The following is a 68,956-nucleotide window of genomic DNA, read 5'->3' as shown; positions in this document are numbered from 1 at the left end:
CATTTTTATTCCACTTTAAAGCTTATACGCAGTATAATATTGGGCGCTGAAATGCTGGGAAGGCTGTAAAATATACTTCCTTTAACATTTACTGATGATTTTCAGGAGCTTAGCAGTAGGAAAAATGTTTTTACTCAAAGTTCATACATTTAACTAAATGTATATTTGATTAAGAAGATCCAGAAGAGATGAATGTGCAAAAGGTGAATGTCCTACTTCATTGCCTGTGCACAAAGTCAAACTTTATGGTTTTCTCATTTGAAGCAGCAGTTGGTGTCTTAAAAATACATTTTTCTAAAGGGAATTTGTCCAGGACCCCCTTCTCTCCCCACCCCCCAAATTTATAGTGGTCAAAGATTGGGCAAAGATGCTGGACCTCCCACAGCACAATTCATCGACAGCAATACTTGAACTGTTATTACTTAGGAAAGCACCAGAGCTTCTTCTGCCTTTTAGTGACCCCCTTTTTCAAAATGATCAAGTGTGATGAACTCAGCCTGATCATTTGCCTACCAACTTTGGTTCAAAAATTATCATTTTGAGAAGTCCTGGTGATCCCTGCCTGCCTTTCTCTACTCTCTGTCGGTCTCCAGCTGCCATTACCACATCTAGTGCCCGAAGCGTTCTCTCATCCCTCGGCAGGTTGGGCAATGCCTGTGGCCATCTGAAAAGCAGGAGGAAGGAGCTTGGACATCCTCAGTCTCTTACTCGTTCCTCTCTGGTGCTGAGAGTCCCAGTCCTGGGTTCTCTGGGACTCCGGGAGACACGTTTTGCAGGAATGTACCCCAGAAGAAGGCACTCCCATCCCAACTGGTGCTGGTAGGAGAGGAACGAAGCACGTCCTTTCTGGATAAAACAGAAATGCTGATTGTTGTTAAATGTTAATTTGTGGTTTTCTTGCTCTGAGCGGGGAAACTGCTGCTTGGGAAGCCATCAGTAATTTTCCACTTAAGCAGGAGATCTGGGGCGTGCTTGGGGGAGTTGTGAAAGTCTCGTTCTAGATGCTTTTCACCAAAATGCTTGCCTGTAGATCGAGCGTCAGTGCAAAAGATCCTGATCCAGACAAACTGCGAAGTCGTTACCAGCGGATGGAAAGGTGGGAGGAGGGAAGAACATGACTACATCATTGTAAAACATATTTTCCCAGATGCCATAAAGATAGGAGAGTCCACTTACTCACTGAGATCTGTTTCCATGCTCTTGCTCTTTTATTCACATTGCAAAGCGTATTTCTGGGTGGAGTCAACAATTTGGCAAAAATCTGTTAACCGCACCAAGCTGATGAAGACAGTAAATTTGTTTCCTCCTCACGCCCTTGTAGACCCAGCCCACCTCCAGAAACAGATAAAAGGGAATGCCTGGAGCTGTGGACCCAGAGAAGACAGCACACACTTCTCTCAGCATCCGTCCCCCAGCACCACAGCTCTCTTGGTCTTTCTTGCTCTCCTCGACTCTGCGTGGAAGAAACAGCCATGTCTCGCCAGTCAATCTGCAGAAGCTTTGGAGGCAGCAGCAAAAGGGGATACAGCTCTTGCTCTGCCATCGGTGGTGGCTTTGGAGGAAGTGGGGGCAGAAGCAGGATCAGCTATAGCTCATTTTCCACGTCCAGGGGGATTGGAGGCAGCGGACGTTGTGGAGGTTTTAGCAGCAGGAGCCTCCATAACCTGGGTGGCAGCGGAAGAATTTCCATGGGTGGCTCTTTTGGCGGTGGATACGGATGTAGAATTGGTGGCTTTGGTGGAGGCTTTGGAGGAGGATTTGGCAGCATTGGAGGAGGTGTCATTGGTGGAGGAATAGGCAGCTTTGGTGGTCCTGTGAGAGGTGGTCCTGGGTTCCCTGGAGGCATCCAACCGGTGCAGGTTGACCCAACCCTCCTGCGTCCGGTCCATGTTGACATTGATCCTCAGATCCAACAAGTGAAGTGCCAGGAGAAGGAGCAGATCAAGACTCTTAACAATCAGTTTGCCTCTTTCATTGACAAGGTGAGAGGCTGGAACTGTGTTTTTTGGGAATGGGCACTGGGAGGAACTTTCCTGTGCTGTGGAGAGGGAAATATTGTCTTTCTCAGCTCAGTGTGGGCAGGTCTGGAAGACTGGTAGGGTGTTCATTGAGTCCTCCTAAGGAGATGTAAAAATTTTACATCCACAGAGAAACCAAAGGACTTTCTCTAGGTTTGGTTGATCCAAATTCTCCTTCAGCTTTTCTCTGTGCAGCCAGGCCAAAGGCATCATGAGATATGCGATTCTTTAAGTCTGTCCTGATTCAAGGGTAGTCTCTTCTCAAGGAACTCAGAAGGTAGGCATGAGCTTTCAGTTAATTCCTGGCTGTTCCCTATTTCAGCTCAGGTACAGATGAGAGCTCTTTAGACTGTCCACACTGGGAGAACACTGGTTATAAATGTTCTTTGTAGTTTTTTTTTTTTAATATATGACATCGTATTGAATACTTTTTGCATCTGAAAAGAGGAATGTTCTCCGGTATTAGGACATTTGGGATTTCACTCACTGGAAGAAAAAAAAAATGTCCTGATGCTTCTGCAAATTAATATGGGTCAAAATTTGCAATTGGAAAAGACAATAATCTGCAAATCTGGAACGTAGTCATCCAAATAGGTAATAAAAAAGGAGCAGAAGTGCAGGAGGAGAAAAGAGGAGACATTCCAGGAAAACTGAAAAAAGAGGAGAAAGAAGGGAGGAATCATCCTTTTGGAAAACTGGCTTTCGACCAGCCATGGTCCTGGTGGGGATTTGGGAAGGGACTCCCTTGGCTTCCCAAATAAGCAGGAGGTTTGAGTAGAGTGATGTCTCCCTGGGTGAATCTCTCACACACCCCTTTGTGGGCTTTCAGGTCCGCTTCCTGGAGCAGCAGAACAAGGTCCTCTCCACCAAGTGGGAGCTCCTCCAACAGCAAGGGCCTTCGGGGCCAAGGAAGAACCTTGATGTCATCTTTGAAAACTACATCCAGAACCTGAGGAGGAGGCTGGAGTCTCTCCTGGGACAGAGGGGGCAACTGGAGTCGGAACTGCAGAACATGCGGCAATATGTGGAGGAGTTCAAAACCAAGTAAGGGCAGTGACAGGATGAGGAAGAAAGGAGCCCCCAGAGAGGAGAGATGAGGCAGCTGGGAGATCTCCAGCCTGTCCTCCCTTTGCTCTGGAGCTCTGTAGGAACAGGACTGAGGTTGCCATGGAGGGAATGGGGGTTCTACGGTTTGACTGATGAGCAGTCCAAGAGACTCACCTTGGCTTGTTCCCTTCCACAGGTATGAAGAAGAAATCAACAGGCGCACGGCTGCTGAGAACGAGTTTGTGGTGCTCAAGAAGGTGAGTCCCAGAGGCACTAGGAGAGAAGGGGTGAGGGGAAAGGCTGCCAAGTCATTGGGTGGATGGAGCACCAAGATGGGCAGCCTCCAAGAGGAGGCATTGGCTGCCAACGGCTCTTCTGGGATGGGTGGAAGCTGTTGTCTATGTGAGTGATCTTTCCTGTAGGATGTGGACTGTGCCTACATGACTAAAGTAGAGTTGGAGGCCAAGGTGGGAGCTCTGACCGATGAAATCAACTTCCTGAGGTGCATCTATGAGGAGGTAAGAGCTCTCCCTTCCTCTGGGATAGAGTTGGCTGGAGTTGCAATGAGGCCTGTGGTGACTGAGAACACTGAGGTTGCCCTGGGTGCCCATGTGGATGTGGTGTGGGGAGGCTGGTTGGAGTCTCAGCTCCTTTCTCCCCTCCTCAGATGGTCAGGTTCACTCCTGTCTTGGTTGTAGGAACTGGCTCAGATGCAGACGATCAGCCGGGACCTCTCTGTGGTGGTGTCTATGGACAACAACCGGCACCTGGATCTGGACAGCATCATCGAGGAGGTCAGGCGTCAGTACGAGCAGATCGCTCAGAACAGCCGGGCTGAAGCAGAGGCTTGGTACCAGAGCCGGGTGAGTTGGGAAGAAATCAAGGCACCTGGGAGAGTCTCTGCTGATCATTGGGTTCCTTGTCACAGAGCAAGGGAACTTGGAGTTTGTGGTAGATTGTGTCACTAATGGGTCACATTGTCTTGATGCCATCAGTATGAAGAGCTGCAGACCACTGCTGGAAGGCACGGGGACAACCTGCGCAACACCAAGATCGAGATCCAAGAGTTGAGCCGCAACGTCCAGAGGCTGCGGGCTGAGATTGAGAACGTGAAGAAGCAGGTAGGGGTTCCTCAGCATCTCGTCGTGTGGTGACATCGAGTTGTGTCACAACTGAGCTGGGTGGTGTGCTAAGGATAGTGTGAGGGAAACATAGTCATTGAAAGTCAGGTCCTTTGAAGAAGATTGATGGTTCCTGCCTGTTTTCCGTCCATTTGTGCCCTGAGGGCGCCTCCAGTGGATGGTGTGAGGGAGGCAACTGAGAAATGTCTTTTCTTTTTCTCAGAACCAGCAGCTGCAGTCAGCTATTGCTGAGGCTGAGGAACGGGGTGAGATGGCCCTCAAGGATGCCAGGAGGAAACTGGAAGAGCTGGAATGTGCCCTGAGCAAAGACAAGGAGGAGCTGGCTCGCTTGTTGAAGGAGTACCAGGAGCTGTTGAACATCAAGATTGCCCTGGACGTTGAGATTGCCATGTACAGGAAGCTGCTGGAGGGAGAGGAGAACAGGTAGGATCTGCTGTCACTTTGGCCTGACCAAGGTAGTCTCTGTCCTTGGGACAGACTGAGGTTTAATCCCCTCTCACAACCTTTTAATGTTGGAATCTGATTTACTTTCATTTTTTCCCCAAGTTTTTAAGCCCAAAATAGGACAAAGGTCCCCACAGGAATGTTTCTCAGGGGTTTTGATTGATGTTAAATGAAGCAGAAAATAAGAGGAGTACTTGGGAAATTGCAGGGAGCTTAATTGCTTCCTCTTATGTTAGATTTACAACTTCTTTCCTTTCCCTGCACAGGCTCTGTGGAGACAACCCATCCAACGTCAACGTCTGTAAGTATCCTTACATCCTCTTCTCTGCAGAGTGGCTTTTCTCCTGGGTTTCGTGAGGATTCCCAGGCTGTCACTTGATGTAGAGCAAGCCTCTCCTTCTCTTGCAGCTGTGGTAGGCAGAACCACCATCACCGGGGGCAGAGCTGGTGGCTTCGGAGCCGGCAGTGGCATGGGAGGAGGAGTATGTGCGGTCGGAGGAGGAAGCATCATCGGAGGCAGCTGTGGAATGGGAGGAGGGATTATCAGCGGTGGCTTCTCCTCTGGGAGCGGGAGAATGTGCAGCTCCGGAGGTGGCAACTTCGTCTCAGGGGGTGGATCCTCCTCAGTGCGGAGATGTGTCACGACCACAACGGTCAAGTCTTCGGGTGTAAAATACTGAGCCCTGACCTCAGTCCCTCCAAGGAAAGAAGCATCTTTTCCTTTCTCTGGCCAGCAGCACAGCCCTTTCCATCCCCAACCGGCACCCAGCAAAGAAACGAACTCTTTCCCTCAGAGCTCACAACCCCCTTCAGCCCCGCTGCCCAAGGGGAGATCTTCCACCATCCTGTGAGCAGAGCTCCTCTCTGATGTCTCCATCCCACCAGTCTCCAGGGATGAGAGGTCTCCCTTGTGGGTCCCAGGGACTGCAGAGCTCATCCGAGCATCTCTGGCTGTCCTTCTTGCTGCCGCCCCAGGCTGCCGCGCTGGCTGAGGAGGAGCGTGTATAAAACTGCTCTTTCCTTTCACTTTTTAAGGTCTCTTTTTCAATGGCCGTGTTTCCCTTGCAACTTCCGCGTCCTGCACAGTACCCACACGCTTGTTTCAGCTGTATCGGGAATTCATGTGAGCAGAAGAAAGGTGATAATGTCTCATAGTCAGATTTAGGAGTGGGAAACGGGTCTCTGGAGATGTCCACCTTCCCTCGGTGGAGTAATTTGGCAGCTTTAATATTTTATAGATTCCTTTCCTTCTTCTCCTTCACACTTGACGTATGTATGGCCTTATTGCAAACCTTCTGTTGCGTGAACCCTACTGCATGGTTGCTTCCTACCAGCGCCCCTTTCCTCCGAGTTCTTTCATTACCAATAAACTGCAGGCAGATGAAAAGATACCTTGGTGTTGTCTTGTCACTTAACGGTCCCCAGGGGAGGGAAAACATGCTTTGTTCTTGACTGTGAGGAATAGCAATACATACGGTGCAAATCACTCAGCGTCCAGCTGTGGGGAAGAGGAGGAAGATCGCCTTTCTCTCTCCTCTTAGGAGGTGTCATCTTGCTCCTCCACAGTAGACTCCTCATCTCTCTGCAGGGTGGGAGACTCATGGCTGTGGGGAGTGTGGCACAGGAAGGGAACATCTGAAGTCAACCTGGTGGCCATGAGGTGGGGAGGATTGTGCTTGCCCCAAGAGTAGCAGAATGAAGTGTCCAGCCCCCGGTTGATGGGTACCTCAGGAGGGAGTCAGGCAGGGCCACCTGTGGGGACACTGGGGTTGGGACATGGCAACGAACAGTGGCAGTTGGTACGTGGTTATCTGGATGGGATGGTTTGGTTGTAGTGGTCTGAACAGGGCAATTGTGGCATTTGGACATGGTGGTTTGAACGTGGCCACCGGGATGTAGCAGTTGGACTTGGCAACTTGAACCCAGCCGTTAGAATGGGGTGGTTTGACCACGGCCATTGGGAGATGGCAGTTTGAATGTGGCCATTGGGACATGGTAGTTTGAACGTGGCCACCAGGACATAGCAGTTGGACTTGGCAAATTGAAACAGCCGTTAGAACAGGGTGGTTTGAACCATCAGAGTTGGGATGTGGCAGTGAGCACCAGTCCTTGGTCATCCCAAGAGGACACGCAACCCACCCATCACCACCACGAGGTACCTCAGTCCTGATGGTGCCTGGAGCTCCCAGCCAGGCACCCTGGAGGCCTCAATGGGGGACGCCACCAGCGACAGGTCTTCACGAATGAAGAGTGGTCATCCTCCACACCTGGCCGGCACAAGGGCAAGCAGCACCATCTGTCTGGCGAGCAGGGCTCTTACATGAGCACCGTCACCTCAAACGAGAGTGGTGGGAAAGCCTGAAGATGTTGCGTGGACACAAATTACTCATGAAGAAAAAAAAGCAGCATGAAAGTATGAGACACAGCCCAGAACCTGCTATTATAACTCCAGGTTGCCCAGCCAGGTTAGTCATTAGCCCTCTCTAAATGACATCCCATTGCAACCAAATTAACTTGATTAATGCCTGGCTGGATTCTTCTCCAGCACTGGGAGGAGCCAGAGCCGGACCAGTCGGTGAATCAGCCCCGACTGCTCCGCAGCGTGAGCATCACCTTGGTGCAGCCCCGGCGGTTGTCAGAGGAAAGCAGGGAAATGGAGAAGGTCTGGGTTGCAGAGAACAAAACAAACAAGGGAAAAAAAATTATAGTTCTCATTTGAACTAGTGTTATTTTCATCTCCCTTTTCTTATTTTCCCCCAAATATGCCTTCAGTTGACACACCTGACTTCATCGTCTGATGTTTGTACCAGGCTATAATACGTCTTTTTCTCTTGTTTGAAGAAACGATGACATTTCTGACTCTAAAATTTATAGGTTGGGGTGGGAGAGGCCAAGAAGTCATCTCCTACTTCCTCCTCCCACTGCAGAGTCCCAGGACAGGTACGGATGGATAGGGGATGAAGGGCCACAGTGTTCCTGGGGACTTCCTTTGGGAGAAGAGTGAAGATCTGGGGTTGTGTTGAAACCCAGGAAGCCGAAGATGCAGCCTTCACCCTGCAGAAAACCACAGGCTTTTTTAGAAGCTCCCGGAGTTTTTCCTGGAGAGGGGCCAGGCTACAACACACGAAGGTGCTGGAGTTTATCTGTTTATCTTCTATGCTCGGGAAAGAGGGAGGAATGTTAATTGCTCAAGTGCGTCACGCCTGAATGAAAGGTCCCAACACGCCAATGACCGGACTTCTCTTCCTCCCCTCCATGGGGCACTGTGCTGCCTGCGAGCTCTCCTGTAAAAGTAAACCCATATTTGCTGCAACAGGGGCCTGTTTTGCCTAAAATGAGCGAATTTACTTGTGAAACAGCCTCAGTGTGATCAAGCAATGACAACTCTTCCACGTTTTTTCACAGAATCACAGAATGATAGGGGGTTGGAAGGGACCTCTGGAGATCATCTCCTCCAACCGCCTGCCAGAGAAGGTCCCACCCAGAGCAGGTTGCACAGGAACGTGTCCAGGCGGGGCTTGAATGTCTCCAGAGACAGAGACCCCACCACCTCTCTGGGCAGCCTCTCCCAGGGCTCTGCCACCCTCAAAGTAAAGAAGTTCCTCTTCATGTTTAGATGGAATTTCTTATACTCAAGTTTGTGCCCATTTCCTCTTGTCCTGTCACCGGGCACCACTGGAAAAAGACTGGCCCCATCCTCCTGACCCCCACCCTTTAAGTATTTATAAGCGTTGATTGGATCCCAAGTCCCTCAGCCTGTTGTCATTTGGGACCTAGAGGATAAAAAAATACAGAATAAATATGAGTTTTGTTGGTTTTCTGCAGAGAAGGCCATGTGCTGCCTGTGCGGGTACAAAACCTGTCCCCAGGAGCCTCCTGTGGGCTCTGCCGAGGTGCTGCTTAGGACCTGCCTGCGCTTTCAGATCATTTCTGGCTTGCAAAGACTGGAGTTCAAAGCGAGATGGCAAATGCCTTACTCCTTGTGTTAATACGGAGTCTCCATCACTCAGTCCAAATAACGTGGGGTTGTGAGATACAGTCTGGGATTGCTGGTCTGTCCAGGCACCAACCGGTTTAGCGCAAGACCACCGTTGGGTAGATGCCCTCAGAGGACAGTGAGGTCCCTAATGGTGGAACTCAGAGCGCTCTTCCTTCCTCCCAGCGTTGTTGAGGTGGAACAGAAAGGAGATCTCACCCTCAACAAAGCCAAAAGCTCAGGGGATGAACCCTACAGAGCCCTCAGTGGAGACAAAGGGGAGCTTGGCCAGGCACTGGAGGAACAGCAGGACTTGTGGGGTGTGACGATAACCCCGGACATCGAGGCTGCCGTGCGTAGGAAGCTGTTGGAAGGAGAGAACAGATAGGTGTCTGTCACATAAAGCTGGCTCAGGGCGTGAGTCGTGCGACGTTCTTTGCATTAGAACATGGGAAGAAATACAATAGGTACAATATTTTATGAGCTTATTGGGGAATGAATCCAGGTGGCACTATATGGGCTGTAATTAGAGCTGTAATGAGTTTTTAATTGTTACTAATCAAGTTTATTATGGGAGGGCCTCAGAAGCTACCACAATTGTTTCCCTTGGGTTGGTCACTGGGTAAATATGGAGGAGACTCACCCACTTTGTGGCCACGCTGGATACAACTGGAAACAGCTGGTCAGCAGGAAATATTTCGTTTTATGAGTGGCATCGATTTGCTGAAGGGATGGGAACATTGTCTCCTGAGGGGTGAGCTGTGGAGACATCCTTGATGCTGTTATTTACATGGCACGTGTCTCCTGAGCAGCTGGAGCCTGAAGGAGGAGATGTTCAGGGCAGTGGAACTGGGGTGCAGAGAGGTTACAGGAGGTTAAATGGGGAAATCAGGCTCCCTCGGTCCCTCGTCTACACTTCAACCAGCAACCGCAGCACCCCCAGCTTGCTCGCCTCCAACTCGACCTGTCTAAGTTCAAAGCGAGCTCAAATACTAGAAAACCCACCGACCTTCTCAAGAGAGACTGAAATCAGCGTATCATGAAAGCAGCAATGACCACGACGTATCTGGGCTTGGAAGGACTTTTAAAACCCAACGGTCAAAGACCTAAAATCTTCTGTAAGCAAACCCATGGACAAACACACCTAAAGCCATGTAGCTACCAAAGAAACTTAACAGAGGAGCAAAGTGGAGCTCTCCCATTGGCATTTTCAAGCCATGCTCCTGATCTTTTCTTCCCGGTGCTACAAGACCTCCTTCCATGACTCTTCGGAAGCCTCTTTGGCTACTCTTGCCTTGGATTCATTCCAAGGAAAACTGATTCCATTGTCAGTCTCCAGGGCTGTCGTGTGCCAGCACAGTGAATCTTGCTGCCTGGCTTTTTGGGATCCAAAGAAGCCTGTGTCCTACAGCATCATCTAGGGCTTGACAGGAGAATCTGGGCCCTTCATCTAAGTTAATGTTCACCCCAACTTTGATTGTAGGGATTGTGCCAACAGTCAAGCACCTTTCATCCCAGCCTTTTCTTCCCATTTGATGTCAGCCCCACTTCCCGGGGAGACCTCTTGATGAACTACAAGCAAATAACACACTGCTCCTGTGTTACGTGTCTCTGAACAAAATATCTGCCCCCACATGGCCAGGAGACCTGGGTGAGCGCTGCCAGGGGATGTGCTGCACCTCCAGCTCCCTCCTGCCCCCACTTCATCCCATGCTCTCTCAGCTAAAGCTGGGACAGGTAGAGCAGGATTTGCAGAACTTGTGGCAACCACATCTTGACAGCAACCCTTCCTCCTCTTCTTCCTCACCCCCACTCTGGTTTGGATGCTGGTGCTTCTCTGCCCTTCATCTTGGTCCCACACTCACCGGCTCTGCCCTAAGAACGGGCTGATGTTCCTTTATGTTTACACTCATGACCCCACAATCCACATTTTCTGACCAGCTCTACTGCCGGTGCCCATCAGGTCTGCCCGAAAGTCTACATGATGTGACATGGCATGGCATGACATGGCACAGCATGGGAAGACGTGGCATGGCATGACAACAACTACTCTTAACTACAAGTATGGGCTGAAGCAAGTCTACGTGACGTGGCGTGCCATGGCATAACAGCCACTCTTCAGAAGTATGGGTTGAAGCAAGGCTGCATCTCCTGTAGCCCGGGGACCAGGGCTTGCTGGGCAGACCTGGTGAAGATGAGGTAGACAGGGCCATGAAATTCCACTAGAGGGCTTGCAGGCCGCGCAAGGGACACTGCCCCATTCTCACACGCACCTGAACTTGCTCTTGTCCTTCAGGCTGATGACAAATTTACTTTCCCATAAATTATGGGTCAGGCCGAGATGGGAATTTCAGGCTGTGCAGAAAACCACTACCTAAAGGAAGGACTGGCTCCATTCTTAGTGCAGTCATCACTCACAGGTGACAGCCTGATGAAAGACGAGAGGACAAAGCGGTGTGTTGCGTTTGCCAACAATCACGTTTGTGGCAGATCTGTCCGAGCTGCAGGTTCTCTGCCTTGCCTGGTCTTTAGCGGGTGTGATGTGGGGCCAGAATCGACTGAAACAGGAACTGGTGCTTATCTTAGACTTGGACAACCACTCCATGCTGGTCCTGGAGGTCCTCAGACCAGCCTCCCTTCCTCCTCCCTTACAGAACCTTGGCTTTTCAGACCCAAGACTCTCTGAAGGCCCTAGAATAAGTTTGCTGAATTTTTTTGTGCCTCCACAGGTGTTTGAAATCTTCTGAAATGAAGGCTGGGCTGGCAGCCAAGGAGCCAAGCCCTTCAGCTGACTTGACTTGCTTTCTTTTCACCTCTCCGACCAAGCCCAGTGCCTCCCAGACATATAAAGAGGAAATACCCTGATCCTCTCTTAGAAGGTCTGGTTTTGGGCGGTTGCTTGGTCTGTTTGAAGCAAAGCAGTTGAACGAGAGCAAGGGGAGCTCTGGTGGTGTCACCCTTGCCAGCAGCACAACCTGTCTGGAACCTTTTGGGTTGAGAAAGAAATGGTTTCTGTGCTTTGCAGTAGAAATGTCTCCAGAAATGGCGGGAATTGAAGTGTTTCCTACAGGTTGGAAGCTCTCAGCCAGGAGGGTGCTTTGGTGCTGAGTGCTCCTAAGGTGGTGGCAAATCTCTTTGGTGAAAAGACGTTGTTTGTTGGGAAAAGATGGTGCTAATTCCCCTCCATCCCATCAGCTGGCACCTAAAAGTCACTCTGAACCCAGACTTCCTGGCACCCCTCCATCTGGATGTTGACCCCCAAGGTCCAGAAGGTGCAAGTGCTGGAGAAGGAGCAAATCAAGATTCTCATCAAAGCTGTTGCCTCCTTTCTTTTCAAGGTAGGAGTTCCAATTTTCGGAGTGTGACACTTGTAAAGGTTTCTGGTGGGATTTGGTACCTGGGGGTAGGTAGTTTGATCTCTTTTTCTGGAATATGAGGGAGGAAAATTGGGCCTTGGACAGGGTAGTTTTTCTTGTGCTTGGATGCGATGGCTGAGGTTGCTCACACCAGGCTACCGAAGCACCAGGAAATGCAATGGGCTACTTCAGGCTCTGGGCACCCTTTGGCCACGCTGAGGGCTTGGTGGTTGCTCTTACACCAAGGTCTGCAGAAAACTGCTGCTCTGGATGGCTTCTAAAGCAGGAACTGTGCCAAACACCACTAGAGGGCCCAGGAAATATTTTTAACGCATAAAAGATAGATCTAAATTCCTCTTTACTGCGAAGTGTTAGCAGTCTGTCTCCCTGCAGGGTACAGAGCCAACATCCCTGGGGCTCCAAGGGGGTTCTGGTGACAACGTGTGACTGGTTTTGCTTGTAGAGCACCTCGCACAGACCATTGATGGCCCCATCTGAGGTTCCCAGTGACAACAAATAACTGTTTTTAAAACTCTTGTATATTGTCGACTGCTTCTGACGTGGGAAGAATTGAAAACAGCATGATTTGGGAAAGACTTGGTGATCCTGCCCCTCTAGGGACACCCCTCTGGAGTGCTGCCTCCAGCTCTGGGGACATCAGAGGGACACAGAGGTGTTGGAGCGGGGCCAGAGGAGGCCCCGGAGATGCTGGGAGGGCTGGAGCCCCTCTGCTGGGAGGGGGGGCTGAGAGAGTTGGGGGGGTTCAGCCTGGAGAAGAGAAGGCTCCGGGGAGACCTTGGAGCCCCTTCCAGTCCCTAAAGGGGCTCCAGGAAAGCTGGGGGGGGACGACTCATGATCAGGGAGGGGAGCGATGGGACGAGGGGGAAGGGTTTGAGACTGAAAGAGGGGAGATTGAGGTGAGATGTGGGGAAGAACTTCTTTGGTGTGAGGGTGGTGAGAGCCTGGCCCAGGTTGCCCAGAGAAGCTGTGGCTGCCCCATCCCTGGAGGGGTTCAAGGCCAGGTTGGACAGGGCTTTGGGCAACCTGTTCTTGTGGGAGGTGTCCCTGCCCAGGGCAGGGAGGTGGAACTAGGGCTGCATCTCTTCACCAGCTCTGCAAAGAGCCTAAATGACAGATGAGTCAGAATACTCACCAATACATACTCACCCAATACAGAGTTGGGCATCACATGATGCCTCCATTGGGTGACTCTTCTTCAGACCCTTTTCCTGCTGACCGAGAGGTCTACTCTGAAAATAACCAAAGTTCTGGTGCTTTTTGTGTTGCTTTAGCTTTTCTCCACCTGTTTTGTTGACCTGTGGGTGCTGTTATTGATGCTGCAGAGCTAATGACAGCAATTGAGGTTCCAGTAGCTCAAAAGAGTGATTTACTCAATTGATCATGAAGCCTGACCTTGATTGGACTAATTATCAGCTCTAAGCCAATTGAGAGGCCACCCCAGGTGATACCTAAGTGTGACTGGGTGTGGTGAACCTCCCAGATGTGATGACACTCTGCCCAGAGAAGGCAGCACTAGGACCCACTTCTTCTGTAGGCCTGTAATCACATTGTTTACTGGATTCTGAAGATCTGCCAGAATTATTTCCAGCTGTTTCAACTTCCTGTGGGAAGGGGTGTTATTAAAATTGTTCTCAATCATAAACAGTGTCTTTTGATGCTTGCCGCAGCCCTCTGAGCATGTTCTCAACCTCTGCTCTTGACCAAGGGAGCTACAGGGTCCCTGTTGACCTTGGAAAGGCTGGTCCGTTGAGCATGGAAGGCTTTTCTTGTGTTTTCTTAAATTTTGTAAAATTGGAAGGAACTCCTGGGGTGTTTAATGCTTTTGGCTGCTAAAAGAGACCTTGCAAAGAGGGAGGGCGATGGGGCTCAGGTGAGTCCAGCCTCTCCCTCCCTCCCCATGGCTTCAGTGGGTCTGGAGCAGTGAGATGAACCCCACCATGGGTGGTTGGACCAGATGGGGTTCAGCTGCTTGTCCTGGGCTCCTCCTGGAAGTGGTGCCTGAAGTCCCCAACTCAGACCATTCCTGGGAGCGCTGATTGCTGGTACCAACTACTGAAGTTTCAGCAGCTCCCTTTGCTTATTCCCACTTAGATCTTGATCATGAAGCTGCCCGAATATAGAATCATTCAGGTTGGAAAAGACCCTTGGGATCATTGAGTCCAACCATGAACCCCACTCTACAAAGTTCCCCTACACCATGTCCCCCAGCGCTGCATCTAAATGACTCTTCAACACATTCAGGAACGGTGGCTCAACCATCTCCCTGGGCAGCCTATTCCAGTGTCCGACCACTCTTTCTGTGAAGAAAATGTCCAGTCTAAATAAATAAATTTTTCCTCCTGTCCAGTCTAATAATATTATTCCTCTATTTTTATCACGGGTGCCATGTGCATTGACTATTTTTCTGCTAGGGAGCAGCTGCACATAGGGGAAAAAGTCATGTTTTCTCACGACACCTGGTGCATTTAACCTAAAGTTCAACCCAGTTTCCTCTTAATCCTCATTTTTCTTTTTTTTTGTAAATTTATTTTTATTTTTTCTGCAGGCCGTATCTCTCCTTCTCCTGAAACCCTTTGGAGATTTCATCTCTGCCTTGCTCTGGCTCCACACGCCCCAGCTCCAGGGCATCAGCTGCAGGTTTGCTGCGTGTGGAGGAACTAGGACCTGCTCAGCCTCCACAAACTGTCAGGGATCAGAGAGCAGGGTGTTTTGCATTGGGTTAGCCAATAAATTAAAAAAAAAAATAAAAAAATAAAAAGCTTCTACCTCATCTGCTCACTGTAGCTGTGAATAATAACAGCAATAGAAAAATTACTTCACTATTTTTACACGTTATTCTAAATTGATACTTTCACATTCTTGCAGGGGAAATAGGAGATTAACAGATATCATAATTATGATTAGTATTTTCTGAATAGACAATTTAATATTATAGGTGGCCATAAGTAAGTTATTGACTTGTTTACCTTCCTGTTAAGCCAGAATAATTATCTATTTATTAAAATAGCCATTGGTCATTTTGTTAACGGGTTTGCAAGGCAGAGTAATACTGTGTTTTGTATCAGAAGAACAGCTGCTGGTCCAGACCTGAGACTAAAACCAAGCCTTATCGCAGCCCACCTCTCACCCCGCTCCAAGTGTCCCCAACAGGCGAGACCACAGTGGGAAGGGACCTGCCGCTGGAAGAAGGGGACCTGTCCTGCTCCAGGTAGAATTCAACCTGCCTAACCCTGGCTTTCTCACAGTCAAAGGTCTATTCTAAAGCCACCATGCAGGCTCCCAGCCAGGTCGAGGAGAGGTTTGTAGCTCCAGGGGCAGCTCTCCTTGCTCCTCACAGGCTTTCCATCACTTCCCACTCTGTGTCTTGGTCTCCACCTTGTTCTACTTGTCCTTACTCTACTCAAGAAGAAACCTCTCTTATGCAAGCAGAGATGTGCTATTGCTTCTTCTAATCTGAAACACCGTGGTCCACCGGTTGCCTCCTTGTATTATGGAGCAGCTCCTGATGGAGAAGCCAATGACAGGTCCTGCACCAAGTTCCTCCTCATAGAGCTCACCTTGTTTGGAGTGGCCAGCTCTGCCCTCTCACCTCCCATCCTGGCCCCCACCCTGATCCTCTGCAATTTGACCACAGCGTATCCCCAAAATGCTTCTCTTTACCAAAGGTAAAGGGACATTCCGCCCTCCCCCCCCCAAACCCATTCCCAACCAGCTGGATTCAGTACCCACTTGTATCAACCCATCAACAAAGCCCTCCCATCTTGGGGGCTTCCCAGACCCCTTCCTCTAATTATAGTTTCCTCATCAGGAAGCTTCACCTTTTTACTACAAAGGATTGACAACTCATGTAGTTCCGAACATGCCCTGAAATGGGGCTTTTTTTTTTTTCTGTGGCCTCGTAGCAACTTTCCGTCTTGCCCAGATGGAGGGAAACTCCTTCTGATCTCTGTGCACCACAGAGACCACAGAGCAGAGACGTGACATCGCGTTCCTGCTCCCACCTGTGTAATCAGTACAATATATTCTTGCAGGGAAGGTGCTCTCCGAGCTGGGGAACCTCAGAATCAAAGTAGTATAAACCTTTGGTAGAATATCAGCAATTCACTTCTTTTTTTCTGCCATTACAGGGTTTTTTGATAATTCTCTTCCTTTTGTTCTCTCCTCAGCATCTCTTCCTGCCTTCGCTGGCCACAGAAAAAGGTTATTATCAGTCCCTCTGAGGGAAGGTGGGAGAGAATGAAGGTCTATGGGATGAGAGGCATTTTTATTGGAGTGTCTGTGTGATCTCAGTCCCATTTTCCAAGGGTTTCGGGACCCTACTCATGCGGGTATTTAAGCAACCAGTGATCGGGAAATAGCTTTCAATCCCATGTGTGCGTGTTTGTCTACTTTATCTGGACAGCCATTAAATCCAAGTACTGTATTAATTAATGTACTGCTGTGCTAGGCTGCTGCCTGCCCACTGTACTGGTGTGTGGGAGTTATTATATACTAATAAGTACATGACCGCACTTTTTTTAATCCAGCCTCTGCTCTGCCAAGGTGGCTTGTTAAAGGTCAACAGTTACTTCTTGGCAGCGATGAAAAGTGGCCAAATTTTATTCTGAGACATCTGCAGGATTTTGGTTGTTGAGGCTTTCTATTTTGAGCTGATCAAAATGGTTCTGCGAGAATGTAGAGGCATTTCCTCGAGCGTTAGCCCAAGCACTAGGATTTATGACTCCCATGTGTTATTTGGGTTGACTGGAGGTAGGCGAAGAGGGACATGGGCTGTTGCAGGTTCCCACATCGTTTGTGCTCAAAGAGATGAAGTTTGGGTCTGTTTGTGAACTGTTTTCATGGTTTGAAGATATCAGTCCTTGGCGTGGTCTCTGTGAGGTGGGTCTGGTGGAGGATGGCCCCACTCCTGTTGCTGTCACCACCCGAAAGCAGGGAGTTGAGCAAGGTCTCCAGGTTCCCTTATGGTCTGTAGAGGGAAATGAGACCATCCAGAAAGGCTTCTCCAGGTGGGAGGAACATCATCACCTGCTTCTCCAACTGTTCTGGATGGGAGGGACAGGCTGCCCGGGGAAGTGGTGGGGTTGCCATCCCTGGAGGTATTTAAAGGACATGTAGATGTGGAGTTTAGGGACATGCTTTAGTTGTAACTTGGCAGCTCTGGGTTAATGGTTGGACTTGATGGTCTCTTCCAACCATAATGATGCTACGAATAATATGTGGATGTTCTGTGATTGCTCTGACAGCTGTACAAGAAGCCCAGGCAGTCAGTTTTACATGAATAACTTCTGGGGTGCAGTTTAAATTTATCTTGAAAAACCCCAACAATAAAGAGCCAGGTTGACTCCTGGCTTATTTGAACAGCCCCTGAAGGCTCCCACTCCCCGGTAGATTCTGTGATAACCCATCTCCGTGGTAAGGAGATGTTGGCGGAACCTGTGGCCCCTTTGGTCCCCGAGTGTTGGGAACTGTTTTGCTCTTTCTTTTGAAGGATCAGAGAGAGCAAAAGCTCCCCAGGAGCATCCAAGAGCGATGCCAGGGAAGAGGAAGGTGTCACAGGAAGCTCCCCGCCTTCATCCACAGGATGCGTGGACATCTCTCTGGATGCATGGCCACGTCTGGAGCCAGCTTGACAGGTTCAGGTGTGGCTCAGTCTGCTGTGCCAAGGCCGAGCCAGTGCCAGCGGCGATCACAACAGCAGCCCACACGCTCTAAATTATCATGGCACGTGGAGGTGGCATGGCTCCTCTTCTCATGCAGGGTTTGCAGGAGGCCTTCTTGAGCAGGACGTGGCCGCCTCTGATCGCTGCAGTGATTCTGCATGAATTGCCACCTGCTTTGCTCCGCGCAGTGGGTTGATGTATGTATTTAGGGCAGCAATTTTTGGATAGACATCTCTGCTACACAGAGCCGGATCATTTGGTCTGTGGGTGTTCCCTCCCCTGGGTTATAACACTTCCTTCCAAGATCCATGTGGATGGTCCTGAGTATTGCCTGGCGCAGCGTGCGTTGGAATGAGCCACTCGCAATGGAAAGAGAAGGGGTGAAGATGAGTTGCACCCAAAGTAGCTGTTCGTAAACTCATCGGGCGGGTGAAAACCAGCAAAGCTTTAGAAACTCTTGTGTGTGTTGCTGAGGAATCGTCAGTTCATCTCTTTTAGCCCAGACCTCACAAGGAAAATCACGGGTCATGTCCATGAAGTCTCACCTCCTCCTGATGTGAAGTCATACCTTGTCCTCCTAATCCTTACCTGAGTCGAATAACAGCTCCAAGGTCACACGGAAGTTTCAATCTTGGCATTGATTGGACACGGTTTGTCCTACAGAGGATTTTGCAGGGAGTGGATACGGTTCTGGAAGCATCTTTCAGCTTGACTGAAAATATCGGAGCAAAGGAGGACAATTTACACAATTGAGATGCACCAGCAGCTAGAAGATACTGCGCCCAATTAAAACTGAACAGTAAAGATTTTGTGTAAAATCTTAATGTTTTGGCAGACCCTATCCAGGTTGATGTGGATCTGTGTCCAGATTTCCCCCCACTCACATTAAAATCCCGGACATTACACATTTTTAGTGTTCACCATAATTATTCTTTCCAGTGGGACACACAATTCTCGGTCCAAGTCAGTTTTTTTATATATAAAGGGCAAAATCAGCAGGAAATTTGGTTGAAATTATCAGTAAAATGTAGGTAACTGGTGAAGTTTAATTACAAAAAAAAGTAGCAGAAATGGAAGGTCTGGGCCACCAGTTGACCATTCCCGGTGTAAGGTTACAAAAGCCCAAGTTTGGTAGGGAAGAGTAGAACTTCTCTCCTGGCTGTCTGGAAAATCCTGTGTCTACTGCTGGAAAAAACCTTTCATCTGGTCACTGAGTGCCCAAAATCTCCGCTTCTAGATACATCAGCTGGTCTAATAACAGGAATCACGGAATTGTCAGAGTTGGAAGGGACCTCTAGAGGTCATCTAGCCCAACTCCCCTGCTAAAGTAGGATTGCCTAGAGCACATTACTCAGGACTGCATCAAGGCGGGTCTTGAAAATCTCCAGAGAAAGGGACTTCGCGACCTCCCTGGGCAGCCTGTTCCAGGGCTCTGTCACCGTCACCGTAAAGAAGTTTCTCCTCATATTTAAATGGAACTTCCCATGTTCCAGCTTGTGCCTGTTGCCCCTCGTCCTATCACTGGAAACCACTGAAAAGAGTCCAGCTCCATCGTCCTTCAACTCACCCTTTAGGTACTTGTAAACATAGATAAGGTCTCCCCTCAGCCTTCTCTTCTCCAGGCTAAAGAGCCCCAGTTCTTTGAGCCTTTCCTCGTAAGGCAGAACAGCTCCTGCCTCTCTCCACAAACCTTTCATTTAGGGGATTTATGAGGCACTTTCCCAACGGAGGTTACGAAGCCCTGACCACAAAACCTCTATATAACTGAAATGTTCCTGGTGTGGCTTCACCCTGCCCCTTTGGAAGGAAGAACGCCCCTTTGGAAGGAAGAACATCCCTTTGGGTGAAGCCTGTTGTGTGTAGGGGACAAAGGGGAGGTGTTTGCCATGTGGAAACTGTTCCACCAGTGCTTTTGGAGACTGTGCACCAGCTCTCAGTTGTCTTCTGGAGATGGTAGTCAAGGCTGAAGGCTCTTAGTGCCATTGTCAGCAGCAGGAATTGGCTCCCAAATGCCTTTTCGTGAGTCCATGGCCACCACGTCTTGTGCTGGGGTGTGCTCAGGCTGGAGAGGTGGAGTCCTGCAGAGAGACAAGGAGGCGAAAGAGGGATGGACCAGGCAGATGTTCGGTGGGAGAACCTGCGTAGAAAAGCTTGGAGCCCAGCTCTGTATTTGACATCTCAGCATCCAGTGGCCTTTAAAAAAGTGACCCACAAACAGGTAGTTTCAGTTCGTGGTCTAACAACCCCCTTTTGAGAGAGCAGGAGCAGTTGTAGCAGAAGGGCCAAGAGTATATGGAAGTGGAGGGTCATCTGTCCCCTACGGTGACCTCATCTTAACCTTTAATAGTTAAATGTTTGGTTTAATTTATTAAAGTTTATCTCAGAGCTTTCTCTGTTCCATTTAAACCTCTGTATCCATTTACTTAAAGCTAAAATTGATAAAGGGAGATTAATTTTTTTCTGTTTTCTAGACACTATTTCTGCTTTATGAACCAAAGGCAGATTGATTTAATTTTTTGTAATGCCATTATCAAGGAGAGCAGATCACAACACCTTCCTTCTCCCTGCAGAAGCACCCAGTCATGGATATACTGGGAATGGGGGAAAAGGGAGAATGGGGAGCTAAGGGACCTTCTTTCCGTAGGAGGTTCTCCTGGTGGCACGGTGAAGCAAGGTGAGCCACCCCCAAGTCAATATGAGGATAATATCGGGGCCTTGTGTCTCACCAAGTGACATGCCAAAAGAGGTGGGGAATTTTGAGAGCACAAACCATGGTAATGTGCATGGATAACTGTGCGAGCTGTAATTAATGATGGAGATAATGAGAAAGGAAATCTCATCTGAGCAAAGCTCATGAGTCAGGCAGGATTTGGGGACTTTCACAATTCCTCCATTGGTGAGTGGTGTTTACTCTGACCTCTCTTCGGGCAGCCATTAATTGCTGCCTGATGAACCAAACCCAATAACAACATTAACAGACCTGCTAATTACCACGGAATGGAGACTAACTCCTCCAGAACATATAAAGGAGAACTTCCATCACCCCACCAGAGGAGCGGAGGATCCTTCACGCTCATTTCTCCTCCCGTGTTGCAACCTTCCCCACCTGCTCTCTCGTCTTTTAACGCTCTGAAAGGGACGCCATGAGCCACCATTTCTCCAGATTTGGGGATGGGAATTTCAGCTCTTCTTCTGCTCACTGTGGCACACTGGGTGGTGGGAGAAGTTCATCCACCATAACCTACTGTGAAGACAACAGAGGAGAAGAAAGATACAGTGGTTATGGGTATGGTTATGGCAGCAGGAGTCTCCACAACCTTGGTGGGTTTAGGAATGTTTTTGCTGGTGGAGGCTACGGAGGAGAAGAAAGAGGATATGGAAGGTGTCTGGGATTTGGTGGAAGGAGATACCTTGATAGGGGCTTTGGTAGAAGAGGATATTTTGTAGGAGCCTTTCAAGGTGGTGAAGCAGGACTTGGTAGCACATATGGAGGAAGTTCAGGCAGGGAGGCATTTGGAGGAGGCCTTGGTAGAAGTGCTTTTGGTGAACAAGGGGCTGGCCAGGGCTTTGGGCGGGCTGGTGTCAGCAGAGGTATCGAGGAGGTCCACGTCAATACCAGCCTGCTGAGGCCAATCCAAGTGCAAGTTGACCCCGAGTTCCAGAGAGTGCGGTCAGATGAGAAAGAGCAGATTAAGGCTCTCAACAACAAATTTGCATCATTCATCGATAAGGTGAGTCTCTGTTCTCTTTTTCACTTGTTATCTGGGAAAGGGGGAAATACAAGGGATGCTGCTGTGCTGGTGTGAGAAATGGGGACACCTTCATGTTGTATCTTCTCCCCCCAAAAATCACAACGTTGGCTGGGTTCCCTTATGCTGGTGTGAAAATCTTAATAGCTTGCTATAAACACCACTGCGTGAGTCGCATTTAGCCCTGGGACACGTATCTCCGAGTCATCTTTTATGGCAGGACAATAGCAAACTGCTGGGATGTCACCAACACATTGACTCACCTCTCTTTTGAGGAAGAAGGTTTCCGTGTGGTTAGAAATAGTCCAGGGGCTGAGAATTCTTGGTGCCAGCAGGAGAAATGGGTGAGGGACTTGGACATCCTTGATGTGTTCTGTGTCTTTTGCTCAAGCGAAGGGAAATGTTGCATTTCGCCAAATTACAAAACAAGAAGTCACTTCTTCACTTGGAGGTCCCAGCCTCTTTTGGGTGGCCAGCGGCCCCCACATCTCTCTTCTTGACCTCTTTCCTTGGCTGATGCTACAATGCTTTCACCTGTGCCTGCTCATTCCTTTCTACTCACAAACACGGGAACAAAACAGCCTCAAAAACTCTTCCACCCACGCAGACCTGACACGTGCCTCTGGTTGGGTGGTGACGTGTGTCTCTGCGTGGGGTGGAAGCTTTTAGTATTTGTTACGTGTGAAGACTTAAGGGCTTCTTGTATCACCCTACAGAAAAGGTGTTGGTTGCACCCAGAAATTTTAAGCGTGGCTTAGTCCTGAAAAATAGGAGCGTTTTTGACTCTTTTTCCCTTAAACCTCCTGGATGTTGGCTGCCAGGTCACAACCAGCTCAGTGTCCCAGCTGGGGAGGTGCTCTCCCTCTGGTTTTCCAAAAATACCAGCTCTGCTTGTTACAGGTCTTTCTGACCTTCTCTAAGGCAAGACAAAGCTAGGAAGAGAGAGGTCCTGTGTGGTCTTCTGAGAGGGGGTGAACTCTTCTCATGTGTTTGGGTGTCCAAGGTACTTCGGAAACACGTGAAGTCTCCTTTCACCCCAATCACCCCCTTAAATATTGTGAATTCAAGAGATGAAAACCCAGCGAAGGTTTCAGCATTGACTTTGAGAAGCAACAGTAAAATCATACACTTCTTTTGCAACAGATTGGGGAAAAAAGAGGTGTCCCCCCATCCATCTAAGCTCTCTCATGTGTTGGTACCAGTGTTGGTCCCAGTGTTACTACAGTTGGTCCCACCTGATGAAACCTCTAGATGTTACTGGGTTGGAAATATTAACTGGGATTTGGTTTGCTGTAGGGACTGATGCTGATGTTGGTGGTTCCTCCAGTGCTCAGAGGTTCTTCTGCTCTGCCTTTCAGGTTCAATGTCTTGAGCGGCAGAACCAAGCTCTGATGGCCAAATGGGAACTTCTGCAGCAGCAAAGCACCCGACCAGAAGAGAGCAGAAATATCACCTCTTTCTTCCAATCTTACATCAGCAACCTGCAGAGGCAGCTGGAAATGCTCCAGAACCAGAAGGAGCAGCTGGATCCTGAAGCGTATAATATGCTTCATCTGGTTGAAGATTATAAAAAGAGGTGAATAATCACAAGTCATAGAATCACAGAATGGTTTGGGTTGGAAGGAACCTTAAAGACCATCTCATTCCACCCTCTGCCCTGGGCAGGGACACCTCCCACCAGACCAGGTTGCTCAAAGCCCTGTCCAACCTGGCCTTGAACCCCTCCAGGGATGGGGCAGCCACAGATTCTCTGGGAAAGGGCATGCTGGAATTTTCCAAGGCACTGAAAATCACACTCTGGGACAGCTCATCTTCTCACCTCCAAGAGCTTTGTAGCCTTTATAGCACTAATCTGCAATAGGTTTGTTATGGGACTGGACTTTGACGCTGGAAGACTAAAGCAGATTTGGTGAGGGTATAACCCAGAACAGTAAGAGGAAAATCAAAGCCCCCCTAGATCTACCCCACTCTCCTTTGTTTTCCCACAGAAGGTTGGGTTTTGCCAAGAAAGGTTGGACCAGATGATCCTTGAGGTCCCTTCCAAGCTGGTATTCTATGATTCCCTCCTTCTGTCCTCCTTCATGCCCTTCCTCCCCCAAGCAATGAATAGCCCAGGACTCCTTACTCCTGCTGGTAGTTGTGGTCAACCCTGGAGAGTGGGGAGGGGAGGGACAGAGCTGAGCAGTGGGGTCAAGTTGAGAAGAGTCACCACTTCTTCTGGCTTAGCTGCACCCAAAAGATAATATATGTCCAGAGCTCTGAAAAATGTGGTTTCGTTCAGAATTAGACATTGGAACTGATCTATTTCTATCCCACTTTGTTGCCTAATTTAGGCCATAATTTTGCAGTTGTCTTTGCAGTTGCCACAAACTGCAGTTAAGTGAAAAATTGGCACATTCCCTTTTGGATGATTCTTTTTGGTTTCTGATCCACTTGACTGAAAAATAAGGACTGCCTCTCTCTTTTCTCTGCTGCAACAGATTCGAGGATGAGATCAACAAACGCGCGTCTAAAGAGGAGGAGTTTGTGGAGCTTAAAAAGGTGGAGTAATCCAAGAATGGAGCTAAACCAAAGACTCAGAAATAGAGCAATAACTGGGTGGTTGCTGAGGTTTTCAAAAGCAAGGTCTTTGCTTAACTTTGTCTGACTGAAAACCTGAGCTTTTAACTGTGAGACCAGAGAGGAATAATTTCTCTAGAGCCTGAATTGGTCCTTTGTAAGATGAATATCTAAAAAGTGCTGGTCTTTCTCTAGTCACTCAGTCACAACCCAGGTGAGACATCATTATTAGACTAAATAATGTCTACAGACAGCTTAGGTAGCAGAATAGAAAATTTATTCGACTTTTTATTACAAGAATTATTGCAATCTATGTTTCTACATTTTGCTGCAGCCATTTTGCTTATTTGCGAACCATTCTTTTCTTCTAAGAGTCAGCAACTTTCCCTTTGTTCCAATTGTTTTTCAAAGGAAATATGAGATTTGTGGGCCGTTATTTCACCCCAAGAGTGAAGGCTTTAAAGAAATGTACCAAGTCTCGTAAGAATTCCACAAATAGGCCTATGGCTTTTTTTTTTTTTTACAGGAACTGGACAGTGCCTACATGGGAAAAATGGAGTTTGATGTTCGGGTGGAAATACTGAAGCAGGAGCTTGAGTTCCTCAGGTGCCTACATGAAGCTGTGAGTATCCTTCTCAGATGAAAAACTTACCCTCGGGTCTTGAAGGACTTGTATTTTTTGGAGGTTCCCAGAAATTTTGCCTGAACAGGATTTTTTTGGTGTGGAGAGTGGATCATCCTTGGCCTTTGATCTTCTAAGGTCCTTTTTCGTCCATGGGTGAAAAGGGGGTCTAGTGTGTCACGAAGGCTGGAAGAGACATTTGAAAATTAGCACTGGTGGTGGAACAGTAGGACCTGGGGGATGCAGGAAGTGGATAACTGGCCAGAGGGTGCTGTTTCTTCCCTCATAACATGACCCAGACTGCTCACGTGGACTGCTAAAATCCAAAAATGTTGTTTTCCTTGCAGGAACTGTCCCAGCTGCAAACAGTAGTTGGCAACACCAATGTCATTCTGTCCATGGACAACCACAGAGAACTCAACATGGACGGCATCATTGAAGAAGTCAGGCAGGAGTATGAGTCAATTGCTCAGAGAAGCAAAGCTGAAGTAGATGCCATGTATCAGGGCAGGGTGAGTAGATAAAAGATAGGGAGGCAAATCTGTCTGCTGGGTGGAAAAGAAACCAAAAATGTCTGTTCTCTTCTCTGCACATCAGTACCAGGACCTCCAGAACATGTGGGTAAATCAACGTGAGCAACTGAGGGGCAGTTACCAGGAAATCCAGGAACTCACCAGGCAGGTCCAAAGGCTACAACAAGAAATTGAACTTGCGAGAAAAGAGGTAAAGCTGATACTTTCCAACATGACTAAATTATCTAAGTCACTTCCACGTGGGGACTTGGTGGAGTATAACGTAGCCTGTCCTTTGGAGGCAAACCTAGAGGTGATGTTTTCTCTTCAAAATGAAGCAGATCTAGATTTTAGCTGCCTACATTGGGATTTAATTTGGGTTAATTTACCCAGTCTAATGTATCTTCTGTCGTTGAGGCAGGTCTTTTAATTTCCGAGGGCTGCCAAAAGGGTTTGACAATCCTGGTCCCATAGAAGGGAAGTGGACACGTTCTCTTTGTCCCCTCTGCAGAATTCTGGCCTCCAAGAAACCATTAAAGATGCTGAGCAACGTGGGAGCTCTGCCATCAAAGACGGCCAGCAAAAGCTTCAGGAGCTGGAAAAGGCCCTGCAGGAGGCCAAAGATGATCTGACTCGCCTTCTCCATGATTATCAGGAGCTGCTGAACGTGAAATTGGCCCTGGATATTGAAATTGCCATGTACAGATCGCTCCTCGAGGAGGAGGAGGCCAGGTAGGGACAAACTATTCATCCTGGATAGAAGGACCTGTACAAAGCAGAGTGTCCCCAGTTCTTCAACCTATGAGAAGATGAGTTGTTGCCTGGAAGGGGTGACCTCTTTCTTTGGTGTACGGGTAGAGACTCGTCTGACTTGTATTTTTATTGGGTGTTTTATCTCAATGTCACTTTTCCTTCGCAGGTTACAGGAAGGCTCCCCAGCCACCATCTGTGAGTATCTCAAGGGTTTGCTTTAAGGTCACGGTTACTGTTTTGTTGTCCGTGGTACTTAACACCCACCATCAGAACAACCTCTCTTAGTCCCTGGCCCAGTTTCCTGGGGAAATGAAGCAAATGGTAGTCCCTTGTGAGTGTGCGTGTGTGAATACACATGTGTACAGATTCATGTGTCACCACTGAGCTACTCACTTCGAAACTCATTGGCTAATTTCAACCAAATTTGTAGGAAGTGGGGAACACCCCACTTCTTCTCTAGGTCTGTGTGGTGCATGTCAGAACTGAAGGAAAAAAAATCTAATCCTAAAAATTGTGGGAATAGTAGGGCAGCTAAAGGAGAGAGAAACTTCCTGGCCTTACAGGAAGGGCTGCACTGAGTGTTCACCTAAAAGATAAATCTAATAAAGCCAGATCCACATGAGAAAACATTTCGTAGGTACTTCTACTAAAATGAAGCTCATTGTAACCCCTTTTCAAAGATGTGACTATGACCACAAGAGGAGGCTTAATGATGAGCACAGCTGATATAACTACTTATGTATGCTTATAATTTTGGGGGTATAAAGACTAAGGTGGACATTGTTTTCATTTCTTGCAGGTGTCATTGACCACAACACAAGAGCTACTGCAGTCTTTGGAGTACACCCTGGAGGCTTGAAAGGTGTAAAGGGAGGGTTGAGCTCTGGAGGTGGCAGAAGCAAAGGATCAATCTCTGGAGGAGGAAAAGGCGGAAGCACTGGAGGATGGGGATCGGGCTCTGGCAGTGGTGGGTCTATCTGTGGAGGTGGAGGCTCTGGGTATGGAGGAGGAAGCTCAGGCAGTAAAGGCTCCATCTCTGGAGGAGGAGGAGGGAGCTCTGGCAGTGGTGGGTCCATCTGTGGAGGTGGAGGTTCCGGGTATGGAGGAGGAAGCTCAGGCAGTAAAGGCTCCATCTCTGGAGGAGGAGGAGGGAGCTCTGGCAGTGGTGGGTCCATCTGTGGAGGAGGAAGCTCTGGCAGTAAAGGCTCCATCTCTGGAGGAGGAGGAGGGAGCTCTGGCAGTGGTGGGTCCATCTGTGGAGGAGGAAGCTCTGGCAGTAAAGGCTCCATCTGTGGAGGAGGAGGAGGGAGCTCTGGCAGTGGTGGGTCCATCTGTGGAGGTGGAGGTTCCGGGTATGGAGGAGGAAGCTCAGGCAGTAAAGGCTCCATCTGTGGAGGAGGAGGAGGGAGCTCTGGCAGTGGTGGGTCCATCTGTGGAGGTGGAGGTTCCGGGTATGGAGGAGGAAGCTCAGGCAGTAAAGGCTCCATCTGTGGAGGAGGAGGAGGGAGCTCTGGCAGTGGTGGGTCCATCTGTGGAGGAGGAAGCTCAGGCAGTAAAGGCTCCATCTGTGGAGGAGGAGGAGGGAGCTCTGGCAGTGGTGGGTCCATCTGTGGAGGAGGAAGCTCAGGCAGTAAAGGCTCCATCTGTGGAGGAGGAGGAGGGAGCTCTGGCAGTGGTGGGTCCATCTGTGGAGGTGGAGGTTCCGGGTATGGAGGAGGAAGCTCAGGCAGTAAAGGCTCCATCTGTGGAGGAGGAGGAGGGAGCTCTGGCAGTGGTGGGTCCATCTGTGGAGGTGGAGGTTCCGGGTATGGAGGAGGAAGCTCAGGCAGTAAAGGCTCCATCTGTGGAGGAGGAGGAGGGAGCTCTGGCAGTGGTGGGTCCATCTGTGGAGGAGGAAGCTCTGGCAGTAAAGGCTCCATCTCTGGAGGAGGAGGAGGGAGCTCTGGCAGTGGTGGGTCCATCTGTGGAGGTGGAGGTTCCGGGTATGGAGGAGGAAGCTCAGGCAGTAAAGGCTCCATCTCTGGAGGAGGAGGGGGGAGCTCTGGCAGTGGTGGGTCCATCTGTGGAGGTGGCGGTTCCGGGTATGGAGGAGGAAGCTCAGGCAGTAAAGGCTCCATCTGTGGAGGAGGAGGAGGAGGGAGCTCTGGCAGTGGTGGGTCCATCTGTGGAAGTGGAGGCTCTGGGTATGGAGGCGGAAGCTCAGGCAGTAAGGGCTCCATCTGTGGAGGAGGAGGAGGGAGCTCTGGCAGTGGTGGGTCCATCTGTGGAGGAGGAAGCTCAGGCAGTAAAGGTTCCATCTGTGGAGGAGGAGGAGGGAGCTCTGGCAGTGGTGGGTCCATCTGTGGAGGTGGAGGTTCCGGGTATGGAGGAGGAAGCTCAGGCAGTAAGGGCTCCATCTCTGGAGGAGGAGGAGGGAGCTCTGGCAGTGGTGGGTCCATCTGTGGAGGTGGAGGCTCCGGGTATGGAGGAGGAAGCTCAGGCAGTAAGGGCTCCATCTCTGGACGTGGCCACAGCTATAGTGGTGGATCCAGCTCTGGTAGTGGTGGGTCCATCTGTGGTGGAGGATCCATCTCCGGAGGAGGAGGAAGCTCAGGCAGTAAAGGCTCCATCTCTGGAGGAGGAGGATCCAGCTCGGGCAGCGGTGGGTCCATCTGTGGAGGTGGAGGCTCCGGGTATGGAGGAGGAGGAATCTCAGGCAGTAAGGGCTCCATCTCTGGAGGAGGAGGAGGGAGCTCAGGCAGTGGTGGGTCCATCTGTGGAGGTGGAGGTTCCGGGTATGGAGGAGGAGGAAGCTCAGGCAGTAAGGGCTCCATCTCTGGAGGTGGCCACAGCTATGGAGGAGGATCAAGCTCTGGCAGATGCAGTCCCCAGAGTGGTGGGATGAGCTCTGGTGGTGGCAGCAGCTCGGGCAGGAGAGGCTCCATCTCTGGAGGTGGCCAAAGCTATGGAGGAGGATCAAGCTCTGGCAGATGCAGTCCCCAGAGTGGCGGGATGAGCTCTGGCGGTGGCAGCAGCTCGGGCAGGAGAGGCTCCATCTCTGGAGGTGGCCAAAGCTATGGAGGAGGATCAAGCTATGGCAGTGGTGGGTCCATTTGTGGAGGAGGAGGCTCAGGATATGGAGGAGGTGGAAGCTCAGGCGGTGGAGGGTCCATGTGTGGAGGTGGCCACAGCTATGGAGGAGGATCAAGCTCTGGCAGATGCAGTCCCCAGAGTGGTGGGATGAGCTCTGGCGGAGGCAGCAGCTCGGGCAGGAGAGGCTCCATCTCTGGAGGTGGCCAAAGCTATGGAGGAGGATCAAGCTATGGCAGTGGTGGGTCCATTTGTGGAGGAGGAGGCTCAGGATATGGAGGAGGTGGAAGCTCAGGCGGTGGAGGGTCCATGTGTGGAGGTGGCCACAGCTATGGAGGAGGATCAAGCTCTGGCAGATGCAGTCCCCAGAGTGGTGGGATGAGCTCTGGCGGAGGCAGCAGCTCGGGCAGGAGAGGCTCCATCTCTGGAGGTGGCCAAAGCTATGGAGGAGGATCAAGCTCTGGTAGATGCAGTCCCCAGAGTGGTGGGATGAGCTCTGGTGGTGGCAGCAGCTCGGGCAGGAGAGGCTCCATCTCTGGAGGTGGCCACAGCTATGGAGGAGGATCAAGCTCTGGCAGATGCAGTCCCCAGAGTGGTGGGATGAGCTCTGGCGGAGGCAGCAGCTCGGGCAGGAGAGGCTCCATCTCTGGAGGTGGCCAAAGCTATGGAGGAGGATCAAGCTATGGCAGTGGTGGGTCCATTTGTGGAGGAGGAGGCTCAGGATATGGAGGAGGTGGAAGCTCAGGCGGTGGAGGGTCCATGTGTGGAGGTGGCCACAGCTATGGAGGAGGATCAAGCTCTGGCAGATGCAGTCCCCAGAGTGGTGGGATGAGCTCTGGCGGAGGCAGCAGCTCGGGCAGGAGAGGCTCCATCTCTGGAGGTGGCCAAAGCTATGGAGGAGGATCAAGCTATGGCAGTGGTGGGTCCATTTGTGGAGGAGGAGGCTCAGGATATGGAGGAGGTGGAAGCTCAGGCGGTGGAGGGTCCATGTGTGGAGGTGGCCACAGCTATGGAGGAGGATCAAGCTCTGGCAGATGCAGTCCCCAGAGTGGTGGGATGAGCTCTGGCGGAGGCAGCAGCTCGGGCAGGAGAGGCTCCATCTCTGGAGGTGGCCAAAGCTATGGAGGAGGATCAAGCTATGGCAGTGGTGGGTCCATTTGTGGAGGAGGAGGCTCAGGATATGGAGGAGGTGGAAGCTCAGGCAGTGGAGGATCCACGTGTGGAGGTGGCCACAGCTATGGAGGAGGATCAAGCTCTGGCAGATGCAGTCCCCAGAGTGGTGGGATGAGCTCTGGCGGTGGCAGCAGCTCGGGCAGGAGAGGCTCCATCTCTGGAGGTGGCCACAGCTATGGAGGAGGATCAAGCTCTGGTAGATGCAGTCCCCAGAGTGGTGGGATGAGCTCTGGTGGTGGCAGCAGCTCGGGCAGGAGAGGGTCCACCTCTGGAGGAGGAGGAGGGAGCTCTGGCAGTGGAGGGTCCATGTGTGGAGGTGGCCACAGTTATGGAGGAGGAGGATACTCAGGCAGTGGAGGATCAAGCTCTGGAGGTGGCCACAGCTATGGAGGAGGCTCTAGCTCTGGCAGATGCAGTCCCCAGAGTGGTGGGATGAGCTCTGGCGGTGGCAGCAGCTCGGGCAGGAGAGGGTCCATCTCTGGAGGAGGAGGAGGGAGCTATGGCAGTGGAGGGTCCATCTCTGGAGGCGGCCACAGCTATGGAGGAGGATCTAGCTATGGCAGTGGTGGGTCCATCTGTGGAGGAGGAGGCTCAGGGTATGGAGGTGGAGGAAGCTCAGGCAGTGGAGGTTCCATCTCTGGCGGAGGCCACAGCTATGGAGGAGGCTCTAGCTCTGGCAGATGCAGTCCCCACGGTGGAGGGATGAGCTCTGGTGGTGGCAGCAGCTCGGGCAGGAGAGGGTCCATCTCTGGAGGAGGAGGAGGGAGCTATGGCAGTGGAGGGTCCATCTCTGGAGGCGGCCACAGCTACGGAGGAGGATCCAGCTCTGGCAGTGGTGGGTCCATCTGCAGTGGAGGAGAAGAAAGCTCTGGCAGGAGAGGGTCCATCTCTGGAGGTGGCCACAGCTATGGAGGAGGATCTAGCTATGGCAGTGGTGGGTCCATCTGTGGAGGAGGAGGCTCAGGGTATGGAGGTGGAGGAAGCTCAGGCAGTGGAGGTTCCATCTCTGGCGGAGGCCACAGCTATGGAGGAGGCTCTAGCTCTGGCAGATGCAGTCCCCACGGTGGAGGGATGAGCTCTGGTGGTGGCAGAAGCTCGGGCAGGAGAGGGTCCATCTCTGGAGGAGGAGGAGGGAGCTATGGCAGTGGAGGGTCCATCTCTGGAGGCGGCCACAGCTACGGAGGAGGATCCAGCTCTGGCAGTGGTGGGTCCATCTGCAGTGGAGGAGGAGAAAGCTCTGGCAGGAGAGGGTCCATCTCTGGAGGTGGCCACAGCTATGGAGGAGGATCAAGCTATGGCAGTGGTGGGTCCATCTGTGGAGGAGGAGGCTCAGGGTATGGAGGTGGAGGAAGCTCAGGCAGTGGAGGTTCCATCTCTGGCGGAGGCCACAGCTATGGAGGAGGCTCTAGCTCTGGCAGATGCAGTCCCCACGGTGGAGGGATGAGCTCTGGTGGTGGCAGCAGCTCGGGCAGGAGAGGGTCCATCTCTGGAGGAGGAGGAGGGAGCTATGGCAGTGGAGGGTCCATCTCTGGAGGCGGCCACAGCTATGGAGGAGGATCCAGCTATGGCAGTGGTGGGTCCATCTGCAGTGGAGGAGGAGAAAGCTCTGGCAGGAGAGGGTCCATCTCTGGAGGTGGCCACAGCTATGGAGGAGGAGGAAGCTCTGGCAGTGGTGGGTCCATCTGTGGAGGAGGAGGCTCAGGGTATGGAGGAGGAGAAAGCTCTGGCAGAAGAGGGTCCATCTCTGGAGGTGGCCACAGCTATGGTGAAGGATCAAGCTATGGCAGTGGTGGGTCCATCTGTGGAGAAGAAGGCTCAGGATATGGAGGAGGAGAAAGTTCTGGCAGGAGAGGGTCCATGTCTGGAGGCGGAGGAGGAAGCTCAGTCTCTGGAGGTGGGGGATCCAGCTCTGGTGGTATCTGCAGGTCTGGCAGTGGTGGGTATAGCTCTGGAGGGGAAGGGGGTTATAGTGGAGGAAGCTGTGAATCTGGGAGATACAGCACCCCATATGGGACTGGGGAATGCAGCTCTGAAGGAAGGTGCTCTCCTGGGAGGTGGGATTACAGGTCTGTCTATGGAGGTGGCTCAGGTTCTTCTGGAGGCACTTCCCACAAGTAATATTTGCATGCAAATATCTGCCAGTGGAACGGGAAGGGAGGCATTCCCCTCACTATGGGAGGCGAAGGTGGCTTTCCTGCCCACCACGGAGTCACTGCTAGTGGGTCGCCCATAATCCTGAGCTCTCTTCTCCGTGCACAGCCATCTCCTTTGTTGTCCAACCATGTGCCTCTGGTTTATGACAATATCGTGATGGTGACTGTTCCCTTAGGCTTTCTCTGCACTCTGCAACCCAGGCTGTTTGGAACCTTTGTCTTTGGCAACTAAAAGCTTGAAACCCTCTCTGTTGTGTGTGTGTTGGTCTGTGGGAGGTCGTGACTATTATGGGTATCATGAGGTTTTTTGAAAGGGGTCTTTAAATATCTGAATCGGTTTATGGAGGTCTCATCCAACCCCAAGAAAAAAAAAATGGTGAAAAAGTGGAAGAAGGTGTTTACCAAAAAATGTCTGTTGGGGAGGGGGACCATAAGATGAACTGCTGTGAAAATGGGCTTCAGGGGCCAAGGCCTGTTGGCCTCATCCAGCCAGTCAACCAGGACACGGGGCTCCATCCCAGTTCCATCATTCCCTCCAGGAGTCACTCTTTAAATAACCAAGGGACGGAATTGTCCATGTAGATTTTCTTAGCATTGCAGCTGCAGGTAAAGAAAGGAGCAAGAGTTTACAAACAACGTCTCCTTATCTCACTTCTAGTCACGTTTTTCCCCTTAGGGTCCCAAATCAAAGCTGGATGGTCCAATCAAAAGTTCTAATGAAGAGCAGAGCAGCTGAGATTACCGGGACAGTTTGTTCAAGATGCTCAACACAACTGTGTCACCTCAATTTAGCAACACTCCCTTTAGATAACTGGAATGTCCCAATCCCATAGGGAATATTTCATGTCTTTTCCCCAGTCGGAGGGAAGGTAGAATCCTCTTAAGTGTTTTTCAAAGAAATCCAAGCATGGAGAGTCCTGGGGGTGGCAGCTTGTGGGGAGCGAGATACTCAGCGTGGTGGGAAATCCACCCTGGAGACCCATTTGCAAATGGCTGTAGAGGCGTGAAAACAACCAGAGATGTTTGATGAGAAGCCACAAAGCGGCCAAATCAGACCTTTATGGCTGAGTCTGGAAGCAGTTATGAGAACTCCGCATGTGGGGAGGTCTAGACACTATTTCAGTCAAAACTAGGCTATCACTGCCCTCATCAAATGCAGAAAGCCCCACGCAAGCTGTGAAGCAGCCGGCTGTGGCAGCACAATCTGGAGATTGTGTTAGCAAACCCTGCTGAGATAAGGCGGCGTTTTCATCTGTGCTGGCTGGCATCCCACAGGCTCAGCGTGTGGGTGGTGTGAGTCTACCTTGGCTTGCAAAATGCCACGTAGAGCTGCCCTACAACAGCTGAGACGGTTTATTCACCCAAGCACAAACCCAGGCTGGGTGGAGAATGGCTCGAGAGCAGCCCTGAGGAGAAGGACTTGGGGGTGTTAGTGGATGAGAAGCTCAACATGAGTCGGCAATGTGCACTGGTAGCCCAGAAAGCCCCCTGCACCCTGGGCTGCATCCCCAGCCCTGTGGCCAGCAGGGCGAGGGGGGGGATTCTGCCCTTCTGCTCCGCTCTGGGGAGACCCCCTCTCCAGTGCTGCCTCCAGCTCTGGGGCCACCAACAGCAGAAGGACATGGATCTGTTGGAGCAGAGCCAGAGGAGGCCACGGAGATGCTGGGAGGGCTGGAGCCCCTCTGCTGGGAGGACAGGCTGAGAGAGTTGGGGGGGTTCAGCCTGGAGAAGAGAAGGCTCCGGGGAGACCTTTGAGCCCCTTCCAGTGCCTAAAGGGGCTCCAGGAAACCTGGGGGGACGACTCATGATCAGGGAGGGGAGCCATGGGATGAGGGGGAAGGGTTTGAGACTGAAAGAGCGGAGATTGAGCTGAGATCTGGGGAAGAACTTCTTTGGTGTGAGGGTGGTGAGAGCCTGGCCCAGGTTGCCCAGAGAAGCTGTGGCTGCCCCATCCCTGGAGGGGTTCAAGGCCAGGTTGGAGGGGGCTTGGAGCAACCTGTTCTGGTGGGAGGTGTCCCTGCCCAGGGCAGGGGGTGGCACTGGGTGAGCTTTAAGGTCCCTTCCAACCCAAACCATTCTATGATTAATGGTTGCTTCTACATCACTCCCTGAAACAGTTCAGTTCTTCAGGATTCAAATGACAAACAAGCTCCATCGTAACAACCCCATTTTTTATCTAAGAAATCGGGTAAGAGTCTTCAATCAAAGACAAAGCCTCTCTCCGTACAATAGAAAGTGGAAGCTGAGAGAGATAATTCCACATTCTGCCGAGTATTGTTGGGCTTTAGTTTCACTGTGAAATTAATTATGCAGACAGGGTGCCTAGAGCTTCTCAAGAAATAAAGAATTAATATGAACACTGTGGTGAGGTCTGCGGGTTTTCTACTGATCGGTTTCATAGACCGAAAAGGAAGAAGGGAGAGTCAATGGAGAGAAACAGGCACTTCTGGAGGCAATTCAAAAGACCTAATTTGTGCCTCTGCCTTAACAGGGGATGAATCACCCGCCGGAGATCAGACAAACCCTCTTTTCAGTTGACTGTAGCAGGAGCTGGGGAGACCAGCCTGGAGAAGAGATTGTGAACCCCCAGCTCCTGCAAGGGGCTTGATCAGCATTTCCACTAAGTTCTTTTAAGTACTGTTTACACCCTGGTAGCACATAGCCTTAAGTGCTGGGCTAATTTGGTGAAGAAAGTGTTTGGAAGAGTATATCAAAACCTGTTCTGCTTGTCAGCTAAGCTATAATCATATCTCCAGTTTCTGGAGACAGGTGTTCTGGCACCTCCTTCCATATAAAACTATCCCTTTTTAAGTAGGAGTGAAAAACCCAGCCCAGGAGCTCAGCTGTCTAAAAATATAGCATTTTTAAAATGCTAAATTATTGTGAGTTGTGTGGTCCCAACTCCTGCTGGTACCTGTAAGGAGCTCGTGTATTCAGCTCTGTTAAGACCATGGCTGAGTTTCAGGTCTTTGGACCATACAGAATTGAGCTGGGACAATCAAGCAGAAGATTTTTGTTTCTTTCCACCACCACAGCACGTGGAAAGTGTGGAAAGTGGCTAAAAGAGGTGCAATGTCAATGTGGGGAGCGTGGGGACGGGTCCACTGCTGATTTCTTGTTGACTCAATGCTAAGTTCCTTACGTCAGTTAGATATTGCCCATGCATTTTGGATGGAAAGTGCCACAAGACAGACTGCTGAAGGCTGTGCCCAGAGGCGTTTTGATTTTTGAGGTCCAGGGGCTGAGCTGAAGTCATGAGAGGAAGAAGAAGATCATAAGACGGGGCCTTAAGGTTGATGCCAGTTAATGTCTTGGGGCACGTACCATCAGTCATCGAAGCACCATAAACACGCTCAGGATGTGACACTGAAAGAAGGTGTCTACTGACACCCTGTGCCCAAGCACAGCTCGAGCCTCCAAGAGTATTGACATGATGAACAGGGTTTCAGGTATGAGGGGAGGACACCGATGTGGTAAAGAAGATGACGGTAGGTCAGTTGTCATTAAAGGTGGTGGTAACTCTCTAAGTGGTGTTTTTCTGCCGAGAGGTGCGTTACTGGGTTCACACGTATTTCACAAAACACCCAGGCTCATAGTCAACCTCTGAGTACAAATGCACATGAAACCTCACCACCTCGCAAGGACTGAGGACCTTGTTGGTCCTGTGCTGGCCTGGCTTCTAAATATTGCCCTCTACAGCTGTGAGCCAGCTCTTACTAGTGGTGTCCTGAGTGGTTTCTGAGTGTTGTGAGGTGTGGACAGGCTCGTGACACCACCAAGATCCCAACCAAGAACCCATGTGGAGAAGGAGGCTGAAGATGCATTAGATACCACCACCTAGTGGGAGAAAACAGTCGTACCTCGGTTGTGTAGAACATATCTTTGTGCTGCCTCTCCCACTCCCTCTCTGACTGATGGAGCTCTGGGCTTCAGCCCTCTTTGCTGAAGGATGTGGCCAAGAACAAGAAGTTCCCTCCTGATTTACTTCGTCAAAACCCTCTGAAATTAGTCATAGTTCCATTGTAGCACCATGAAAATTGTGGGCCTCCTCTCTTCATTGCTGGGCCTCTTTCCAAAATTCCTGGTGATTATAAGTAAATTAACAAGCTGTGATTAGCCTGGGAGCTACTCCCCCGGTGCCCACATACACATAGATCCCTCCTTCTCCTGAAAGGGAGCTGCAGGAACACAATCACTCTGACATAAATACACCCAGTTCCATCAAGTAGATAGAAGCAAGTGGAGAAGATCTGGTGGATTTGAAACCTGGAGACTCTCTGCTGTCAAATGACACACAAAGACTTTGTCTTCTGCAGCAAGTTGGGTGGGATGAGATGAAGTCAGGAGAGGAAGGCAGAGCTGACCTTGTGGTCCTCTGAACTACAGCCTGAGCTGGGCAGTTGAGAACAGCCCAAGGGTGGCATCATCTGCCTTTTGGGGACTCAGGGTCATCAGGGGACATCTAGAGCCAGATGGATGAACCTTTCGCCATGTTCTGGGGGGTGTGAAAACCCAAGTTTGGGAGTTTTGTTTATCAAACTGTATCTACGGGAGAAAACTTTTGAAACCACCCATGACCCTGTAGGCTCCAACCACATCAAGGAACCACAAGCTCTTAGCTAATTCTTCCTTGCTTGAAAGGAATAAAACTCTTCTTGGTAGCAGCAGGGCCAGGGAGATTGTCCTGAGATCACCCACGCCTGCCCAGAAGGTGCAGGAGGACCTTGACCTTCAAGCATCATGGCACCTCATCACCAAGACCATGAGACCCAGCAAAGGGGATTCACTGGAAGACCAAGGAGAGACAAACTGGAATCACAAAATGAAGACCGAGTCAGATCAGCTCCAGGCCAAGTGCCCTCCTCCTGGGCTCCAACCCTGCTCTTCCAGCTGGGATAGCCACCGTCTCTGCCCGTATTTAAGCAGCCAAGTGAGACACCCAGGACTTCAATCATTCCTGCTCCTCTCTGTGTAGGTGTAATTGATACCACTGTCAAGAACCTGCAATTAAGCCGGTTGTCTTTCCAGCTGCTTCATACCCTCAATTATCCCTCTTGCTGGGCTCAGGGCAAGCTGTTCCAGTGCGGAACATTTGCAAATAATGAGGTGCAAGAAAACCTTTGGCATCTGCCGCTCCTGGAGACAGAATGCCAGCAAGGTTTCTCGTAACCAGTTGTGTTTGTCATCAGTCCTCTTGCGAAAGGTGATGAAAGAGCCCTCCAAAGAGCCCAGGGAGCAGAAAAAAAATAAAATTAAAAAATCTCTTCCAGACCAAGGAAATAAATGAACACGTGAAACACTATCCCACTTCTTGGGCCCCTCACTACAAGAAGGACATTGAGGTGCTGGAGCGTGTCCAGAGGAGAGCCACCAAACTGGTGAGGGGTCTGGAGAACAAGTCATAGGAGGAGAGGCTGAGGGAACTCTTTGGAGAAGAGGAGGCTGAGGGGAGACCTCATTGCCCTCTACAACTACCTGGAAGGAGGGTGTAGAGAGGTGGGTGTTGGCCTCTTCTCCCAAGGCAATAATGGACAGGACCAGCAGAAAAGGTCTGAAGCTGCGGCAGGGGAGGCTTAGATTAGATATTAGGAAGAATTACTTTGCTGAGAGGGTGGTTGGGCACTGGAACAGCCTGCCCAGGGAGGTGGTGGAGTCGCCATCCCTGGAGGTATTTAAGAAGCCTGTAGAGGTGGCACTTCAGGGCATGCTCTGGTGCCCGAGATTGTGGGGGTCTTTTGTGTGTGTATGGTTGGACTCGGTGGTCTCAGAGGTCCTTTCCAACCATGAAGATTCTGTGATTCTTGGGAATTTGAAGGCCTTAAATGTTGAATTGCCCAAAACACACTGACCAAGGTGGGAGCCTACTGAAAAAAGGTAAGGATTAGCGTGAGATAACAGCAGGGGAAGCCCGTTTCTCTCATATCGCCTGCAATAAAACCCTTCGCCTTTCTGTTTTGAAAGAGACTTTGGCCAGAAGCCACAAGGGCCGAGAGGCGATGGTGGCTCCACCCCTGAGGTGTTGAGAGGCTCTCAGCAAATATCTCAGCAAAACTTCTCAGCCTTTTCTTCCCTGTCTGTCAAACAACTCTCATAAATCTTTTCTGCTTGCCTTGAGGTATCCCAAGGGTTTTAATTACAACCTCCAACATAAAGGATCGTTAACAGAGAGAAGCCACACAGCAGCTGTATTAAGAAGGTATTTTTTTGCAGGATCCTGGTTGCTGCTGTGTTCATAGTCTGCCCACCACGGCCGAGCCTACCCCTATTCCCAATTAAACCATTAACAAGCACCCAGTCAACAGCCTTGTGGCTGAGCTTCCTATTTCCTAAGCAATTTATTGTCCTCTCCATGGGAGTCTCTTCGTTCGATGTGTTCTACATGATCAAAACCAAAAACTTAATGAGAGGATAGAGCTGCACTTATTTATTCCTCTAAAAGTCGAGCATCCAAGCCTGAACTGGTCCAAGGGCTGGAGTCCCTCTGCTGTGAGGACAGGCTGAGAGAGTTGGGGGCGTTCAGCCTGGAGAAGAGACGGCTCTGCAGAGACCTTTGAGCCCCTTCCAGTGCCTAAAGGGGCTCCAGGAAAGCTGAGGGGGGACGACTCATGATCAGGGAGGGGAGCCATGGGATGAGGGGGAAGGGTTTGAGACTGAAAGAGGGGAGATTGAGCTGAGATCTGGGGAAGAACTTCTTTGGTGTGAGGGTGGTGAGAGCCTGGCCCAGGTTGCCCAGAGAAGCTGTGGCTGCCCCATCCCTGGAGGGGTTCAAGGCCAGGTTGGAGGGGGCTTGGAGCAACCTGGTCTAGTGGGAGGTGTCCCTGCCCAGGGCAGGGGGGTTGGAACTTGATGGTCTTTAAGGTTCCTTCCAACCCGAACTATTCTGTGATTCCTTGACAGAGGGAGATACTCTTAAGGCCATTTGTTAAACTGTAATTAATGTAAGGAAGGAGGACAAACTCAAACAAAAGAAGAATCCTCACAAAAACCCAGCCCATGGAATCCTCCAAGCTGAGTATGCAAACAGAGCGACTTAAAACCAGTAAAGTTCCATAGGATTTCACAAATGTTCACTGTTATGCATTGTTTTGCATATTTAAACCTGCGAATTGCTGCCAGGCAAGGCAAACCCCAAGAAAACCCCAAATTATTCATCTGCAGCAACCAAGCCCCACTTCTGAGCTGTGTATAAAGGAGGTGCTCAGGAGTGTTGGTGCAGAGAGCCCCTTTTGAGCTGCATCCTCTGCTGTCCTCCAGCATCCTCCCCTCCATCACCTCTGCCAGAATGAGCCAGCAGCTGTCTGCTGGGAGGTCTTTTCATGGAAGGAGGTTCTTCTCGTCATCTTCTGCTGCGAGCAGCATGAGCCGCTGCCGGAGCAGTGCCTTCCCCTCTGCTGGGCTATTTGGAAGAGGTTATGGAGCCTGGAGCCACAGCAGCCAAAGCTCCCCAAACCCAGAGGGGCATAAATGGGTTTCTTCTGCCCATAGCCTCGCTCAAGGGGCCTGGGGAGGCTGGGGGTACCGGGGCATCCATGCTAGCGGTGAAGGTGGGGGTCATGGGTTTGGCTTCCACAGCAGGAGCTGCAGGGGTGAAGGTATTCGTGCTGTGCTCATCAACAAGAGCCTGCTGCAGCCTCTCGAGGTGAAGATTGACCCCGAAATCCAGCACATCCGAAAGCAGGAGAGAGAGCAGATGAAGAACCTCAATAACCAGTTTGCCTCTTTGATTGACAAGGTGAGAGCTGAGACGAGACTTAAAGGAATGATGAGATTGAAGTGTGAAGGAAACATTTTTGTGCTCAGGTCTTTGATTCAACTCCTCTCATCCTATTGCACGAGCCTTATGCTCATTCTAGCACATGTGACTCCAGTACCGTGGGCTGCAAGTGCAGGTCTAGCTGATAATGTTATTTTAACCCACTTTATATGCTCATGTGCTTTGATCATAGAATCACAGAATAGTTTGGGTTGGAAGGGACCTTAAAGATCATCCATTTCCACCCCTTCCAGTTCCATTTCTGGAGCTGTCTAGAGCTTCCTTGGAGAATGGGAGAGCAGCATTCCCAGTTTGCTGTAGGATTATAGGATGATGAAGATGACAATACCCCCCTTTTTCCCTCTCATCCCCTTCAAACCACAAGGAGCCCCTGGAGCATTGACTAAGAAGAGCAAATGCCTTGTTGACCCCACTTTCCTCTGGTCCCCATACGATGCATGAATCTGAAGAAGGTGGCTTTGCTTTCTGAGTGCAGGTCCAGCATCTGGAGCAGGAGAACAGGTTGTTGGCCACCAAATGGGACCTACTCCAAAAGCAGGTCCTGCCATGCCGTAAGAACATCCAGCACGTCTTCGACAATGTCATCTGCAGCCTGCAGAGGCGGCTGGACTCCTTGTTGCATGAGAAGGGGCAGGCGGAGCCCGAGCTGAACGACATGGAGAAGCTCGTTGAAGAGCTCAGGTGCAAGTGAGTGAGCAGAAACCATACACAGGGCAGCGAGCTCAAACAGCTTGGCTAATTGGACTTTTATTTTTGTTCATATAAATAGACTTCTCTCTAAAAAAAGGCTGAGATCCAAATGAACCCTGACCCCTAAATACAACAAACAAGGTCTCCAGCCTCAGAATGACCCAGCAACTCTCCTCTCCTCTCCTCTCCTCTCCTCTCCTCTCCTCTCCTCTCCTCTCCTCTCCTCTCCTCTCCTCTCCTCTCCTCTCCTCTCCTCTCCTCTCCTCTCCTCTCCTCTCCTCTCCTCTCCTCTCCTCTCCTCTCCTCTCCTCTCCTCTCCTCTCCTCTCCTCTCCTCTCCTCTCCTCTCCTCTCCTCTCCTCTCCTCCCTTCCCTTCCCTTCCCTTCCCTTCCCTTCCCTTCCCTTCCCTTCCCTTCCCTTCCCTTCCCTTCCCTTCCCTTCCCTTCCCTTCCCTTCCCTTCCCTTCCCTTCCCTTCCCTTCCCTTCCCTTCCCCTCTTTTTCCCAACAGATACCAGCAGGAAGGGAACAGACACACAGCTGCCGAGAATGAGTTTGTGCTCCTGAAGAAGGTGAGGAATTTGTCTGAACGGAAGGGTCAGACACAGATCAAAATTTCTCACTCTAAAAGTACAATGAAATTGCCGTAGGTCTCCGTGTAGAAGCATTTTGACTTCTAAATGCCTGCAAACTCTTTTAGGATGCGGACTGTGTCTATCTGGCCAAGGTAGAGCTGGAAGCAAAGGTGGAAACACTAAAGCAGGAAAGAGAGTTCCTCAAATGTGTTTCTGCTCAGGTATGGATGCCCCTGTCCCAACCTTGTTGACAGCAGCTATTCCTACCACCCGCTCCTCATCTATGGTGATTTAGGCCTGATTAAACCAATCCATTGGGGTCCCTTTGGGAGGCAATGGGGATCCCAGATAGGGAAGACTTTGAGATCTCAAAAAAACCACCCCCAAACCCTCAAGCTGCACGTGTGACCAAATGTAATCTCAACTCCCAGGCTGTGGCTCGGGTCGGACTCTCAGTGGTGGTGTTACTGCCACTGGAGTGTGAGGTAAGACCTCTGGGGACAGAGACACCCCGAGAGTTTATTGCCATTTCATGTGGCTTCTAGGAAATTGCGGAGCTGGAGAGAAGTCCCTGTGACACCTCTGTCATTGTGAAGATGGACAACAGCCGAGGCCTGGAGATGGAGGGGGTCCTCAGGAGCGTTGCGGGCTGGTATGAGGACATGGTTCAGAAAAGCAAAGCAGAGTTGGATGCCTTGTACAGGACCAGGGTAAGTTGCAGCATCCAGCAATGGATCCTTGATTCCCTGTCAAGTGTAGTAGCGCAAAGGCAGGGATTTTTTCCTTCTGTCTTCACTATGTAACTTCTGGACCTAATTTTCCATTCTGCAAAACTCTTTGAGTCTAAAAGTCAGGAGGACATCCCTGGGACAGGACAGGGACAGGACTCAGTCCCGCGGGGAATGGGGAGGTTGGAGGTGAGTTGAGCAGCGAAAGCTACAGGAGGAAGGCTCTGTTTGCTGCTGGAAGTCTCAGGAGCTGCTAAGTCATGAGGACCTTCCTAAACGTCGTTTAATTCTCTCTGGAAACAGAAGCAGGCTCCTATATTGCATTAATGATCAGTATTAATTGCCAGCTCTCTCTTGCCTTACTATCAGTTCCAAGAGCTTGAGGAGGCAAAGGGGAGACGTTGCAATGAACTGAAGTCCCACCAGCAAGAGACTGAAGAGCTGGGTTTTGTGATACAGAGAAGGCAGTGTGACCTCGAAAATGTGAAGAAGCAGGTATGACGGACCATATTTACTCACTGGGTCCTAGATGTGAGGTCCCAGGTTGTGTTTTCCATAGCTCTGTGGCATTTCTTTCATCTTTATCAAAGAGCATTGCCTCACACTGGCTCCATTGGTCTGGAGAAGATCCTACCAGTGCTGAGCAGGGAAGAAGGGTTGTCTGCTGGCCTATTTGCTGTTGGATCATTTTGATTATTGCAAGGAACTAATTGCACCAAATCAGATTGTTGGATTAGCTACAGCCACTCGGAAAATTGCTAGAATTGCTCCAGTGAGAATTCTGGCAGGAGACAACGCTTCTGACACAGGTTCAAAGCATCAAATAAATAGGGTAGAATTATGACTCACCAGTAATTCAGCATCCATAGAAACTGGGATAATTTTCAGACCATCTAATTCATTATATAGTTTATAACGGGAAGTAATGGAAAACCTTAATTATTAGTTCCAATGAGAACAAAGTATTGGTATCCTCGAAACAAGACTTAGACTCCGTCTGGCAGTACGGGGACGTGTCCAGCCTTTCTGTAGTATTTCAGAATTGGAATCTGATTTTTGGGAACATTTGGCTTTCCCCCAAACCAACCTCAATATTTCCCACTTTGGGACTCTCAAAAGAAGTGAGGAGTTCTCTTTTCAAAGGTGAGTGTGGCAAGAAAGGGGTCAGGGAAAGTGAGGACTTCTTGTGTCCCCCCCCGGCAGGTCTCCTCTCTGCAAACATCGGTGTGTGATGCTGAGCAGCGTGGGGACTGTGCCCTGAAAGATGCCCGGGAGAAGCACGTTGAGCTGCAGAATGCCCTCCAGAAGGCCAAGGATGAGCTGGCTTGCATGCTGAGGGACTACCAGGAGCTGCTGAACGTCAAGCTGGCCCTGGATATCGAGATTGCGACATACAAGACTCTACTGGAGGGTGAAGAGAGCAGGTAGGTACCAACACCACTGTGTGTGGGCACTGCTCAGTCCTTGGGACACTCCAGAAGAGACAAAGAGACTGGGAAATGCCAGAAATGCCAGTTACGTGATGGATAACCTTGCGACCTTCTTCTCCGTCAGGATACGCCTTGGGAGCCCTGTGAGAGTGTGTAAGTAAGCTCAAGCTTTTCTATTTTCCTTACGACATTAAACAATCCAGGAGGGGGAGGAGGAAGGCTGCATCCTCCCCATGAGTGCTCCAGCTTGTGTTTCCCTGTGACAGCGATCACCACCTCTTCCAACACCATTGCCAGCCGTGCAGCCGAGATGGCATGTGGAGCTGGGAGACAGTCCAGAAGGTGCAAGTCCTCCTGTAGTGCTGGTGGAGCATCCCTACCTGAAGATGCTCATGTCTGCCACAGAGGATTCACCTCCAGAAGCGTTTCCAGCTCTGCAGGTGGGCACCACACCCCAGGTGCTCCCAGCTGCATGCCCAGGAGCGAAGAATTTAGGGCTGGAGGTGGGGGCCCTTCATGCCAGAGCTCAGCCCCCCCGGGCACTGGTGGTCTCTGCAGCAGGAGTGCAGGGAGCTGCGGAGGGACCTGCAGGGCCACCAAGAGTACGGGCAACTCCGCTCCCCCACGAGGGATGTGTTGGCCAGGGGTGAGGATTTCCACTGGACCTCCATGCCCCAGGAACACCCGGATCTAAACTTCAGCTTGCGAGAGTCGGGACAACTAGGACGTAAGACCTAAGGTAGAGAAATGGAAGCCCTTGCTCCACTTCTCAGTGGTGAAAATGTCCTCAGCTCCACCTCATGCACAAGGAAAAGCCACACTGGGCACAAGCAGGTTGTAGCATTGTGAAACCACATCAGAGAAACTCCACCAGCAACACATCAAAAAAGGGACACTTAAAACACATTCCTTTTGATTTCTGCTGTTTTTTTAAAGGGCTGGTGGTTGTGTTGGTGCACTTACCTTGTTATCACTCAGTCCCTGCTTCCCACCAGCCTTCTTTTTTTTTCCCCCTGATTAAACCTTTGCTATCTATGAAATAAGTAATGATATTTAATTGAGAAGCCTTTCTCTGGAGTGCTCTGGGAAGCATTTCTGGAAACGAGCTCTCTAGGACTCGCCGTTTCCCGGAACTCTATCTGATGTAATTTTGGGCAAGTCAGTGGAGTCGCGGTGGTGAGATACATGGGGTGACAGAGAGGAGGGACGGGACTCCAGCAACGGCCTTTGTTCGCTGTCTTGGAGCAGTTGGGTCATCCCTGTGCAGGCAGCAAGTCATAAAGGAAATCTCAATTAAAAAAAAAAACACTGCATTTCACCTTCTGTAGCCAACGATGGGTAATTACGTTGCTTGTATTCCTATTAGCTTCCCTGCTCAGTGTCCTGACATACACAGAAATCACAGCACCATCACTTCTATCTTGATGACTCAAGAGCTTTACACTTTTTGTTCTTTTCCCAATAAATTGCATGGAGAAAAAACCTGTTGCCACTTGGTTTTTTAGACTTTGTCCAGAAATGCCCTATTCCCAAATTGGACGAGACATACCTGCTGATTAGAAGTCTTACCAATTAATCAGACACGGCAGGGCTGCCCAGAGAGTCTTTAGCTGGTATAAATTCTGGAAGTCTTTTAAATTCAGCTTATTTGTGCTGATTTGCCCCAAATTTGGCTCCCACCCAAGGCTATTCAATGGGTGTTTGAAGACGCATGGAGAAGTCATCCCAGTCTCTGCATTTTTACAGCATCTCTACCACGGAGGTGTGACAACAAAACACATTTTATTCCGCTTCAAAATCTGCTGCAATAGGGTCATTAGAGGGAAAAAAACAACTCAGGAATGTGCTTGGTTGCTTTTTTCGGCATCAGTTTAGAAATCTTACAGATTTCAAAACACATCAAAGGGAGATATTTTATTGTACATTTGAGCAGATTAAAAAAAAAAAAAAAAAGAACCCAACAAATTAGTAACATAAATCAACCACAAAGGACTAAAGTGTTTTGTGATTAAACTGATGAAAGCACAAGCAGAACAAAGAAATGAGCCTTATAGAGGCACGTTGGACCCGTATCTGTGTTATAAAAGGGGAAATCCAGAGGGAAGGTCTTTCCCACCTGGAGCAATTATTGCGATTCAGAACTGGAAGAGCTTTCTCTCCCCCTGGAATTCTCACGCGATAGGAAGCCATTTCCCAATCAAATATGAGGAGCACAAAAAAAAAAAACCAACCCAAAAATGCCTAGGCCCAATCTCTAATGAAGGAAAACCACAAGAAAGATTCAACAAGAAAAGAACAATCGAGCAGCCATAAATATTCATTGAGAGGGGTTTAAGTATCTCATAAAGGTCATGGTGTTCCTGTTGAAAACAGACGATCCTCTCGCTTTTTATGCAAGAGAAGAGTAAGTCAGTGAAATGACACAGAATTGGGGTTGGTTTCTCACCTCCAAACTCTCCCCAACCCCATCACCATTTCAGAATCTGATAAGTCAATTTAGGACGTGCTTCACTGTAAACCTGTGACGAGCCCCTCTCAACGTCAGCACCTCAGGAACCAGCCGAGGCGTTCCGTCAGAAATTCCGCAGTGCATCACAAAGCTGCACAAATCAAATCAAATAAATCAATCAAACCAAATGTGGGCTTGGGCACCGGTGCTTTTGCATAACAAAAGGACAAGCTTATCTCCTGCCACCTGAACGTGCTCCCCAGGAGGACCTGACCTTCCATGGGCAATTCCTTCCTTCTACGGCTCAGAGAGTCCCTCCTGCCCAAGAAAATGGCTTCAACTGCAAGGGATAAGGGTTCCTGTAGATTTATAGGGAAGTTGTTCTTCCCTAATAACAGCTGCAATATTCTTTTTTCCCTTTTTAGAAAAGGCTTTCCCAGGCAGTGTGATGCCATCCCATTCGGGGGCTCGGGTTCCCATCCGTCCCGCGCTCATTTCCCCTGCCTGATTCTGTAGAAGGAAGGACATCGACAGGAGAAAGATCAAAACCCGACCCTTTGCTTTGTTGCCAGCCTCAGCTTTACAGGCGCTGATCACGGCATGGAGATACGCCATGCGCCTGCACCAGGGACTGGGTGAAGCTGCAGAGCGTGTGATGTTGTGTGCTCTCATTAAGACTTCAAAGGTGCCCAAGAAATTTGGCGCCCAAAGGGTGGGACTAATTTCACCTCACTTTAAGCAGCCAGAAGTGGGGCGCCTGGTCTCCTTGTCTGGTTGTCTAGACTGCCTCCGGTAGTCAAGGAGAAGCGAGGTGAGTCCCTCCAGAGCTGGATTCCTCCCACCTTGCCCGAGCTGCCTATTTTCGGATGCGGTGAGTCACCGTCTGGAGATGCCTATCTCTTTCCATCAGCCATAGAGGAAGCCTCAAAGGCGAAATTAGAATCCATGGGTAGCTTGATGGCTGAAGCAGAGAGGAAGGTGCACCCAGGCCCAGCGTTTGATGAATTTTATGAGGAACATCCTTTGAAAATCCCAGCCTCAACTTCTAACGTAGAGCAGATGTAGGGTAATGAGAGGAAAAAATACATTACCAGGTTGAATTCCCTTGGACAACATTGGCTTTAGGATACAAGGGAGCAAGGCTGGACTCATCAAATCAATTCTTTAACATCTCATGAACGGCGCAGACCAGAGTCGACACAGTCCAATAAACCATGGGTATAAAAATACATGTTACGACCCAAAATTACACCTATCAAATGGTGTCAGTGCAGGGAGGTTATTGCCATTGTCCTACATGAACGCAATGAGTTTTCTATGGCTGCGGATAATTACAGAGATGGAGCACAGCTCTTTGAGACTATCGCATAAAATGTAGTTTGAGAGCTAGTTCAGATTCATCTCCGGAGGCAACAAACGAATTAGGGAACTTCACATGTTCTCCTAATGAATTCCATTTTCAGCAGCACATTGAGGGAGAAGAATGCTGACAAAGGGAGAGATTGCAAGTTGTAAAAATGACTCATCAAACCCCTCATCAAAATATTTTCCTTTTTTGCTTCCTCAGTCCTTCCCTTCCTTTTTTTTTTTTTTTTTTTTTGAGTCAAAAAGATGCTACCTCTGTTTCAGAGTATTCTCCCATTTCCCGTGGCCACACTCACAATAAATAATTCTCAATTCTTGAGGATTTATGTGCCAACAGGTGAAGCACTCGTTGTGCCTTGGAAAGACCTGAAAGACATTAAATGAACATTCTACATAGATGCCTTCTCCCTGGGATTCAGGAGAAACAACAGGGATTTGGCCAACACAGAAATTTCACCCAATACCAACTAATTTATGCCCAAAATCTCTTACCTCTCAGGAAGGCAGTGGCTCTGGTGAGGCGTTTTGGAACTGTGGCTGCTGCAGCAGAGCTGGTTCACAGACATTTAATTGCTGATTCTGCCATGTCCCAGGTGTCTCCCACACCTCTGACGCGTATTATGGGGTGCAGAAAGGCAGCGGTGGCAACACCAGCCTTCAGCCTGGCTTCTGGGATGCTGTTTTCCTCGTATAGAGCTCGTAACAATTGCCTTTTGTACTCGTCTTTGAGTTCAAATACGCATTTCGCTTCTGATAAGTCTTTGTTTAGAACTTAAAGGGAAGTTACAAGCTTTAGCTTGAAGTCTCTAATATTTTTTTCAGCTGGTACTGCCAACTGTGCTGGCAACCCAGTATGAACTGTGGGCCTAAAATACTATAAGCAAAGGTGTAATCTGAAAGTCATGCTGTAAATAGGTTGAATTATCCCATTCGTACAGGGCAAAAGTATCAGTTTACGCAACTAATTTATACCACCAGCCCCTCAAACTCACAATTACACCTTCAATTAATGGCCTCGTGAATCCTGGTGCTGCAGTCACGTCCTATGGTTTCGGTTTGCGTGTCTTCTTTTTAAGAACTTAACACTAGAAGGTTTAATGCTTTATGGAGGTTTAGCGTTGTTTTCATGATTTGCACTGCCTGATCCTAACTCTTGGAAAATGTTTTGGGAGGGGGTTAATGAGGATGAGGGAACCGAGCTACTGGGTGTCTGCAGATACCATCGTGTTGCATGTAGAAGATGCAGACTCCTCCAAGAGCTGCTCCTCTTCAGTTAGGAATGGCTGAGGGCATTTAGTTGTTGGTGCTATAATGTCTATTTTTCTCCCAAACAATTTACTCTCAAAGAGCTGAAAGAGCCCTATTGTTTTGACTTTCCAAATGTCGGTTTGGAGAAGGCCCCGAGATGGTTGGCAGATAGGTTGACTGTCTCACCTCCTCGGGCTGGTGATTAGGGGAGAGAGAGAGAGAGAGAGATTCATCTTGCCAATGTGAGCCAAAACCATCCCTGGTGTCCAGTCTAATCTACTCATTAAGACTTCCTCTGTTGATGGAGAAAGACCAGCGCCTGCGGAGGGTGAATCACCCCAGCTCCCCTAAGCACGGACCCAGGGGCTGTTTCTCTTGGAGGTGCCTCTCCATCGAGTGTCAAGGACGTGTCTGGCAGAGCCACCTGACTTTCAGCCGTCGCTTCGTGAATGAGGTGGATCTCACCAGGCTGAAATGTGCTACTGTTCCTTTTTTGTTCCCTGTAGAGACTACCCGAAGGTGAATCAAAAAGGTCTCTGACACCCAGAAGCTCCAATACAGTGAGGGCCAAAGATTTAACTGTGTCCAAAGGATGTCAGGTTAGGAATTTGCAGCATTATTCAAGTGAAAATGTCACTGACCGCACAGAGCATTAACTGAGTAAGAAAACTGAAATTTGCCTCAGTTCCTGGGTGCAACCTGCTCTGTTTTGGTGGTGTTTCATGCAGTAAGAGAAGGTCAGTGTGCAATGCTGCATGGGGATATTTTTTGAGAGCATTTTGAGTCCTTGCACATGAATCCAGACCCATAACTTGGTGAATTTTCTGGTGTTTCAAGCACAGAAATGATCCAACCATCATGACATGGCTTCCACAGTGGTTTTTCCATTGTTTGCTTTCTTTTTTTCTTTTCTTTTCTTTTTTTGTTTTTTTTTTTGGTTTTTTTTGGTTACTTTTCCGCACCCAAAACAAGCCTGGTGAGAGAAAAAAAGGAGAGATTGTGAAATTACCCCCGCAAAGTGCAAGTCTGCAAAACATGCCATCACACACAAAAACCTATGAGACACAAAACCCCAAACGACACACTGCAAACAAATCACAAAGAGTTTCTTCAAAAATGTTTCCTAAACTATAATTAGCGTAAGTTAGGGGAGCACTTCAAACCGTAATATATTCTAAGCCAACTTGCACACAGAGCACTTTTAGATTCCTTTTTATTTCCTCAGTAGTTAGTATTTGCCAGGCTGTTTTGCATTTTGAGGAGCATTTATTGCTGCCAGGCAAACCAAACCCTTAAGCGCTTTAAATTAAGGTCCTGATCCTATCAAGGCCAGCTTCCCAAATGTATATAAGGGGTAGCATCCCTGTGGCACTTCAGCGGGATCTCTGCTCCTCTCCTGCGGAAGAGCTTCCCCCTAAAACTCCCACATCCCACCTTCCAATCAGCCGCGATGAGCAGGCAGGCGCCCACGGTGAGGTCCGTCCTGGGACGAAGAGGCTTCAGTTCAGCTTCAGAGATTTGTGGGCGAAGCTACGCTGCCTCCGCCTGCCCGCCTGGCCGATGCGGAGCCGGTGCCTACAGCAGCAGGAGCGTCTGCAATTTGGGTGGAAACAGGCGGATTTCCTACGTCAATGGGGTCTGCGGTAACGGATGTTTTGGGGAGTTTGGCTTCGGCGGTGTAGGCTACGGTAGCGTTGGAGGAAGGGTTGGCCTTTGTGGTCCTCGGGGATATAGCATCGTGAGGGGTTACCCGGATCGCAAGGCGGATGGCATCCAAGGGATCTGCATCGACGAGCGGCTGCTGAAGCCCCTCTGTGTTGGGGTGGACCCGCTGGAACATGAGATACGCTGCCAGGAGAAGGAACAGATCAAGACCCTCAACACCCAGTTTGCCTGCTTCATCGACAAGGTGAGTGCAAACCTTGTGGCGTTCTTGCACTTCTTTCAGAAAAAATGAAACACAACTGAACCCCTCCCAAACCCCAGTCCATGAATCCCTGAGCTGGGTCTATGCAACGGTCCAGGTCCCCACAGAGCCAGATTGGTCCAGACTGGGGTCTTCGTTACTGGGGAAGGACCACATACCGCTCCTAGTATTTGCCGGTGTTTGTATCGTGGCCACCATAGCTCTGGACTTTCTTGCAGGTGTCTCCACCTTGGACAGCTTCAGGTCAAGGCTGAATTTCTCCTTGCAGCCTTGTTCTAGCTGAGTTAGAAGTTACAGCCCCGACGGGCTCATCTTTCTGCCCTGTATTAGACCATTTTCCCCCCATTTGTCTTTAAATATAGTGACTGTTCCAAAAACATTCCTGAAGGCAAAAGAAGTTAGTCTTGATTCAGGGTAAGTCTGAGCTGTCACCTTGGGATCCCTTTGGAGAAAAAAAGAGACAAACAGGTTCCACCCTCTGGGGACTCAATCTCGTCCTAAAACACATCAGCGGCACCATCCAGAGGAGGTTTATTTCTATTCATTGGTGAGAAAGGCAGATTTAAATGTGTGACTTTCAGATTTCCAAATAATTTAGACCCACAACTTTTAGATTTCCAAATAATTTAGACCCTTGTCTTTCAGATTTCCAAACAATTTAGACCCATGACTTTTAGATTTCTAGATAAGGGCAGATAATTTTATGATCATCATGGCATATCGCCTGTCCCTTCCCGAAAATCCTATTCTTAGGTGAGAGCAGACAGTTAAGCCAGGTGTCAACTCACCGCGTTCATCTCTCTTTATTGGAAGAATTGTTATTTTTTGGCCTGCAGGTCCGATTCCTGGAGCAGCAGAACAAAGTGCTGGAGACCAAGTGGGGCCTCCTGCAGCAGTACGTCCTCCCAAAGAAAGGGAAGAACCTTGAACTCTACTTTGAGAACTACATCTGTGACCTGCGGAAGCGCCTGGACTGCTTGCTCTGCGAGAAGCAGAAGCTGGGCAGTGAGGAATGTGCCACCAGCCAACTGGTGGAGGAGTTCAAGTGCAAGTAAGGACCTTCAGGTCTCCTCTAGCTGTTGGCTTGCCACTTCTCCTCCGGTTCAGCTCAGGCAACGTCTCTCCCAGACATGGGGCACATCCCCTTTGGGGATGTCACATTCTTCTGTCTCCCTTGCAAACTCTTTGCATTGTTAATGCTGCCGCTCATGAAGAAGCTTCTGATCTTGGGACGGGCTAATGCCTGGTCTCCAGACGCTGATCTTACAGTGCCCGATGGCAGTCTCTGGGCCAAGGAAGGGTGTCATTTATACCTGATGGTTAATGACTCTCTGTTTGGTGGCATTGCTTGCCTCAGCCTTTTTTTTTTTTTTTCCTTCTCCTTTTTCAACAGATATGAAGAGGAAATCAACAGGCGTACAACTGTGGAAAATGAGTTTGTGGCCCTCAAAAAGGTGAGCAGCTCAAAATGCACAAATCATTATACCTATAATAGGTTTATTTATTCAGCTTGGCTGAAATCGTGCATTATTAGCAAATGCCTGACAAAAAGTGATATAATGAGCAGGAGGGAGGCCTGTAAAGAGGCATAGGGTCAGAAAAAAAGAGACAAATGCAAGTAGAAAGTAAAAATAGTGTATCCTCAAAGCTTACATCACCAGCACTACAGCAACAGTTTTCTTACCCCAATCACATTCTGGAAATGTAATGAGAGGGTGTATTTGTGGAAGGGAGACAGAGTGGGAGAGGTCACCTGGTGTCTAAGACGCTGGTTATTTTCACATCCTTTATTCTTGGACATCAGAAAAGCAGAAATCATTTGAACAATATTACAAAACTACGCTTGAATACTCATTAGTCAATTCTGAGTTTGCAGCTAGGTCCTAAGTAATAAATAAACTAATCCCTGTAAGTCAGGTTGGCATGGTTTTATTTTCCTTCAGGAGACACCAGGGCATCTTGACTCACCCTCTCACACCTTTTCTGCTCTGGAGATCTTGTTGAAACATGTTTCTGTTTTATTGGCTCCGTCTTGTGAGAGTTTCTCCAGTGTTTTCAGCGGGATGGGGCTGGAGCGTGTCTCCTCTCTTTCAGGATGCAGACTGCATCTTTTTGAACAAGGAAGAGCTGGAGGTGAAGGTGGATCTGTTAAGAAGGCAGTTGGAGTTGTTGAAATGCGTGTTTGAGGAGGTGAGTGTCTCTGGTCCATCCCAGGAGTCTGGGAGTGCTGTCTCATCCTTCAGGTGCTTGAAATCCCTCTTGGACATCTCTCGTCCCAAGCCCTGAACACTTGAAAGCAGGGAACTACAAGGTTGATAGAATATTAGCATGATTATGCTGGAAATAGGGTGGTTCCCCCTTTCTTAATGCAGCTCCAGGTATGAATTGGCCGTGTCCTAACTCTACCCCTGAGAAAAGAGATGCGTCTGGCTTGTTACTCCGGATTGCAGTTGCCTGATTAGAGCTAAAGAAACTCCCAGCTTAACCCTGTCATTAACATCAGCAAAGCAGCTGAAGATGACAGGATACCAAGGGTTAAGTCACTCCAATTCCTTGCCCTTGATGTGGACAGAATTGCTGCAGGTCAGCATGTAGGTCAGCAGCCGACATGCGGCAACTCATCCAGCAGGGAGGATTTTCTGCTGAGCCAACCCCAGGGACATTTCTTGACTTGTTAGAGCCATCAGCTGAGCCGTGCTGGCTCTTTGTCCCGGCCTTACAAAGCCCAAGAATTGCTGAGAGCTGACTCAGCCATTCCCCAACCTGCAGGAACGAGCTCAGGTAGATCGCCAGCTATGCGACACCTCCGTCATCGTGAAAATGGACAACAACCGAGACCTGGACATGGAAAGCATCATCAAGAACGTTGAGTGCTGGTACCAAGAAATAGCTCAGAAGAGCAAAGAAGAAGTCGATGCTTTCTACCAAACCAGGGTGAGTAAGAAGCCACCTGGGGGGTCTGCCTGGCACCTTAGCAGGCTGCAGGTCAAAAAATGACGATTCTCTTCTGTCTTGGTTCCAGTTTCAGGAGCTTCAGGACAAGAGGGGCAAGTACTGCGATGACCTGCAAAGCAACAAATGCGAGATCTCAGAGCTAACCCGGATGATACAGAAGCTGCAGTGTGAACTGGAGAACGTGAAGAAGCAGGTAGGAGAGGCCCAGAGGCGATGTTTCCAGAAAGGGCAATGTCTTGAAGGACAGCTCAGATATGGGAGAAGATGACGCATTGGCTTTTAGCAGACTTAAACCTCCTCTAGGCTGTAGTTGGAAAGTGTATAGTTGAGAAGTGGATAGAGAGAAGGGAAGCTGGTGGTTTTTTCCTTTGTTTGCAATTGGAAGAGCGGATTAACCCCAAACCAGAATGCCCAGGAATTAGGAAACAAAGCCTTGAAGACACCTGCACTGTTCTCCTCCCTTCTGACAGGTCTCCTGCCTGCAAACCTCCATTTGTGATGTCGAGCAGCGTGGGGATTGTGCCCTGAAAGATGCCCGGGAGAAGCACGTTGAGCTGCAGAACGCTCTCCAGAAGGCCAAGGATGAGCTGGCTTGCATGCTGAGGGACTACCAGGAGCTGCTGAACGTCAAGCTGGCCCTGGATATCGAGATTGCAACGTATAAGACTCTACTGGAGGGTGAAGAGAGCAGGTGGGTGACAAAGACCACCTCCCTTTTCTCCTGTCTTTCAGAGGCCAGAACCATTCCAGCTCCCAAGTGAATTTTGCTGCTCCAGGCTCCTCCCAGGTTCACAGAAACTGAGGCTGGAGAGATGGCTGGAGGCCACACAGGCCACCCTTGTGCCAGTAAAAACAGTTCCTGTCCTGGGGATAGTCGGACGTGTCACAACATGAGATTAAGTGGGCTGGGTGTACAGCTGGAAGTTATGAGTAACGTCAGGTTTCTAGATGTGCCTGCCACTGGTTAATAGGATAACGTGCGTTTCTCTTCTCTCCCCAAACAGGATATGTGTGGGGAACCCCGTGAGCGTGTGTAAGTAACCTGAAGATTTACAGCCATGAGGGTTTTTCATTTTAGGAAAGGCAGTTTATGGAGTATCTCTCTACCCCAGCTCCCTCTGCCTCCCTTTTCCACTTCAGCCCAGGCTGATGTTGAATGTTTAGTCCCAAAAATCTCAAATACCTCTGAATTTAAAAAAAAATCAGCTTTTGGATGGAGGGGGGAGGGTCAAATTCATGACCCTTTACTCTTGGAGGCAACATCAAGCCATTCTGGTGAATCCACCAGGCAATGTCCCCACGTGCACTAACCCTGGGGAAGAATTTGCCACCAGCCAGATAAGCAACATGGGAACTGGGAGGATCTGTGAGGGGATGTGCCGGGACACGGGGGAGGAGTTGGAAGGAGCAGGGACTCCGATACGTTGGACAAATCTGGAGGAAATCAGGTTGGGTCAGTTCTGTCATGCGCGAAACAACTTGCCTGCTAAGAGTCTTCCAGTTTTCCCTCTCTCAATAATTAATCCTGTGGGCTGTCTTGCAGCTGTGGTCAGCAGCGGCTACAACATCCCCGACGACTGCGGGATGCTGGCAGCAAACGGGGCTGCCTGTGGCTATGGCTCCCTGGGGAGACGGTCCGGACGACACAGCTCCCAGAACGGAGGATTCAGCTCCCGGAGTGCCGGGATCCACCCCAAGAGGGTCATTAGCTCAGTGGCCAAGCAGTGTGTCCCAGAGGTGTATTGCCAAGCCGGAGGGGTCAACTGTAAAAATGGGGGGTTCAGCTCCCGGAGTGGGGGGTACCCAGCCCGCACCGTCATCAGCACAGGAAGCGGGGGCTTGAATGCTAGGATGGGGGCTTGCCAAGCCGGCGGCGTGGTCAGCTTTGGAAACCAAGGCTGTGTCATCAGGCAGCTGGGGGGCTCCCCTGTCGTGGTTGCCAACAGCCCTGAAGTGGTGGGGTGCAACAACGGCGTGGTGGGGAACTTCGGGGTTGTCAGAGACCCCTGCGTTGTCCCGTAGGGCCACCAACAGCAGAGAGCAAGGCTTAGGTGCGCGGGTCCCTCCACCAAGATGACGCAGGATAGTTTCTCTGCCCACTAGCAGTGACATTTGTCACCCAGCCCATTCCCACATATATTAGCATCTGATAGAGACCCCACCAAGTGATGTTTTGAGAGTCCCCAACCCTAAAGAGACACCCAACAAGCTTCTCCAGCAGGTGCTCACCACAGTGTTACTCCCCTGAGTTTGTATTTTCTAGATTATCGCAGCTTCAAGGGTTTTCTGGTTGCGCTGCCTTCTCTCTCCCTGGCTTTTCCCATAATGAGCAGATCCATTAACCATGTTCTTCCTCACAAGACACCTCTTTTTTCCCCTCAGCTCCTCCCAAAGCATTTCAGAAAAGAGAGTGATGATTTAACTTTCCCAGGAGGCACCGCAAAGAGCACACTTGCCCCAATCCTTTTTTTCTTTTGCCTTTTTTTTTTTTTTTTTGGTCAAAGAAGAAAATCTGAGCTGCAAATTGGAGCTTAAATTTTAAACGAGGCAATTTCAGCTTCCAAGGCACCTGCTCGTTACACCGCAGCCATAGGCTTTCTGTGGAATTTGCTTACAGATGAACACGTAGTACTTCCACTTGCTTCTGCATGTTAGGGGTGGCTAGTTCAAAGCGCGCTGATTTTTAGAAGAGCTCACACACACACCCCCCACCATTCCCATCCCCACACCCCAAAATGCTGAGGGAAGATATTGGTGCGTAAATCTGAGTCGACACATTGTGCTCACACGAATGGAGCTTCCTTCATCGACTGCTCCCGCTTCCCAGCTTTTCACTGCGCCTTCAATAAACTGCATTGAAAGTACGTGGTTCGTCTCTGAATTTTCTCCATCGATGTTATTTAAAGAAATTACAAAATGGGTGAAAAAGTGCTCTTTCACAGACTGGGGGGGGGGGGGAAGAAAGGACAAAGGACCAAACAGAATTTCTGATTCTCTTTGGGCAGTTTGGAGTATGGTGGGACTCAGACGCCAGGGGACTCCAATGGTGTTTATTCTGCTTTATTTATCTCACATCATTGGTATTTTATAGCCCAAGTACCAACCGATGTCAAAGATTGCCCGAACCCCCCCAAATAGTTCTGAGCACTGTAAGATGTCCTCTACGACAAGTTTGCCCACCTGTAGCTTCACTCACTGCTGCAACCTCAGAAGAACCTTTGTTTGATCCTTCCATCTCACAGCAGTTGAATGTAGATACCAACGTTGACCTCCTGGGCTCAACGGGCTTGTGAGCGGGGCTGTGCTCTGCTGGAGTCATATCATATTCATATATTGTATTCAGACATAAAAACCTTCGCTTCAGTGGCATTAGGGCTGACAAAGCGTGACATTTACCCTCTATGACTTAAAAGGCAATGGGATAAGTTATGAGGTCTCTTGGCCATAGAGGGGCAGAATGGACTTTGTCTCAGTTTTGAAGTCTCCCAGGTGGAGCTGGGGGCTTGTTTCATGGAAAAAACCCAATATTTCCATGGGGTGATGCATCGGACCAAACACAGGCACCCAATTTAGCCCAAAATGCATCAAGCTCTAGACTCTACTGGCTCCATCAATTACATCTCTCCTGGCTCAGGGGCATTAGTTCATAAGGAGACATCCCCATGTGAGACGCCGGCATGCACTCAGAGGAATACACCCTGCCCATCATCCCCTGCCTTTGTAGACACTATTATCACAGTGAAGTCCTCCCTGTCTCCAGCGCACGAAGAATTACAGGTCACACGGCCCTCTCATCTCCCCGCTCTCACAGGGCGAAATTCTAATTGCAACCTTAAAAAAAAAAAAAGTGAATATTAAAGACTGACGCAAGGAAGAAGAAGATAAGCACCTTTGGGAAGCGCATGGGATGTTATTTCCATGCTAAGAGTAGAAACTGTCTCATCTACCTCTGACCATCTGCGTGTCAGGCTCCAGTTAGGCGAGGGAGAGAGTCCTCAACCAGAGTCCCTCTCTCAAAGGAGGAAACCCAGTTTATCTGCCTTTTAAGTGGCTCCAATTAGATGCGACAGAGCCCACCTCGGAGGGTAATTTTGCATCTGAGCTTAATGCATTTACCACTTGCAAATGGAATTTGGGAAGAAAGCAAGCCCAGTGCTTAGTGTCCCTGCTGGGTCATTAGACAGCTCCAATTAATTGCCCACACATCACCAACTCCCCAGACATCACTCTGGGCCACAGCCACGCGGCGTGCACAGGACGACTGTCCAGGAACCACGGTGGCTCCAAGTGTGGGTCTTCCTTGTGGCCACGAGGAGGCATGGCCATGTCTTCACAATCCACAGCCAGAACGACTCGGCTTGGCTTCGTTTCAGAGGCCACTTTTTGTTGGGTTTTGCTGCTCCTAAAAAAGACAGTTGCTTGAGAAAGAGGAGGTGGAGAAAGCCACAGCGTTGGGACCTGGGGTTAGTCCTCACCATCTGCTGCTGGTTGACTCAACCAGTTGGTTTTGCCCTTCCTCGCTCTCCCTTCGTGGCCTGGCCAAACAGGAACTGGCTTTGCATGACATTCCCACCCTCGAAGGGCTGAAAGCCCAGCAAGCCCCGGGTTTTCCAGAGCTTTCCCCTCCCGACCATTAAAGTTGGGACACCAAGGTGTCCCCAGATAAGAGAGGACACCAGCCTGGGCTGTCGCCTACAGAGCCTCATTGTCTTGCTTCAGGGGTGAACTGCAGACAGGAGGCAGAAGAACCCTCCTACCATTACCAAGGGTGACTTCTCCCATCCCAACCGAGGAAGCAGGAGGTGACTGCCTAATGGGCAGTGGGAGAATAATTATCTTTTAGTGGACTGAATAATAGAGAGAAGAAAGGAAGGTGGTATTACCTCTTCCAAAAGAAGGGCAGCTCCTTTCCTCCTCATGTTTGAGCCAACATCCAAATATTCTTAGCTGTAATTTTAGCAAACCAAAGGGGAAAATGAAGGCTGCGTTTATTTTTTTCTCCATGGATACAGCTGAACAGGCTCTTCAGATTTTGTCACAGTAGTAAAAGGAAAAGGTTCATCTCAAATGATTTTCAAACTATTCATTAGCGCTTGTATTACAAGCTCAGGAACTTTTCCTGGTAAGTGATTGTTATTTTTCCTTCTCACTTTTTTTTTTTAATAAAAAATCTTGAGGATTGTTTTGAGTAATTTTTTTGCTCTTCTTTCTAATAGCAATTATCTTAAACACGCAGTCGTTTTAAGTTGGGGAACTGGATTTTCTGTCAGTTAAAAATAACCAGAGAAAACCTTTTGATGATTGAGAAATGTTTCCATTTGGTTCTTTTTGTAAAGAATATGAATAATTTAAAAATACCACTTCAGTAATTCTATTCTATTAAATGTTTTGGTTCTGGTGTTTTGGCTGACCCGTATGAGCACTCCAAGCTAAGGCTACCACGGTCAAGGAGATGAAGAAGAAAGTGGGAGGAAGAAAAGCCATCTAGACCAAGAGCATGGTCCAGGTCTCCTCCATCATCCACGGGGACATATGGGCATCTGGGAGGGTGCCCCCAAAACCCAAGCATGTCTTGGGTGTGTTGCAAAAAGAGCAGTACAAAGACAGGGGTGACTCTACTCCTGTGTTGGGCGACTTCCTTCAAAGATGTCACCACCCTTTATAACCAGCATTTTCCATTTCGTCCTGTCCAGGGTGCAACGCTTCTGCCATAAATTAATCTTCAAAAAAGAGAGCCGTATCATGGTGACCCACTCACCCTGAGCTTAATTTATAGTCTAGAAAAGGTGACTCACCTTCCCCTAAAGCATCTCTTCTGTGCTAAATACACCAAGAGAAGAATGCAGGAAGAGGCAGGACTCTTGCAGGAACAGAGGGAAAGTCATTTCCAAAAGAGTCATCTCCAAAAGAGTCATCTCCAAGAAAGTCATCTCCAAGAAAGCCATCTCCACGAAAGCCATCTCTACAGCGTGTCCCTGCAGTGAGAGGCAGAAGAGAGGGTACAACTGCGGCAATCAGCTGAAAAGACCACACTTGGCGGTAAATATTTGAACTGGTAATTAATCCGAGTTGAATACATTAAACAAGGAAACATTCTCTGAGCCAAGATAGTTATTTAAGCTTTTTCACTTGCTCATTATTCTCCATGTGTGTGATAGCTACTATGATATTTTTTTCATGTCAAAAGCAGATACCATTTACCACAAGCCAAACAAACCCACACGGGCTTGAAAGAGATTTATCTCATCCAACTGTGCCCAGCACAAGGGATGTTTTCAAAGTCTGCTACTAGACGGGCTCCTTCCCTTCCTCCTTTGCCCCTTTCTTCTCTCCCTGCCTGGAATGAGCTAAAGATGCTAAACTTCTGTGGTCTAGCATAGGACGATGGGTCTTCGAAGCCTTTTTAGCTCAGAAGCAGCAGAAAAGGCAAAACCAAACTCATCCAGTCTTTGGATCAGCAGCAACAGTGAGAAATTTGAATGGCTTTGCTGGAACAAGAACCCTCTCTGGTCTCTGGGCCCAGTGGGGACCTTGGTGGTGGACTGGTAGACCACACACAGGTTGTGGTGTGAGGGTGGCAGAAGGTGTGGAAATACCTACCTTAGTTTTGGCATTAAAGATCTGGGAGGTTGGAGGGACCCAAGTGAGGGCAGAAGGTCTGGAGTTTAGAGCAACAGAGGAGCTTGTGGGATGGAACGTGGTGGTGGTGACCCCAGTCCCACTCATCCTGCAAGAGTGAAAACAGCATCAGCAGAGACGAAAGCTCCAGCTCCGGGGCTGAATCATCCAGGACTACGAAACACAGAGATAAAGAAATCTCAGGAGCAAATCTACCTGCTTTGCTGATAAGGCAGGAGCAGGAAATTCACTTTATTCCACAGAGAATTCCTTATGGAGCCAAACTATGAAGTCCCCAGCCACATCAGAAAGATACAGTTTGGAATATCCCACTTAGAAAATAAAATAAAATCGACTCGTGTCATTTCAGCTTTCACCCTAGATGTTAAAAAAAAGAAAAAAAAAAAAGAAGTTTAAATAGCTCAGAATTTCCCGAAGGACGGAAGTTGCATTTTTGTGGCCTGACAAAGCGGATGCAGATTTATTGCATTTTTTCCCATTACTCAGGGAATCATTATCAGGGATCATTTGCCTTGTTTGTTTGTTTGTTTTTAATTTTCAAGCTATATATCCCACTCCCAGAAAGCACAGTGGGTTCCCCCTTTCTGACCCCTGGACCAAATGAGATGGTCTAGCTCTCCTCCTCATATGTTGCCTTTTATTCTTGAATGACGGCATCACTTACTATAATCATTCCTCTATTATTATTACCCCTATCACTTGGGGGCGGCCATCAAGTGGGGTGTCCCGTGGCTGCGCAGACGGGAAATATGAGGTTGTATTTTCAGCCCGAGGAAGTGGATTAACACTTTTTAGGGGAGGTGGGAACCAGCGATACCCCAGGAACTTGCCCACAAAGCAGATTGTTGATAAATACAGGTAAGAAATTAGCCAGTAATTAGTTCCTGCTGTGAACTTGCTCATTCCTTGCAGCCAGACGGCTCCACAATCCACATCATATTCAAAAGCAAGTTGTTCCTTGTGATGTGGTTGATATTAGTAACGGGAGGGAGGGGGGAGGTTTTAGTCAGAGATCTCATTTGAAAAGGGATGGAGCAGCGTAGGAGCAAGATATTCCAGGCTTGTGGTCCAGGCTCAGCGTGTGGGTGGAGGATTCTCCACCTCCCTGGGTACAAGCAATGTAAGATCACGCTGGATATTTCTCTTCTCTGCTCAACACAACTTCTTTCCTTTTAAGCTGATTTTAATGGAAAATCCAATTTTCTTTGGATGCTTCAATTCAGCTGCGCTAGAACATGGTCAATAGTGGACCTTTCTGTTCGGTGGCCAAACCAAACATCTGGGTAAATTCTGACCCCAAAGTATTTTGGTGGGGTGTTCAAAGCTTCTCTTCTACATAACAAAACCTTTTCAGGAGCTCTGCTCTCCTCAGAACTTAACTTTCCTTCTCCACTTTTTCTAGGCTTGTGTTCATTGAAGTGGCTTGAGGGAGCTCCTGACCACAGCCAAGATGACCAGCGAGTCTGCTTGGAAAAAATGATGGGAGCCCAACCCCAGAGCAGCCCCGCAAACCGACTGGCTGGTTGGGTGTCAACTGGCCGGTGGCTGGTCCTCTTGCATCGGTGCCCGCTGTGTCACCACAGAGCCGCAGGGCAGGGCGGGTTTGTGGAGGCAGGAGCTGGAATTGCTGAGATGTGTGTTTGAAGAGGTAGCAATTCCTCCCTTTCTGTCCGCAGGGAAATGCAGGTTATGGGGTGATTTTTTTTTTTTTTCCCTGGAAACACCCTCATCCTTAGCAGAGCCCAGTTTAGCATAGATGGAGTTGGGTTTTGGAGCTGGACCTTCTCCTTTTCCACCATATTCACTAACAGGGCTTACGTTCTAGTTGCATACGGGAACAAAAAGCCTGCTGCTATTCTTCAGGGTTCAGGTGTGACCTACACGGGGAATCCTCTGTCTATACCTGACGCTCGTTGGCCATGGTCCAGCTCAGTAGGCGGATTTACCCTTTTTCAGGATGAAAGGAGGTTTGGTATATTCCTCAGCGATGAATCAGTCCGGGGCAGATTGTAGCTGCAGGATGAAGACTCACATTATACAATTAGTTCTGCATTTCCCCAAAAAGTGATGCAAATGAGGGGGAATCGCACCGGACTGCAGCTCTTTTGCAACCTTTAGGCACAAACTTTGCAACGCCTCCCTCACTGTGAAAATGGACAAGAGATGGGAGATCATAGAATCATAGAATGGTTAGAGTTGGAAGGGACCTTAAAGATCATTGAGTTCCAACCCCAGGGACACCTCCCACCAGACCAGGTTGCCCAAAGCCCTGTCCAACCTGGCCTTGAACCCCTCCAGGGATGGGGCAGCCACAGCTTCTCTGGGCAACCTGGGCCAGGCTCTCACCACCCTCACACCAAAGAAGTTCTTCCCCAGATCTCATCTCAATCTCCCCTCTTTCAGTGTCAAACCCTTCCCCCTCCTCCTATGGCTCCCCTCCCTGATCAAGAGTCCCTCCCCAGCTTTCCTGGGGCCCCATTAGGGTCTGGAAGGGGCTCTAAGGTCCTTCTCTTCTCCAGGCTGAACCCCCCCAACTCTCTCAGCCTGATGGGCACCATCAGAAACCCCAGCACTGAGCAGAGCTCAGAGCAGAGCAGACATCAAGGCTTTGTACCATAAATGAAGGACCCATCAGCTCCTGAGTACCATTGACAAGAGCAAGTGCCAGCTCTGGAGGAGCCCAGATGTTGACCCAGGATGGTGTATTAAACAGGACCTGTGCCAGCTTTCTTGAAATGAGCTACTTTTGTACAACAGAAATCAAATTAACAATGTCATTACGTGAAAAAAGCAGGCAGGTGGATGGGTAAAGCATAAAAAACTTAAGCACTTTAAGGCGCTCTTTCAGTTCTGGGGTCAAGGAGAGAGGATTCAGTCTCACCGAGAAACAGGGTCTGAACACTCTGCACCCGAGACCTTGGAGATGGGACCAGGAGCTTGCCCCACAGCTCCGCTTGTGACGGTGATGAAGGGTTTGGGTGGGAAGGAGGTGCTAAACCCCCACCGAACAACAGGCAATTATGGCCAAACCCAGTAGCAATCTCATAAGCAACTGGTTCCCTTTATCATACGCTCTTGGAGCGACTTGAAAGAAGCCACTCAAAAGGGGGAATGACGCTCTGGGGACAGTGTGCCTGGGGTGTTTGTCAGTCCTTAATGGAAACCAGGACAATGAAGCCACAGTTGTCACGCTCAGTAATTAAAGGGAAAGTAAAGCCACCCCTCGGTCCTTTGACAGGTCGCCTGTCTGCAGACGGGTATTTGCGATGCTGAGCAGTGTGATGACGGCGCTTGCAAAAAAACGCCTGGGAGAAAAAAAACACCCAAAGTGCTCCCCACGTTAAGGCAAGGAGGAGCTGGAAGGCCAGGCATGCAATTATTAGGCTGTCTTGAACACCAAGCCAGCTTTTGGTCATTGAGATTTCCACACGCAAGCCTTTTTTCTGGATGGAGAACAAGAGAGGCAGGTGCTGAGCACTCCCTGGTATCACACGCAGCGCCCGGCAGGCGGATTACCCCATAGGATGCTCAGGGAGAAAAAGCAACCAAGAATAACAAGAACAAAGAGAATAACAAGGCAAAACCCCCATGCGTGGATGACGCTTTAAGAAATGACACCGGAGTTCCCCAGATGAATCTCCTCAGCTCAGCGGGGGAGGAGATGTGTGCCTGATTCACTCGGGATCCCCCGAGTGCAGAGCTAAGAGCAGCTCTTAAAATCATGGATTTCCAAGATCCTGCTCAGTGCAATTTCTTCTGAAAGCTGCAGATTTGCCTAACAACATTTTCTCTTTCCTCCTCCAGCAGAGCACGGCCAGGGAGTCCTGTTGGCACAGCGATGAGAAGCCCATGATTCACAGGAAAATTTCCTCTTTTCCATCTCTCTGCCCTATTTCTGGTTTTCTTTTCCAGTCGCTGGGTTTTCTTGCAGCGCAGGTTCCCGCGCCCGGTGAGACGGACGGTGGCCCAGTCGGGACTTCAAACTCAGGACGGGCACGTCTCCGGCCATGGAAGAAAGAGCTTCCTAAAACAGGAGGTTTAGGTCAAGAAGTGAAATCAGTGAAACCAAAGCGTGACTTTGCCTCTCTGAAAGCCCCACGATGCCGCACGCTGGGGGACACAGCAGCGGCAGCGTTTGGCCGTGGGAGGAGGGATTAATCCCTACCATTGCCTGTCTTTATCTCCCTGAATGGGTGGTTTCTTGGCAATTCCAGGAGCTGATCTCTGGAAATGGAGGTTACCACCCCGTGGGCTTGTAGAGCTGGGGAAATAATGATAATAACGACCATGGCACCCCAGGGCACAGAGCACCAAGCCCCCGAGCAGGACTTTCCAAGCATTAGGGCTGTGATGAGTAGAAGTCAGTTGCAAATTCCTCCAGGCTAAACACAGTCTCTGGTTAACCCTGTCTTGACAACCATAATCCAGAGCTGATGCACCAAGCTGCCACCTCTGGAGTGACACATCACCAGTTTTTCGCCTGTTGGTGGCAAAATGAATCACAAAAGTGACTCCAACCATTCATCAGGGTAATAGCTACGTCCTCCAGAAGCTATACCTTCTGTAATCTCCTTAATCTGGGTGTCCATCTGGAAAGCTTAATGAATAGGTGCTTGTAAATGCAGCATTGTTATTTCTCCTGCTTCATATTTGACCTTTTATTTTGCTGGGGAGAGGTATTTTCTTTAGCTGTGTGGAGATACCACCTCCACTCTTGGATCATGCCGCTGTGGCCCTGCGAAGCATGACTCCTCACCTCCAGGTTCTCCTGCACTGGTGGCTTTCGAAAACAACCTTTTGCTGAGTGACACCAAGCTCTCCCAGTGACTATTCATGGAGCCCATGGCTTCAGCTTGGTGATTAGTTTTTGGGGAGCTGAGCCCAGGGAAGAGGACTCCCACGCTAGAAGTGATATCATCTGCCCTGCCAAGTCGTTTTTAAAAGGCCAGTGGTAGGGTTTGCCCTCTGTTGAACCTCTCTCCTTCATCCCTCTCTGCAGAGCCATGATTTTGACTCAACGCAGCATCTGGAGATCATACGGCTGATAAAAACTCCATGTTCTGTGTTCTGCTGCTAACAAACTGCACACAAGGTTTGCGCATCCTCTCTAATTCACCTTCTTTCTTTCTTTTCTTTCCTTTCCTTAAGAACCCTCTTTATAAGTTTGCAAAATTAACTCTATTACATTAACCACACACCAAACAGCTACTTCCCATGGTCATTATGATATATACTCATGTGCCCTCACAGACATGGAGGTACAGACCGATTGATGGGAACTAGTTGAAATTCAGTGGCTGGATTTCCCTCCTCCCACACTCTCCCTGTTGGCTCAGCTGCTGGAGGGCATCTCTGCAGTCCCCGCTTGGCTGCATGCATGAAGGAACACGCTTCCTGGGGAAAAAAAGAAGCCTGTAGCACACAAGAGACAACTGTCCCGTGACAGGGTACAGCAGAAATTCCAATCCCAAAATCTGACATGGGTTCTTATGGCTGGTTTTCACAAGGATTTCCCATCTTCCCCCAGAAAAATGTTCAGAGCAAACCTCATGGCCGGTTGTTGCCCTCCCTCGGCTGTGGCAATCCCCAACGCTGTTGTGCTTACATCACACGGATTCCACCCCATTACTCAGTGCCCTAATAGTCCATTGGGCCCCGAGTGTTCACACCAAGCTGGTCAGATGATGTAAAAATGCCCTTACAAAGCCCTATGCAAAAGAGGAACCTTATGAAGGAAGGGGGTGGACACCCCGTCTCTTGCAAAAGAAGTCGGTAAATAAGAACTATGAGAGTTTCTTGGCTGAGGTCACCTGGTAACGCCACCAAAATGGAGGTTTTTATAAACTCAGAGAGGCTTGTGCTGCTGTTGGCACCCGCCTGCTGCATTCAACATCCAGGAGTCACAGAAGCTCTGTCTGAAAGTCGCCTGCAGCTCTGCATCCAACGCCCAGGTTTTCCATCACACCAATGAAGAACTACCCAGAATACCATAACGTTCCCCTGAATGAAGCACCTGGACCTGCTGTCAGGGCACCAAGCATGGTCAGAGCATCCCAGTGGACACAGGCAGGGAGGACACCCAGCTCTGGCTGGTTGGTAGCTCTCCATGTTCCTTGCATGAGACATGGCCTTTGGGGGTGATTCTCTCTTCTGCTTGGCTTACTGCCATGATACCCCAACATCTTCTCACCAGTACTGGTGTCGTGACCAGCACTGGTCACCCACATTTTACTGTTGTCCAGAAGAAAGACTGCAGAAGGAAGGATAAGGTTAGGGCAAGGTCTTGTCTGGCCCCACTGCAGATGGTGCATACGGGCAGTGACCACCAATTCTCCAGGAATGGCCTGGAAGGAACCTTGGGAAATATCTTGTCCATCTTTTTGCCCCAAATCAGCATAAGTGGCCAGGGACAAGCCAGGCTGAGGGTGAACAGCTGCTGTGGAGCGAGGTCACTGGGAGCAAAGCAAGGTGCCCAATGGCGATGGAAGGAGCCCAGACCGTCACCTCTACCCCGGTCCCCACAAATCCACCGTCCCCTTTGATGTGGCAGCAGAATTGAGCTGCAGTTAAAGAGGCTGGGAACAGCCACCTTTGGAGGCCTGGACCCACGAAACCAGAGGGAGATGTCCCAAGGGGCCTCGTTAGCCAGTTTAATGGGGATTTGGCGGTCCCTTTCGCAAGGAGCCACAGAAACTGCCCAGACTGCAGGGAGGGAGGGAGAGCACCAGCGCTGCCCAGCCCTCCCTTTCTCATGAGAGGATCTTCAAAAAATGTTTTTTCACTGGGAGAAAGCAGGCTTGGACGCCAGAATCATATCAGGAGGCTGGAATCCCCCCCAGGCTCTCCCTATCTGCACGGATGGTTTAACAGGTCCCAATTTAGTAAGGTGTTTAAGCAGAATTAATTTATCCTAATGCATCTGGGTACATGTAAATCTCAAAGGCCTAAGTCCCGTGGAAGCCACCACAGTTCAAGGCATATTTAGAGCCAAGGACCTCAGGGGTTTCCCTGCTCAATCTGGGTGGAAGCTGCTGCTTTAAAGCCTTGCTGGATCCCGACAGCCTGAAAACAGCAGTTTTATCTCTTCCTTTCAAAGTGGAAGGTCCTCTTCTACAGCTCTTCAAATACTATCTGACCTGCAATCAGCCAGGATATAGCATGGAGACATGAAAAAGGTCTCCATGGAGAAGGCATTCGTGTCTGACTTGAGCCTGAGCTCAATAAAAGCCATGGCAATGCTTCTCTCCAGGAGACCGGATCACATCAGAGTGCTTCCTCCTTTGAAGATGCTGTAACCACCGCTCAGGGTTTCCACCACGTGACGGGGAACCGGCTTTGTGAGAGCTCAGCAGATGGAAACCACAAGCACTGCCCTGAACCGTCTCTCTCTGAAGTGCAAGGCTGGGCACCTGGGAGAAGCCACTTCTTAGGGCTGCGAGGAGGAGCTGGAGGTTGAAGCGCAGGTTTGGTGCTTTCAATCCACGCGGAAACAGCCTGGTAGCACGTCGGACGGAGGAAGGGATCTCAGGGTTCACAGACAGTGGAGGAACATGGATGGTTGTCCCACCAGTGGCATTTTCCCTGCTTTTCAACAAGACCGGGGGCTTGGAGGGTCTACAGCCCTCCAATGGTGCGTGTATCACCCATGCGGCACAAGGCACTCTACGGTGGGTGGCTGAGCAGAGATATGGAAGATAGCAGGGACCTGATCCCAACCAGATCCAGAGCTCTTACAGCTGGAAAAACTGGCAAGTCACCACCCTCAAGGATGAAGGGACGCGTCTTTCTTGCCATGGAAAGGAGCTGGAGACTCTCTCTCTGCTCCTGTTGGGTGGCAGAGCTCGGAGAGTGGCTGCTGCTTGCCCATGGTTATGCCCATCCAAAAGTGCTCATGAAAGTCACCTTGCATGGACCTACCTAAAGGCTAAATGATTTTTCAGCCCATCCATCAATGTCCTATTCCCAGGTGGTGCTCCAGGCTTTCTGCAGACCACACACCCAACTGTCCTCCTCAATGCTTGCACCACCATTTCAGCACAAAATAAAAGAAATATCCAAAATATTTCCCCCTTTCGCTTACTAGCAAGAGGTCCCGCTGCTTGTTTGACCTCGGGCAGAGTGACACTAAGGGCTCAGTGCCCAAAAGTTCCTCTGCTTTCCCCAACGATCTCAATCTCACACATGAAATTACCTCTCATTGCAAGATGTGCATCCTAATGTGCTCTGACCAAGGCAGCCACAAGGGAACTACTGCACCATTATCATCGCATATAGCATTTTATAGACCATTTCAACCCATTAGGAGACCTGTAGGAAAAAAAAAAAAAAAAAAAGGAAGATCTTTACCTGGAGAGACTCCACAAATATTCTAAAATGTCCTAATTCCTTTGCATTATTTTTAATTCAAGACAACCTATTTCAGGTTTACAATAGCATTAACTGGGAGTCCTCCCAGAACCAGTTAATTTTGCCCCAGCAAAGACGCAGAGACTTCCTAGGGCAAGCTACGCAACCACTTGTGATTCTGTGATTAGACCCCTTTGTTAAGGCAAAAAAAAGGAACTTTATTTGTTTCCAAGCAAATTCAAAAAAAATCTTTTAAAGAATTTTAATTAAGACGGCGTGGTACCTTCTCATTAGCAGATATTACTAGAAGAATAATTTAATGGCAAACAGGTGTGTCACAGGAATAGGAGGAAAAAAGTTCACTCCGGCTAACATTTCCCAACCTGTTTGTAGCACGTCGCTTCACTCCTTTGTTGCATCTCCAGCTATCGCTCATGCGAACCCGCCGCTCACATCACACCCAGGTACTACACACAACTAGCTCCTTTCCCCGGCATGAAATTTGGCAATAAATTGCTTTATCGCCCTAATAAAACTGGCTAAAAGTTTCCCAGAAATGCATTATCTTCCATCCCACG

The 68,956-nt window shown here is 49.5% G+C and overlaps 4 protein-coding genes across 4 annotated transcripts in view; all 4 read left to right on the top strand.

Moving 5' to 3' along the window:
• Nucleotides 1-5,331, top strand: part of LOC141476258 (keratin, type II cytoskeletal 6C-like) — a 5,361-nt gene extending 30 nt beyond the window's left edge. The window contains exons 2-10 of the mRNA XM_074164897.1: nt 1,317-1,982; nt 2,848-3,062; nt 3,262-3,322; nt 3,488-3,583; nt 3,764-3,928; nt 4,061-4,186; nt 4,410-4,630; nt 4,918-4,952; nt 5,060-5,331. Coding sequence (XP_074020998.1) covers nt 1,473-1,982; nt 2,848-3,062; nt 3,262-3,322; nt 3,488-3,583; nt 3,764-3,928; nt 4,061-4,186; nt 4,410-4,630; nt 4,918-4,952; nt 5,060-5,331 — 1,701 coding nt within the window. The 5' untranslated portion in view covers nt 1,317-1,472. The remainder of the gene's footprint in view (nt 1-1,316; nt 1,983-2,847; nt 3,063-3,261; nt 3,323-3,487; nt 3,584-3,763; nt 3,929-4,060; nt 4,187-4,409; nt 4,631-4,917; nt 4,953-5,059) is intronic.
• A 15,330-nt stretch (nt 5,332-20,661) lies between these two features.
• Nucleotides 20,662-25,842, top strand: LOC141476248 (keratin, type II cytoskeletal 8-like). Its single transcript, XM_074164883.1, is given in 8 exon segments — nt 20,662-20,704; nt 20,707-21,395; nt 22,772-22,989; nt 23,894-23,954; nt 24,499-24,594; nt 24,942-25,106; nt 25,192-25,317; nt 25,618-25,842. Coding segments are annotated over 8 exon segments (1,623 nt in total).
• A 5,964-nt stretch (nt 25,843-31,806) lies between these two features.
• Nucleotides 31,807-43,610, top strand: LOC141476222 (keratin, type II cytoskeletal 7-like). Its single transcript, XM_074164836.1, has 10 exons — nt 31,807-32,026; nt 38,491-38,560; nt 39,509-39,986; nt 40,504-40,715; nt 41,228-41,288; nt 41,417-41,512; nt 41,837-42,001; nt 42,389-42,514; nt 43,223-43,443; nt 43,574-43,610. The coding sequence occupies exons 1-10, from the start codon at nt 31,807-31,809 to the stop codon at nt 43,608-43,610; spliced, it is 1,686 nt and encodes a 561-aa protein (XP_074020937.1).
• A 6,351-nt stretch (nt 43,611-49,961) lies between these two features.
• Nucleotides 49,962-55,415, top strand: LOC141476246 (keratin, type II cytoskeletal 4-like). The gene is made up of 9 exons (XM_074164881.1): nt 49,962-50,420; nt 51,275-51,489; nt 51,832-51,892; nt 52,533-52,628; nt 53,208-53,372; nt 53,461-53,586; nt 53,864-54,084; nt 54,398-54,426; nt 54,937-55,415. Exons 1-9 carry the CDS (start codon nt 49,962-49,964, stop codon nt 55,413-55,415), a joined length of 1,851 nt encoding a protein of 616 aa, XP_074020982.1.
• Nucleotides 55,416-68,956: the final 13,541 nt, after the last annotated feature.

Source organism: Numenius arquata, chromosome 29 (genome assembly GCF_964106895.1).
Source record: "Numenius arquata chromosome 29, bNumArq3.hap1.1, whole genome shotgun sequence".
Classification (NCBI taxonomy): domain Eukaryota; kingdom Metazoa; phylum Chordata; class Aves; order Charadriiformes; family Scolopacidae; genus Numenius; species Numenius arquata.
This window is presented reverse-complemented; position numbering and strand designations above follow the sequence as displayed.

What these genes read in the sequence shown, in the direction of transcription:
- LOC141476222 (XM_074164836.1), top strand. Translation starts at nt 31,807, where the DNA reads ATGGAGGAGGAGAAAGCTCTGGCAGAAGAGGGTCCATCTCTGGAGGTG. An exon ending in ATGCCTTGTACAGGACCAGG is followed by an intron (nt 42,002 to 42,388) that starts GTAAGTTGCAGC and finishes CCTTACTATCAG; the next exon opens with TTCCAAGAGCTTGAGGAGGC. An exon ending in TCGAAAATGTGAAGAAGCAG is followed by an intron (nt 42,515 to 43,222) that starts GTATGACGGACC and finishes CCCCCCCGGCAG; the next exon opens with GTCTCCTCTCTGCAAACATC.
- LOC141476246 (XM_074164881.1), top strand. Translation starts at nt 49,962, where the DNA reads ATGAGCAGGCAGGCGCCCACGGTGAGGTCCGTCCTGGGACGAAGAGGC. An exon ending in TTGCCTGCTTCATCGACAAG is followed by an intron (nt 50,421 to 51,274) that starts GTGAGTGCAAAC and finishes TTTGGCCTGCAG; the next exon opens with GTCCGATTCCTGGAGCAGCA. An exon ending in AGTTTGTGGCCCTCAAAAAG is followed by an intron (nt 51,893 to 52,532) that starts GTGAGCAGCTCA and finishes CCTCTCTTTCAG; the next exon opens with GATGCAGACTGCATCTTTTT.